The 72089-nt window shown below is 43.5% G+C and overlaps 1 protein-coding gene across 1 annotated transcript; it reads right to left on the reverse strand.

Annotated features, from left to right (window-relative positions):
- Nucleotides 1–6265: 6265 nt before the first annotated feature.
- Nucleotides 6266–39131, reverse strand: IGFBP3 (insulin like growth factor binding protein 3). Its single transcript, XM_030203351.1, has 4 exons — nt 38333–39131; nt 35666–35883; nt 29079–29198; nt 6266–6800 (listed from the first exon to the last, which is right to left on the reverse strand). Exons 1-4 carry the CDS (start codon nt 38727–38729, stop codon nt 6675–6677), a joined length of 861 nt encoding a protein of 286 aa, XP_030059211.1. The 5' UTR covers nt 38730–39131; the 3' UTR covers nt 6266–6674.
- Between the last annotated feature and the right edge of the window lie 32958 nt (nt 39132–72089).

Consider the following 72089-nt stretch of genomic DNA (forward strand, 5'->3'; position numbering starts at 1 on the left):
GTATAGCGCACACAAGAGCTGAGCTTCCCGCAAAATTCTGTGCATGCACCAAGCACATTTCCCCCTTGCTTTCACTTTTACAGTGCATATATAATTCCCTTTGAGCATTGGCGAGCTACTTTTCTACGCTGTTCCAGAGCTATGTGTTCTGCACTCTTTGTTTACCAGAGGAGTTCTGAGCATCGGCCCGTTAGCATGCAACTGGGGTAATTCTACAAGGGGATGTATATTTTAAGTGGTAAAGTACATGCTCACTTTAGGGTACTAACAAGCAGATGTGGCAAGGTTGTCTGGCCATTGGGTCAAACATTGCTGGTACTGATATTATTGGGGCGCCCAATGGCAGTCTGTGATTTGTTTAAATATTGGGGATCCTTACTGTTTACCATCTGTCATTCTCTGAACAGGTTTTCAGTGTGGTAAAAAGGGTTTTTATTTCTTAAGTCATATAATTCATGCACTGAAATATGTTTCCGATAATGGTACCCTGCATCTGCTGATTCATGTGTTAGCGATTTCGCATCTCAATTATGAGAAAGTGGTGTATGCGGGCCTCACTTAAAAGTTTACAAACTTTGCAGAATGTGACCCTGGTTTGTTGGCGAAATTTGATAACATTACACCCTTTATATTTTCACTATCATTGGCTGCCTGTGAAGTACAGGATTGATTTTAAGCTTTTGGTACTGGCTCTTAAGGCATACTATCATGGGCTTCCATGGTCCCACCTTATATTCCTGGAACAGCATTGCACTCTGAGGTCCCAATGATCAATTCCCCATGCTGTTCTGAAACAGCGCCCTTAAAATAGCGCCAGAACAGTGCAGGGAATTAACATCCCAATGATCAATGCTAAATAACATGAAAATTTAAGCACATTATTAATGTTGATCATTCTGACCCCCCACACCCCAAAAAATATATCTGATGGCCCAAGTAGGCTGTCGATGCAAGTCCCTCACCCTCCCTCCCCTGGTGTAATAGTGGCATACCCGTCCACCCCCGCCATACCTCAGCATTGGAGTAGTACTCCCTTCTCTTTCCAGAGCTGCCTTCAAAATGGTGGCGCCCTAGGGAAACCCTGCCCAGGGCATCCGATGCCCTGGGCAGGAGAGGGTGCAGCCATTTATCACAGGATGCGCTGGGTGGGGCTTCCCTACCATATAAGGGAGAAACATCCTTATATGGTAGGAAAACTCCACCCAGCACATCCCAGGATGCACTGAGCAGGGCTGGGTGCCATTTTGAAGGCAGTGCTGGAAAGAGGAGGGAGTACTACTCCTTCTTCCAATGCTGAGGTGGCTAGCGGGATTGCCACTAGACCACCAGGAAGGGTGGAGGGGTTGCGTCAGCGACCTACTTGGGCCACCAGATATATTTTTTGGGGGTGTGCGGAGATTGGGGGAGCTGGATATCTACTGGACCTCCAGCTTCCGTGCCCTCATGTCGCCATCCCGGGGGGTGGGGGGGATGCTTGGGGGGAGCACTAGGCCACCAGGGCCTTGCTTTGGTAGGTGGGGCCAGGGGCCTATGTCACTGTCAGTCTGGGCTGCTTGACTCTAATGGGGGGGGGGGGGAAACAGAGCCTTAACCTAGCGCCAGTTCTGTTATAGGGTTAAGGCGCTATTCCGCCCCTACGATCAGAGCGCTGTTTGCCCGATGATCATTGGGGAGCAGATAAATGTGGGCAGTAGTCCAGTGCTAGTGGCCTCCAGTGCCCATATTTACCTTTGATCATAGGGCTGTGAGTCCAGTAACTTAATTTCTACTCCTGTTATTTAAGGCCCATAGACAGTTGACACATTAGAGTGCTTTATTTCTGGTGAGTACTTAATCTTTGGAATCAGCTCCCTTTAGTTTTGAGATCTGAACCAACCCTGTTATATTTTAAGGATTTGCTTAAGGCTCATTCTTTTACCAAAGAATTTGGGACACGTGGGCTGTAGATTTGCTGGTGATGGTCTGTCTACAATGTTATTGTTAATATGTTTGTTGCTTTATTGATTACCTGTGTGACTATCTTGCCTTTATAGTCATGGAATTCTTTTATTTTTATGTTTTATGAATTTATTGTAACCGAGACCTATTACAGCTAACCAGTTGAAAAGTCTGTGCCATGATATTATGGCACATACTTTGCCAGTAGGCATGCATAGGGGTAGAGTTTAGGCAGAGTACAAAGTGTGCATATAGATTATAAAATAATTTACATGCAGACACGACAAATATTAACATAGACATTTACACCACCCCTATGGCTGGAGCTAGGGGAGGGAGAAAGCGCACTTGCCACTTATGCATAATTAGGTGCCTTCTTACCCTCTTATCGTAGACACCCTGTTATAAGATTATTCACAATGGGGGTAATTTTATAAACAACTTGAGCATGTGGAATAGCATTTTAGGTGCTCAATTAGTTGCTTATAAAATTGCCCCAGTGATGTATGTGCATAAAGATGAGAACTGGGCAAACACAGAGCAACTAAAATGATAAAGGGGATGGAACTGCTCCAGTATGAGGAAAGGTTAAAGTGGGTAGGGTTCATCCGCTTGGAAAAGAGATGGCTCAGGGGGCGACGAAAATGATAGTGGGGATGGGACGACTTTCCTATGAAGAGAGGCTGAGAAGGCTAGGGCTTTTCAGCTTGGAGAAGAGACGGCTGAGGGGAGATATGATAGAAGTGTATAAAATAATGAATGGAATGGATCGGGTGGATGTGAAGCGACTGTTCACGCTATCCAAAAATACTAGGACTAGAGGGCATGAGTTGAAGCTACAGTGTGGTAAATTTAAAACGAATCGGAGAAAAATTTTCTTCACCCAACGTGTAATTAGACTCTGGAATTCGTTGCCGGAGAACGTGGTACGGGCGGTTAGCTTGACGGAGTTTAAAAAGGGGTTAGATAGATTCCTAAAGGACAAGTCCATAGACCGCTATTAAATGGACTTGGAAAAATTCCGCATTTTTAGGTATAACTTGTCTGGAATGTTTTTACGTTTGGGGAGCGTGCCAGGTGCCCTTGACCTGGATTGGCCACTGTCGGTGACAGGATGCTGGGCTAGATGGACCTTTGGTCTTTCCCAGTATGGCACTACTTATGTACTTATGTACTTATGATATGATTGAGGTCTAATAAATATCTGAGTGGTGTTGAATGGGTAGAAGTGAATCGATTTCTTACTCTTTCAAAAAGTACAAAGACCAGGGGGCACTCAATGAATTTACATGGAAATACTTTTAAAACAAATAGGACATATTTTTCACTCAAAGAATAGTTAAGCTCTGGAACTTGTTGCTGGCGGACCTGGTAACAGCGGTTAGCATATCTGGGTTTAAAAATGGTTTGGACAAGTTCCTGGAGGAAAAGTCCATAGTCTGTTATGGAGATGGACTTGGGTGAAGCCACCGTTTGCCCTGGGATTGGTAGCATGGAATGTTGCTACTAATTAGGTTTCTGTGTACTCGTGACCTGAATTAGCCACAGTTGGAAGCAGGATACTGGGATAGATGGACCATTGGTCTGACCCAGTATAGCTATTCTTATACGTGATACATGTGTAGGTATTCCTGCAGTTGTAAAATGGTGACAGCAAGGGCAGGATCAACACTTTCGTGTGTATTTTATAAAATGCATGTGTGCCAATTTCTGCCTGCAAGTACATGTACAGCTACTCCTGCTCGATGCAAGTTTAAATTTATGTGGCATTTTTCAGAGAGGTACTTTTATAAACGTACATAGGTGCATATGCTGCCTTTATAAAAGAGATGCAACATACACACCTTTGTGCTTTTTCTGTTTTGGTGCCTTGTTATAAACTTAGTAATTTCCAAAAGTCAATCTCCTGGGTAAATGAGCTGTTTGAGAACTATCCACACTCCTGAAAGGCAAAAAGCTCACACTGATGGTTGAGTTTGTGTGGCTGCCAGGATAGTTTGATTGCAGATGCTCTTTCCTGCCCTATAGAATCTACTGCCCTAGGCAAGCACCTAGTCTGCCTACTGGTTGAGGATTTTATAAGCTTTGTTTGCAAGTAAAATACTGATTTACATGTGTGAAATGGGTCCTTCAGCCTGAAAATATGCACCTTAACATGTTGATGTGTACTTTGCTGATAGGAATCTGTGGAGTGGGGTTAGGGTTGGGCATGGGCAGAGTTCTTGAGTACACATGTGGATTATAAAATACACTGATCTATGTGCCTACATGCACAATGCAGGCAATACACCATACACCACATAAGTGTCCATGCCTGCAAGGTTAGGTGTACTTTCTTCTGCTTATGCTAGTATTTTATAAAGACACATAGGAACCGCTGTTCCCTCTAAGCTGAGCAGGAGTCCTCCAACTACATTGTTGCCAGTGTGGGGGGGGGGGGGGGGGTGCTTCAATACTGTGTTTTCAACACTAGGGACAGGCAGGTCTGTCCCTCACTATTGAAGATGTAATAGTGAAACAGCACCACCCACTGGCAGGACTGTAGGTGGGGGACTCCCACTCAGCTTACAGCGATAGGCGTCTATGTGCTTTACAAAATAACATCTAAGTAGGTACTTTCTTACCCTCCATTATATACGCTAAATCTGATACATATTCTAAATGGGGATAGGATTGATGCATTATGAAATACTCCATTATTGCACTTTCCAGATCCAAAAGAATTGTGTTCTAAAAGACTGTTTTCATCAAGTTTTCCCATATAAGGAAAGGCTAAAGACGTTAGGGCTCTTCAGCTTGGCAAAGAGATGGCTGAGGAGAGATATGATTGAGGTCTACAAAATACTGAGTGGGGTAAAAGTGAATCAATTTTTTATTATTTCAAAAATTACAAAGACCAGGGGACGCTCAATGAAGTTACATGGAAATACTTTTAACACAAGAGGAAATATTTTTTCACTCAAATTATAGTTAATCTCTGCAACTCATTGCCAGAAGATGTGGTAAGGCGATTAGCGTATCTGGGTTTAAAAACGGTTTGGACAAATTCCTGGAGGAAAAGTTCATAGTCTGCTATTGAGACAGACATGGGGAAGCTACTGCTTACCCTAGGATTGGTAGCATGGAATCTTGCTACAATATGGGATTCTGTCAGGTACTTGTGACCTGGATTGGCCACAGTTGGAAACAGGATACTGGGCTGGATGGACCATTGGTCTGACCCAGTATGGCTATTCTTATGTTCACTAAGGGGGCCTTTGTAATGAAGTGGGTCAGATTTTGCAGTTACTGTGGCTTAATGCAGAAAAGTTATAAACAGTAACTACAAATCTTACACAGCTACTATTGGGGACATGCCCAGCATTTTCCATTGCTGATCATGCGTTAACACTTGCATTAGCATGCGGTAATCAGGTTGTAGGTAGTGCAGAAGCACTTAGCACAAGGTAACCTTAAAAATACTGCAAATTCGGTTGGCACATTTGTGCATTAGTTGTTACTGCACGTTAAACTGCTAAATGCATTGTAGTAGAAGGACCTCTAAGTTAACATAAAATGTGTATGGAATTTTTCTTGGGGTAATTTTCAAAGCGAACAATAGGCACTTTTGAAAATCCAGCAAAGTCTGCAGGATGAAGAGTAGATGTACACTTTTCACTTCTGAGTACTGCTATATAAATCACTGAAAATATTTGCATAATTAAAAGATAAATTTCATAGTCATGATACAACAGATCACCATGCTGTGGCCGGTAACGCCCCATGTCTTCTGTAGTGAACTGGACCAATGTGCAGAGCAAGAAACAGGCTCATCTCATGAAGGCTACTCATTTATTTCTGGGACACTTCAAACTAAGAAATTTGTCTTTGCCCTCTTCACTTGGAACTATGTGTGTCTTTCAAGAGTTCAGGTGATTAACAGGCAATCCACCACACTACCTGCAACTTTGTGACTACGATGTCTGTTATATGGTCTATCTCGAAGCAGGAGCAGACATCAGATACTTCCATGAAGACAGAGTTTCAGAATTGAACGAAAATGATGGCATTCAGTTTCCTCACATTCAAGTGGTCTAGAATGGCAACCCACACTAGTATAACCAACAGCATAAATTACATACATTTAAATAAAGTTTATTAAAAAACATAATTATATTAAATACAGACTAACAGAATAATCATAATATATTTTACAGAAAAAATAGCCATGTCTTTGTTTTAGAAACACGTTAAAAAAAGTTCTTTGAAATTTTTATAAAACATTTTTACCCGTGAAGATAAGTTTCCCGTCAGAACTGTAGAAAGAAAGCTTAAACTTAAATCCTTATTTTTTTTATACTTTAACAAGCTTAAAATCTATAAATTCTTTAAAAGTAAAGACAGCATCTTTCGGGATCAAATTGGTCACAGGCCATTCTTTTAAATAGTCAGTGGAGACTCCCTGAATCCATTTTCAAGTGCCTTTTTCTTCTCTTTCTCTCTGGGATCAATAGTGCAGATTTACTTAGGAATTCAGAGCTCCCTATGTTCTATAGAAAGCTGGAAGTGTGTCAGTGGCAGGGTGCAGCTGGAATATCCACAGAGACCATAAAGCCCACCCCCTCCATCTCCAACCTCATTAGAGGGCAGTAGAACTCGTAGCTCCAAGGTCAGTGCAATCCATGCCTTTTCCAGTCTCTCAAAAGGTCTCTGATGGATTGAATAGCCACACAAAGTCCACAGGAGAGGTCCACCAATCATTTGTTCTCCAGATTATAGCACTGAACATCTCCTTTAGTTTTCCCGTCGTATCCAGGGAGTTGCTGTCCGTATTTATCCACACACCAGCAACTCCCTCTCTTTCGTCCTTTGGATGGGCGGCACTGAGGGTAAAGAAGAAAGTCAAAACTAAGTTATTTAAGTAGACTAGATTGATACCAGTATTAGTGTCAACAGTACTGTGGTATGAAGCAAGATGGCTGGAACACCTTAAATATTTGTTTCTGATATGCACGGACAGTTGGATTTTTGATTGATCTGGTTAGGTTTTCTCCAGGACATTATACTGAATAGTGTGCCCCTTTGATCTCAGCCCCAACTTGATTGGCAAGGCACTAGTTGAGCATGCGCAATACAATTCCTTCATCATTAAATATCATGGAAAGGAAGTTATAGGAAAATGAGGACAAGCCTCCTCCTCTACTTCACCATGAAGAATGGTACATTCATTTACCAGGGTATGAGCAGGATAAAGTCAAGTTACCAATTTAGGCGTGCACAGTTATTGCTGAATTGATCAATGATTTGTGGATGAACAGAGACCCGTCCACTTTGGGCTCAGGCCCACCTAGCAGCAGCATGTCCTTAGTACAGCTTGTGAGGATTCCCAAGCCCTACCAGTTTAAGACCTTCTTGAAGGTGCCGAGAACCCCTAAAGGGCAGCTCGGCAGTCGTTGAAAGTTTTCCTGAGCTTCCCAATGCCACCATCTGGTGCATGCTCAGTTTTCAAGCATGAGTGAAAACTGAGCATGTACCAAGTGCTGGCACAGGTGTGGCTCAGGGAAGCTGTCAATGACTGCCGAGCCGTGCTGCAGGAAGTTCTCAGCACCTTTGAGGCAGTCTTCAGCTGGCAGGGCTTATTTTAAGATGACTTGTTTGGGGGGGGGGGGGGGGGCTGGCTGCATAGGGGACATTTCATGCCTACCCATTTTGCCTTTAAGCTCACTGAAAATCTGAGGTCTGGCTATGCTACTGGTATGGGTTAGCTCACTTCGAAAGCAGCATAAACAGTGACACTTGTCTCAACAAGGCTGCATATGGATTGGACGGAGACAGAACCTGGTCCTTAGGGAAATGTGGGACCATGGCTTGGGTGAGAGAAATGAGAAGAAAGAAGGCCCAAGAATCTGTACTGAAACTTTTGCCATAATATTTACATAAATGATCAGGAAAAGGGGACAAGTGAGCTGATCAAACTTGCAAAGGAAACACGGTTGTTTAAAGTTATTATAACATGAGTAGATTATGAAGAACTGCAGAAAGACTTTGTGAGACTGGTGGACTAAGCATCTACATGGCACTTGAAATTTAGCGTGAAGAAATACAAAATGATGCGCCCTGAAAAGAATATCCAAGTTACAGGTACACAAAACTGGCCTCCATAATAGGAAATACTAAAGAATCTTGGCATCATTGTGGACAATACATTGAAATTAGCTCAGTGAGCAGCAGCAGCTATAAAAGCTTAACAGAATATTAGGAATCGATTGGAAATAAATAGAAAACAGAACACAACAATGTCTCCATAATGATACAATCACACCTTCAGTACCAAGTAGAATTCTGCTCACCATATCTCAAAAAAGATATAATGGAAATAAAAAAACAGAATGGCAACAAAACTGATTAAGGAGATGAAAAGCTCCCTTTCAAGGAAAGGCTAACAGGTTGGGGTTCTTTAGCTTGGCAATGCCTAAGAGATAATATGTGATAGAGGGTTACAAGATCATGAGTGTCACTGAACAAGTTAATGTATGTCAATCAAACAACACTAGGACTAAATAAGATTGAATGAAATTAGTTAAGTGCCAGACTAAAATCAAATTTTAAAAAATTACAGATGGGCCATAGAACCTGTTGCTACAGAATGTGGTATGGAGGCTCATTTTCGAAGCACATAGACTTACAAAGTTACATAGAACCTTTGAAAATAGACCTATAAGTCTCATAGAATAGCTAAGTTTAAGCAAGGTCTACATAAGTTTCTGGAGGGCAAGTCCTGAAAACAATTAGCTAGGTAGATACAAATTCATATTTCTGGGAGTGAGCCATTGGGAACAGACTTTCCTACTAGGATCTGCTGGATTCTTTGAAGCAACCCAGACCAGCTACTGCTGGAGACAGAATGCTGGTCTTAATGAACCACTGGTCTGCTTCAGCATGGCATTTCTTATACTCCAATTCAAATCAGTGGCTTCCTAGCGCCTTATACAGGTTTGTGTTTATCTGTCTCATACTAACCTGCAGGAGAGGTGTTTGCATGCAAAGAAGGTAACAGACGTGAAAATTTCACTCATGCACATTCATTATGGATATGTTGAAAACCTGACCTGTTGGCAGGTTGGAGGACTGGGAGTGAATCCCACGGATCTAAAGTCTTTCAATAGCTTGATAGTAAAATGTCAACAGCAATAATAAGGAGCACTTGAGTATCAAGGCCCTAGGTAACTACACTTTAGTCTTTATAGCAAATGGCTTTAACATAGGGGTCGTTTTACTAAGGTGCATTAATGGATTTAGTGTGCACTAATGATTAGCCCATAGTTTGTTACACCCCATACATGAAATATCCAATGCCCGACTAACTATCCATTCTATGGGAAGATTCTACTAGATTCAGATCTATTTTCACCCAATAGAATTGGAGAGAAAATTATTGTATAAATGAAGTGGGAAACCTAAGAGGGGCATCAGAACAAATCTTTGGTTGGAGTGGCCAAACAAACTAGGGTTTTGCACCCCCCCCCCCCCCCCCCCCACCAGCACTCAAGCTGCTGATGCTGTGTTGGGAAAGATATTGGTAGGGCCTTGGCCTAAGCAGCACACCCTATTTCACAACCTATGAAATCTAAGGTACTTTTCTTAGGATTAAGGATACATTATTACCAATCCAACATAAATGACTGATCACTGCAACAACAACAAAAAAAGAAATGGACATAACACAACCCTTCCGAGTACAATTCCATTATGTGGCTATTACCACATGAACGTTATCTTACCACAACACTATGTATTTGTTTACACCGGAGTCTGCAATCGCCTCTCCGGTACTATGTAAGCCACATTGAGCCTACAAATAGGTGGGAAAATGTGGGATACAAATGTAATAAATAAATAAAATAAAACTATAGCTCTGAGAAGAAACCAGAGGTAATAAAATGAAATTAGACAGGGAAAAAAAACAATACAAATGTATAGTTTGGGATCTTCAATATCTCCAGTAAACCTGAAAATAGGACAAGAGATATTTAATTCTGCATCATCACTGAAAATATTAGGAAGTACTTTAGATTTAGAATTAACAATGGATGTTCAAATTAACCTGTTGATATGGAAAGTTTTCTTTAAAATGAGACTGCTTCAACAAGTGCATAAGTTTTTCCTACTTGAACAATTTAAAGTTTTAGTCCAATCATTAATCACAATTGGACTACTGTAATATACTATAAGGACCTTTTACTAAAGGGTTGCCAAGCAGCAACGGGCTTGCCGTGCATCAACCCAGAACTACCGCAGGTCCAACGCGAGCCAGTTCCAGTGCTATGGAAATAATTCCGTAATTTCTAGTGTGGCGCTAGCCCGGCGGTAATCGAGCAGCACCGTCTGCAGCCCCAGTTACTTCCGAAATACCACGGGAGCCTTTACTGCCAACTCAACTCAACATACCACATTGGCCATGTCTTTTTTAGCTGCCTTTTACCCACTGCGGTAAAAAGGGCTATGGTGCGCAGCAAAAACGGCCCCCATCACTACCGCAGGGCCCTTTTTACCGCAGCTGGGTAAAAGGACCCCTATATGTGGATGCTCTAAAAGGTTATTAAAAAAAATTAGAGACATTACAAAATACTGCAGGCATGTTTGGTCTATAAGATGGTTAAATATGAATTTCAGGGGCAAATTTAAATCGTTTCTGTTTTTTTAAATGAACTGTTAAATAAGCATTGTTCATCGTTAGTGTTGTACTGGTTTTATTTCTTTGTAAACCGTGTTGAACCAAAATGGTTGGGCAAATTCACAACAAACTTAATAAAAATTTTTAAAGCACTAGGTCACAATGAGTTCAAGCAATTGTCCTTGTGGTCTTGCAGCCTGAATAAACACTCAGATGCAGCTCTACCTAACACTCAGTCACAAAGGCAGAGGAGCTGAATTTCCTTCTTCTTAAAAGAGGACCAGAGCTTACTATGCCAATAACTACATACCAGAAGGGCATATGGTTACCAGATGCATCCCCTTGGCATTAGCACCTCATTCTATATCTGCTTATCTCTGGAATTTCAGTGCTATTTTTGACATTCATTACCAGATACACAATCCTGTACAACAGTTCTCACTTAAACAACTGGTGGGTGTATTAGAAATCCACATGTATTTGTGTACTTCTATGATCACTTCTATAATCAATCAAATCCTAAGTCAATCAGCAAAATTAAGGAACTCAAGATATATCACTCAGTATCAAAAATCCTACTTAACACCATACATCCCAAATGTTAAACAGAAGAAAAATCAAACCTTCTGCCTGGAAAATAGCTGGTCAGTGCAGGATAAAAGACTCACTCTTCCAGGTACACAACATGTGCATGTTAAAACCTATCTGCTAATAAAATATTCCCATGCCACTTATCATACTGTACAGATATCTCCCGATTCAGTATTTATTAGACCTACCACCCACATCCTATTGGCTGTGTTTGCCTACAGCCCTCAAACACTTGGAAGCCATTTGCTTGTGCTCAATGTTTGATTTATGCAAACTTCTACATCGTCATGTCAGTTGGGAAACGCAGGAGAGCATGAACTAACAGCAACCTCATCAACTGAAAAGAAAGTGTATATTTGCTCTGCATTCCTGGCAAGAGGCCAGGGTTTCACCATGTATCGATGTGCTGGAACTAGACCATGCTGCTTTGCCAGTGAAAAGAGAAGCATGCTTGTTTTAGGATGGTGATGTGATTGGTACAGTGCTTACTGGGGGGGGGGGGGGGGGGGGAGGGGGGAATCTTGTGGGCAAAATTAGTCACAGCAAGGCTGCGTTGAGAAAGTCAGTCCACCAAAATCTGTATTTTGCCCTGAAGCTGCCTTACCTGAAGGCTAACAAATGAAGGATTAATGACTTGCACTTTTTTTCCCCCCACTTATTCCCCAATAAAGAAGTGATAACATCTGCTGTGTTCTATCACCTGTGTTTGTGTTTCACTAAGCTTGTCTTGTTCTGGAATTCTCTGTCTAGTGGTAATGGAGAGAGGGATAGTGCCAATAGTTCGAATGCGTAGCTGTAAACTCTACTTTTAAATCTACCAGTTTTTCCTGCAATTCATCAACAACAAAAAATGATGACCAGTATTCATTCCTCTTAATAACTGGGAATTCTTACTGAAGTTCCATAGAAAAGCAAAAATCTGTTATATATCATTTCCCATGTCTTGAAATTATAAATGTTCTAGTGTGTGGTGACAACTGATCCTCAAAGATTTGTTATTTCTAAAAACTCCATCTTGCAGCCCTACAGTCAACAAGGTCTCCAAAAGCTCATTTACTACTTTATAAGAACTTGGGAAAAGCCATGCTAAGTCAGACCAAGGTCCATCAAGCCCACCATCCCATCTCCAACAATGGCCTGTCCAGACCACAAGCACCCGACAGATCCCCAAATCACTGAATTGCATTAGCATTGTATATTGTGTTCTTTTATTTCTTTCGTACCCAAGCCACATAGGGCAAAAACAATCTATAAGAATGATCTTAAGGGCTCGTGCATTAATGGTCACATTAACCTCAAATACACTAATGGTCATACACATAAAGCTTGTCAGCACTAGGTATACTGCAAAACTCGCACAAGTTTTCTCCAAAAGGAGAACAACAGAACAGCAATCAGGAGGAGGGAGATTATGTAAATCCTGGTCCTTGAGGACTGCCAGTGGGTCAGGTTTCCAGGCTATCCCTGTATGCATGATGGAGATTTGCATACAATGGAGGTAATGGGCATGGCAGTCTTTCTTACTACTACTACTACTACTATTTAGCATTTCTATAGCGCTACAAGGCATACGCAGCGCTGCACAAACATAGAAGAAAGACAGTCCCTGCTCAAAGAGCTTACAATCTAATAGACAAAAAATAAATAAAGTAAGCAAATCAAATCGATTAATGAGAACGGGAAGGAAGAGAGGAGGGTAGGTGGAGGCGAGTGGTTACAAGTGGTTACGAGTCAAAAGCAATGTTAAAGAGGTGGGCTTTCAGTCTAGATTTAAAGGTGGCCAAGGATGGGGCAAGACGTAGGGGCTCAGGAAGTTTATTCCAGGAGTAGGGTGCAGCGAGACAGAAGGTGCGAAGTCTGGAGTTGGCAGTAGTGGAGAAGGGAACAGATAAGAAGGATTTATCCATGGAGCGGAGTGCACGGGAAGGGGTGTAGGGAAGGATGAGTGTGGAGAGATACTGGGGAGCAGCAGAGTGAATACATTTATAGGTTAGTAGAAGAAGTTTGAACAGGATGCGAAAACGGATAGGGAGCCAGTGAAGGGTCTTGAGGAGAGGGGTAGTATGAGTAAAGCGACCCTGGCGGAAGATGAGACGGGCAGCAGAGTTTTGAACCGACTGGAGAGGGGAGAGGTGACTAAGTGGGAGGCCAGCAAGAAGCAGATTGCAGTAGTCTAAACGAGAGGTGACAAGGGTGTGGATGAGGGTTTTGGTAGAGTGCTCGGAAACAAAGGGGCGGATTTTGCGGATGTTGTAAAGAAAGAAACGACAGGTTTTGGCGGTCTGCTGGATATGAGCAGAGAAGAAGAGAGAAGAGTCAAAGATGACCCCAAGGTTTCGAGCTGAGGAGACAGGGAGAATGAGAGAGCCATCAACAGAAATAGAAAACGGGGGGAGCGGGGAGGTGGGTTTGGGGGGGAAAATGAGAAGCTCGGTTTTGCTTCCTCCTATGAAGTCAATAGATATAAAACAAAATAAAACATGGAAAAGAAAGTAAGATGATACCTTTTTTTATTGGACATAACAATACATTTTCTGATTAGCTTTCGAAGGCAGCCCTTCTTCATCAAAAAATGTATTAAGTTATGTCCAATAAAAAATGTATCATCTTATTTTCTTTTCCATGTTTTATTTTTATTGATTACCTTTAAAAGTGGACTAACATGGCTACCACAAATTAGATATAATACTAAACCAACAACTCCACCACCGAGCAAGAAGGAACGTGTGATCCACCAGCGTGGAACAAGTCCCAAATGTCCTCCCCCTTTCCCTTCACCGTGAGTAGTGAACAAAGGAGGAAAAAGCCCCAAAGTACCAAGGCCATCAAATCTCCCCCTCAGTACCAAATGAATCCCCTCCGCCGATACCTCGGTCGCCACATGGGACCAGCCACCCACCATCGGCCAAAAAACCTCCCCAAACACGCGTGATAGTGTCCACGATGCAAATCTGTAGTGCTCTAAAATCTGGTTTACATCGTGGACACTATCACACACATCCAAGGAGGCCTTCCAGCCGATGATGAACAGCCAATCCCATGCAACGACCGAAGCATCGGCCAAAGGGACCCACTTGGTACTGAAAAGGAGATCCAACAACCCCGGTACCCTGAGGCCCCTTCCTCCCCCACTCACCACCCACAACAAAAAGAAAAAAAGAAAACATTCAAGACCCACCCCACACCAATGGATTCTTATGTATATGCACTAGGGATAGGCTGGAAACCTCACCAACTGGCACTTCTCAAGGACTGGGAGTGAAGACCAAGGCTGGAAACCTCACCAACTGGCACTTCTCAAGGACTGGGAGTGAAGACCAAGGGAAAGCCTTTGTCTTCTGTTTTCTAAGAATGCTTTGATTTGTAAATAGTCTACATCGGTACTCAGTATCATTTATCAAATAACATTCATTTTAATTCAAGGCTTTGTAGCTTGTGATAACTTTTTAAAATGTTCCTGGAAGAAAAGTCAATAAAATAATATTAGCTGGTTAGATCTCGAAAAGTCATTGATTATCCTTGAAAATGAGCTATGAGAAATAAAAAGAAGTCATAGGGATGGCTGTGTGGTACCAGTCCTAGTAAACTGGCCACACAGACATCCCAGCAGAGCAGACGGGCAGCCTAGTGGTCAGTGCAGTGGATTTCACATAAAGGGATCCAGGTACAAATTCCACCTTAACAACCTTAGTTTGTATTGCAAGCCCTCCGGGAACACCTAAAAACCTACTGTTATCTAACTGTATGCTACAAAAGCTCTCAGGTCTGCAGGTGTCTCCAGTTGATATTTTGTGGGTGCTGGAAGGCTCACAATTTCCACCACGTGTACTAGTTAGAGTGGGATATGAAGCAGGGTCCCTTTCTCTCTAGTCCATTACACTGACCACTAGCTTACTCCTGAGACCAGCTTGCTGCTCTAATAGGTATGGCCATAATATCTGGAGCTGTCATAGAGCCTGGCATGTACTGTCACATCATTGGGAGGTTGAGGGAAGGAGGAGATCAGTGACCACTGGGGGATTATGGGGGAGTCATGCCTTAATCCCTCCAGTAGTCAGCTGGTCAGTTAGAGGGGCATTTTCGAAAGAAACATCCAAGTTGCGATTTGGACGTCCTTGCAAAACGTTGAAATCCAGGGGCAGGGAAACCCGTATTTTCGAAAAAAGATGGACGTCCATCTTTCATTTCTAAAATACCATCAGAGACGTCCAAATCCTTAAATTTGGACGTCCTTGGATCTGGACATTTCTGACTTTCAGCGATTTTTGAAACCAAAGACGTCCATGTCACAAATGTCCAAATGCAAGCCATTTGGGCATGGAAGGAGCCAGCATTTGTAGTGTACTGGTCCCCCTGACATGCCAGGACACCAACCGGGCACCCTAGGGGGCACTGCAGTGGACTTCATAAATTGCTCCCAGGAATATAGCTCCCTTACCTTGTGTGCTGAGCCCCCCAAAACCTACTACCCACAACTGTACAACACTACCATAGACCTTACGTGTGAAGGGGGGCACCTACAAATGGGTACAGTGGGTTTGTGGTGGGTTTTGGAGAGCTCGCTGTTTCCTCCACAAATGTAACAGGTAGGGGGGGTATGGGCCTGGGTCCGCCTGTCTGAAGTGCACTGCAGTATCCACTAAAACTGCGCCAGGGACCTGCATGCCCTGTCATGGACCTGAGTATGACATCTGAGACTGGCACAAAATATTTTTAAAGGTGTTTTTTGACAGTGGGAGGGGGTTAGTGACCACTGGGGGAGTAACGGGTGGTCATCCTCGATTCCCTTCAGTGGTCATCTGGAGGGGCATAATCGAACGGCGCTGGCCAAATAGATGGCCGGCTATCTTCGGGGCTGGCTCCGCAAAGGGGTGGAGCCAACCGTATTTTCAAAAAAAGATGGCCAGCCATCTTTTCTTTCGACAATACGGTTGAGACCGGCTAAATCTCAACATTTAGGTCAAATGTTGAGATCGCTGGCTTCGGTTTTCGGCCATAATGGAAACCGGGCCCGGCCATCTCAAACCCGGCGAAATGCAAGGTATTTGGTCATGGGAGGAGCCAGCATTTGTAGTGCACTGGTCCCCTTCACATGCCAGGACACCAACCGGGCACCCTAGGGGGCACTGCAGTGGACTTCAAAAATTGGTCCCAGGTGCATAGCTCCCTTACCTTGGGTGCTGAGCCCCCCAAATCCCCCCAAAACCCACTCCCCGCAACTCTAGACCACTACCATAGCCCTAAGGGGTGAAGGGGGCACCTACATGTGGGTACAGTGGGGTTTTTTTTTTGGGGGGGGGGGTTGGAGGGCTCCCATTTACCACCACAAGTGTAACAGGTAGGGGGGGATTGGCCTGGGTCCACCTGCCTGAAGTGCACTGCACCCACAAAAAACTGCTCCAGGTATCTGCATACTGCTGCCAGGGAGCTGGGTATGACATTTCAGGCTGCCATAGAGGCTGGCAAAAATTTTTTTTTTGCTTTTTTTTTGGGTGGGAGGGGGTTGGTGACCACTGGGGGAGTAAGGGGAGGTGACCCCAATTCCCTCCAGTGGTCATCTGGTCAATTGGGGCACTTTTTTGAGGCTTGGTCGTAAAAATAAATGGACCAAGTGAAGCCGGCGAAATGCTCGTCAGAGCCGGCCATCTTTTTTCCATTATCGGGCGAAGTCAGCCATCTCGTAACCACGCGCCCGTCCTGCCTTCTGTACCCTGCCGAAACGCCCCCTTGAAGTTTGGCCGGCTCCGCGACGGAAAGCAGATGGCACCGGCCAAAAATCTGCTTTCGATTATACCGATTTGGCCGGGTTCAGGAGATCACCAGCCATCTCCCGATTTGTGTCGGAAGATGGCCGACGATCTCTTTCGAAAATAAGCTGGCTGGTCATTTCGGGCACCTTTTTGTGCCTTATTCGTAAAAAAAGTACGTCTGGGTGAAAACGTCCAAGTGTTCATCAGGGACGTCCTTGCTTTTTTCGATTATGGGTCAAAGACGTCCAAGTGTTAGGCACGCCCAAGTCCCGCCTTCGCTACGCCTCCAACACGCCCCCTTGAAATTTGGACGTCCTTGCAACGGACTGCAGTTGGAGACGTCCAAAATCGGGTTTCAATTATACTGATTTGGACATGTGTGGGAGAAGGACATCCATCTTCCGTTTTATGTTGAAAGATGGACATCCTTCTCTTTCGAAAATGAGCCTTAGTGACTTAGTTGTGATTGAAACAGGTTCAGATAAAAAACATCCCAATTTTGTCCTAAACATTTTTATCTTGTTCCATTATCCCGAGAAAACGTTCAATTTTTGGTCCGCCCAAATCCTGCCTAAAACTTGCCTCCTTGTGATTTAGATGAGCTGCAGAGAAAACCGTCTCAAATCTGAGTTCTGAAAATTGCGACTTCAACGTTTTACTGTGAAAAACATCCATCTGCTGCTTTGTGTTACTTTTGAGACGCTTTCCTCTTTTGAAAATGAGTGCCTAAGTGTTTGCTGTTATTTTTGATGTCTACCTGTAGTTGTGATATCGCTGGGGTTTTTTGTCCTTTTTGCTTAAGAACTATGGAGATCTTTTACAAAGCGGCAGTAAGTCCAATGCAGGCTTACTGCTAAAACTCGCTAAAACAGAAGTACCACGGGCTACCTCAGCAGCCCAGTGGTAGTTTTCACCCCCAGCGCTCACTGCCCAGTTACTGCCGGGTTATCCTTAATGGGTGGCAGTAAGCGCTCCCCCCTGAAATGGCCATGTGGCAAATGCTTCATTGCTGCGGTAAAAGGGGGCCTCGGCGCGCATCTAAAATGCGTGCCAACGGCAGCACAGGCCCACGACCCCTATGTAAATTAAACCTTAAAGTTCACTATCACATTTCTGACCATAAATTAGCTTGTACAAAAATAAATATTGGATATAAAATTTAAGACAAAGTAACAAGAACAAAAACCGTAAGGAAGAAAAATTTTTAATCAACATGCACTCTAATCCACAATTGAGAAGGGGAGGGGGGTTAATAAGATTAGAAAATAAAAGAAAAATGTCTTCAAGAAAAAATATAAGCATCTACACTGCAAAATATTAAAATCAGCTACTGAGCTCATATTGGAGGGACATCCTAAAAAGTAACCATCAACTATTTACTGTTCATTGAAGAAGTATGCTGTGTTGGTTTGAAGAAAACATTTAACAAATTACGGGCCCTGTTTACTAAGCAGCGTTATAGACACGTGAGCATCTTTAATGCGCGTTAACTGTGTACGTGCCTACAATATCCCTATAGGCACCTACACAGTTAACACGTGTGCTAATTGGCGCGTTAAAAACTCTTAATGCGCCTTAGTAAACAAGGCCCTACAACTTAATACTTTGACAGGGAAATGTTAAATAAAAGAGGGCACACAACTGAAGCACCCTGGAACTGAACAGTATATTTCCATCTCCTCTTGAGTCTCCTTTGTCAATTTCTATAGATCCTTTTATTTGTAAAACGTCCACAAGAAACACAGAGAAACTCTAAATATTAATTAGAGTGTATCACAATTCCACAACATACAACAGTATAAAAATCTGTTGAGCAGTTCAGGCAGTGGGACAGATGATTTCCCACAAACATTTTGCTTATCATGTGTATTCAAAATGGGAGAGACCAAAATAGAACTTTGCTCTGCTCTGATGAGTACAGTTTAGCTCAGGGATTATACTAATGTTAATGTCAATGGCTCTGCTGAAAGGGAAGACAGGTTTACACTGTCACAGAGCTTGACAAGAGATGATTTCTAAGGTGCAGCAAATACTAATTCTGCTTTGAGCGAAAACAATTCAAGCTTGGGCACTCTTCAAGGTTGGGAAAACTGACTATTCTGAACCCCAATAAATTGGGAACACATGTTCTCTGACCTTTGCATGTTCTTTGGATGTGTCTGGGACTTAGATAACCTGCATGCAAGGGCTTTTAAATTATGAGGGAATTTGGATGGGGCGTGGGAGGAGCTGTTTTGAAAAACTTGATACGAAAGATGGATAAGTTAATAAAGTAACTGAAAAGCCAATGACCGTTGTTATCCAAATTCTCCTCTCTCTTCCTCTGTTTCAACATAGACATAAATACACGCATGCACACTCACCAGACCCGTTCACAATGAACAAACTGACCTGTTTCAGGATGCTGCTAAAGTTGGTGCAGAGCACCCAGGGCATCTCACTTAAATGCCTACCCTCTTGTGTATTTCGTTTCACACTAATTGTAAATCTATTATCTTGGTGAGACTATCTTTGGGACAGGAGAAACCCTGCGAGCAGATTCACTAACAGCCATGCCCCTCCTCCACATTGTTGTGAAAGTTGTCATCGAGTAGTACCGAATAGCAATCTAATGTGTGCAAGAGCCTCGGTGACTCTGCTTTAAAGCAGCTGCTTGAAAATGTGGAGCCTGAGGGGGTGCTAGAGGGCACTGCACAAGATGGCAGCATGAGGCAAGATTTGTGATGTCAAAGGGTTACTGGAAGCTGTTTTCCGCTTAACAAGCACAGAATGACAACAATCAGGCTGAACAAGTTAGACTTCACAGCCCCAACTACTCCAGGGATTGAGAGACCTAAACTGACACTGCTGGAATCATGTAAAATCACAGAATCTGATACCACTGGACACACAACTAAAGGCTATCATGAAGGAAATTTAGGGAAAGAGAAAGGGGATGGGATTTGATATACTGCCTTTCTGTAGTTACAATCAAAGTGGTTTTACATATTGGTACCTATTTTGTACTTGGGGGCAAATGAAGGGTTAACTGGCTTGGCCAGTCACAAGGAGCTGTAGGGGGAATTAAACCCAATTCCCCAGGTTTTCAGGCCATCCAAATTTTACAAGTAAAAGCGATCTTGAAAGACAATGTGGAAAGTATCGCAAAACTGAGGGTATCACAAAATTGAAAAGTAGCAGTGCACACTCAACTGAATACCACCACGAAGTATATGCAGAAGTTGGAGACTGTCAGTAGACTGCACTCACAAAGAACCTTCAGAGGTAAACGTTAAAGCCCTCAAAGCTCAAGTGGGAGTTTGAGGACCAAAATAATTGAGTGCAATGGAACAACCTGAAAAATCTTAGGCCAACTTGAGGCTATAAGGAAGGTAATCCTGTTGAGTGCATTGAATTGCAGCTGCCCACCAAGCAAAGCCTTCAGTTTGATTTGCACTTGAAATTGAATGGGTGCATCATACTTCACAATGCTATGCACCCACAGCCAATGATTACAGGAGTACTAAGTTATATTTTATTATTTATTTACAAAACTTTCTATACTGCTCTGACTATTAGAGCAGATTACTGTAAAGGCTCAAATAAAGAAGGCAAAAGGAACTCCATTAAAAAATAGGAAAGTAACATAACATGGAGGGGCATAATTGAACGAAAACGTCTATCTCCATGGGCGTTTATCTCCGAGAACGGGTCCGTGAAGGGGCGGACCGAACCGTATTTTCGCACAAAATAGACGTCCATGTTTTATTCGACAATTTGTGAGCTGGGCGTTTTTGTTTTTCAGCGATAATGGAAAATGAAAGCGCCCAGCTCAAAAACGAATAAATCCAAGGCATTTGTTCGTGGGAGGGGCCAGGATTCGTAGTGCACTGGTCCCCCTCACATGCCAGGACACCAACCGGGCACCCTAGGGGGCACTTTTACAAAAACCAAAAAAAAAAGGTAAAAGAGCTCCCAGGTGCATAGCACCCTTACCTTGTGTGTTGAGCCCCCCAAATCCCCCTCAAAACCCAATGCCCACAAGTCTACACCATTATTATTGCCCTAAGGGGTGAAGGGGGGCACCTACATGTGGGTACAGTGGGTTTGGGGGGGTTGGACGACTAATAAGCATTAAGCAGCACAATTGTAACAGGTAGGGGGGGATGGGCCTGGGTCCACCTGCCTGAAGTCCACTGCACCCCCTAACAACTGCTCCAGGGACCTGCATACTGCTGCCAGGGAGGTGGGTATAACATTTGATGGTGAAAATAAAAAGTTGTGAAACATCATTTTTTTGTGGTGGGAGGGGGTTAGTGACCACTGGGGGAGTCAGGGGAGGTCATCCCCGATTCCCTCCGATGGTCATCTAGTCTTTTAGAGCACTTTTTTGGGACCTGTTCGTGTGAAAAAAGGGTCCAACAAAAGTGTCCTAAATGTTCGCTAAAAACGCCTTTATTTTTTCGATTATCGCCCTAACGTGAACATCTCTCCTCGGCCGATAACCACGCCCCAGTTCCACCTTCGCCACACCTCTGACACGCCCCCATCAACTTTGTCCGCATCCGCGATGGAGTGCAGTTGAAAACGTCCAAAACTGGCTTTCGATTGTACCGATTTATTCGTTTTTGTGAGATAAACGTCTATCTCCCGATTTGGGTCGAAATCTAGGCGTTTTTCTCTTTCGATTATAAGGTGGATAGTAACATAGTAGATGACGGCAGAAAAAGACCTGCACGGTCCATCCAGTCTGCCCAACAAGATAAACTCATATGTAACAATCAAGCAAAAGAAAAACTAACTAGGAGAGAAAAGGTAGAGGTGGGCAAGAAAAGATCGAACAAGGGTAGGGTAAAAAGGATAGCGTAGTAGGTGCCTATCAATTAGACAATCTCACCGATTGCCTGCAGAAAAAGCCAGGTTTTTAAGCCTGTTTTAAAACTCTTAAAAGAGCTATTACCATGTAAGGTGAGGGGTAAGTTGTCCAAAGTATGTGGGGAGAGAAAGAAAAATGCTCTGTGTCTTGTAGATTCTAGGTAAGCTAACCTTGAACTATGGTCGGAATGGTGAGCCCTTAAAAATTTTACAATTTCCAAAATCTAGAGCGTCAATAAAATTTCAGACTTATACCACCCAAAATGTCTTAGGCCTTAATGCTGCCACAGCACACTGGTGTAAACAGCTCTTGGCACTGTAGGAGCAATTGAAGCATACTGGAGCAAGATATGAGAGTTACTATACATAATGCCACAAAGAGCTTTGAAGAACCAAGAATGTCTCTCTCAGATGTTGGCAGCAGATATGAAGATTAAATATTTGTGCAAGGACTCTGTTTTGTTCACATCAGCATGGGTAATCCCCGCTAGAGCTCCAGAACTTGGGGATGTGTAAGCTATATGTTTGGTTACTTATATGCTGGATATGGTAGAGAGATATTAATATCCATAGTTATCCCAATATGTTTATGATACTGTATTGTAAAATTTGATTCTTACAACAAATTACTTTCTTATGCATTGTTATGTATCCTATACTGTTTATTGTAAGCCACATTGAACTCAAACTTGTTTGGGATAATGTGGGATAGAAATATCACAAATTAATAAATAAATAAATGTATCATATGAGTGGATATATAGAACTTCCATGTAACTTGGGCCCTGTGATGTTCGAGCTTGCTTGCGCTTACTCCCCACGCCCCAGTATTTGTCTGGTTGCCTATTTTGGCATTAGTCTGGTTGTTGACAGAGTGCCTTATCTGTTTGTATTTCAACTTCTATAATCTTAAAAGCTGGCATCCTCCACTTTTATGTATTAGTCAAAGTAAAATCTCTAATTGTCCTCAGAACATTGAGCTGTGGGTTTGGTGCTTAATTAATGGATTTACAAAAGGCTCAACAATCTGATTAAAAAAGAAAAAGATATTACGTTATGTTATGTAAAGCTACTGTAGATATCATAAAGAATCACTGAAACTGGTTGACAATCATTATAAGCTGTTGGGATTTTCTCCAGCTGAAGGCTGAAAAAATGGTGTGGCAACCCTTTAAGTCCGTTCCTTATACACTTATTTCCAGCGATGAAGATCAAAGAGGACCTAAAGTGGAGTCCACTGTAAAAACTGGCAATATCACATTTTGTACTTTCAACATTTATGTTCCCATGGCCGATTCACAATCCTTTATCGAGAGGCTTGCACAGCAACTACAACACTGTACTTCACTTTGGTTGATTGTTAGGGGTGATTTTAATCTACCATCTGACTCTCTCCTTAAGTAGCCACTTTTGTACTATTCCACTCCCCAAAGTTCATATAAATGGTAATTGCATCACTGGGCCTGGTGGACTTGTAGTATTATTCAAAATCCCAAGGATAAAGACTTTATATTTTACTCACTTCCACATAGGATGGTTGGACTATTTATTCATTATGAAATCAATGTTTCTATTTCTGCAAACAACAAGCACACAGACCATAACGCTGTCAGATCGTGTGGCTATCACTCTCTCTCTCTTTGGAGACAACTTCTTCTCAGTCTACTTATAGACAATGGAGATTTAATACTACTTTGCTGGCCTAAGAGGAATTTCTTGGTTATCTTAAGTCTGAGTGTCAAACATATTTCCAGTGCAATTCAAGGTCCAACACCTCTCTTATAGATTGGTGGGATGCCTTTAAGACTTTTATCCATGAGATCGTTCAATCATATGTTAAAGGCCAGTGGAAAAAATAACAGGAGGAGCTCAACTCTACGGAAAATAAAATTATAACCCATGAGCAACATCTGATTCGTACTAAGAATCAATCCTTGCATTTTGATCTGCATAAACTAAAATGTAGACAGACAAACACAGCAAGGGTGACACGAAGGATGATGCAGAAAAGACATGTCCAGTGGACTAAAAAGTTCACATCAGGTGCTTTATTTAAGAACAAGTGGACTTGACATGAGTCATGTTTCGGCCGCAGAGGCCTGCCTCAGGAGTCCCTGTAAGTTATAGTTGTATGGCATATAGCGTTCTGCAAAACACGAAGATACAAGTCCTTAAACAAGTATTTAAAAACACTAGAGTAATATTGAACAACGGCGCTGGTTTAGGCAATTAATTTTATTATTATTTTATGAAAACAATCCAGTTACCCTCAAGGCACTTAAGGGACGAACTTCCCAGAAAAATCACTGAAAAAAATAAAATCAAGGAGATGTGCAGCAGTCAGTGAAGGAAAGGGAGATGTGAAGGCAGGAAAACCAGCTGACAAGAGCTTCTAGGAGATACTCATGCCATCCAGCCCATTGGCCAAGATGGACATATCTATCAGCAAAAGGTTAGCTCAGATCTTTGCAAGTAATCTTAGCCCTGATGCAATTAAATTCTGGGCTGCCATCTACGGCAACCATTGGTCACCTCAAATGGATTCGATGTACTTCACAACAGAATGGGACAAAAGATGCACCACTATACTAAATGAAACAGCCCACATGAAACCCGGGACAGAAAAATGGTTCAACGATACTCTGAAAGAATAAAAAACCCAATGCAAAAGACAAGAACGAACCTGGAAGAAAAAACAACCCGAAACCACCATATATCTGCATGGAGGGAGGGAAGCACAAAAAAAGAACAAGAACAGAATTAAAATGGTTAAGAAGAAATTCTACAAAAAACAAGCAGGTTCAGATTTAAAGACTTAAAGAAACTCCACAAACTTGCAAATAACCTACTAAACACCAAACCTTTCAACACTGGGAACAACGACCCAACACCAGCACAAGAAATGGCTAGATATTTTGAAGAGAAAATCATCAATTTAAGGAAGAGCCTACCACAAACCAACACTGACCCTGAAAACCTAATAGACGAACTTGATCAGCCCCCAAAGGAATCACCAACAGACAGAACCCTGGACTACCTTCGTCCATCTTACCAACGACGCGGTAACACAAGCGATAAGAAAATTCTCGAATGCACACTGTGCATTAGACAACTGTCCCAATTATATCATGAATGCTCCCCCAGACCATTATATTGGCCGACTAACATCATATCTAAACTTCATGCTCGAGAAGGACGTTTCCCAAAAGAAAAAGGCAACTTACTCTCATGTCAATCCGAAAAGACATCAAAAAAACCCAGCAAGGACACCTCAAATTATAGACCAATAGCATCCATACCTCTAATGCCGAAAATTATGGAAGGTATCGCCACCAAGCAGCTAACTGAATACCTCAACAAGTTTTCTATACTACATCCTTCTACTACAATTTGATATGTCCAGTGCATTCGATATGGCTGACCACACCATTTTACAAAGAATCCTCGACAAAATAGAAATAGGAGGAAAAGCACTAAAGTAGTTCCAGGAATTCCTAACCACTTGATCATACCAAGTGAAATCGAACTTCACTATCTCCAACCCCTGGAAGGCAGAATACCACAGGGTTCTCCACTCTCTCCAATACTATTCAACCTAATAATGATCCCCCTAGCACGATCTTTGTCCAACCAAGGATTCAACCCCTTCATATATGCAGACGTCTCAAACTACAGCCCCTTCAAAAAAGATGTATCTGAAATTAATAACAAAATCACTAACCGCATGAATATCATGGAGCATTGGGCATCAAATTTCAAATTGAAACTAAATAGGTAGAAAGCTCACTGTTTGATACTTACATCACCATATAATGACAACCATTTTACAACCATCAGTGCTATGGGTACAACTCTCCCAATAGCAGACGACCTAACGATACTAGGAATTACCATCGATCGCAAATTGTCCTTCAATAAACAGGCAGGTAACACCACAAAGAAAATGTTTCAAACAATGTGGAAACTCAAACGAATACAAAATTATTTCCCATGGGAAGTCTTTTGCTCCCTATTCCAATCCATTGTCCTTGCTCATGCAGATTATTGCAATGGAATCTACGCAGAATGCAAGGAACAAACCTTGAAACTACAAACTGCACAAAACAGAGCTGCAAGACTTATCTTTGGCAAAAACTGCTTTTCAAGTGCAAGACCTCTACTCTATAATCTACACTGGCTACCTATCAAGCGCTCATATCCTTCAAATCTGTACACTGGTCTTCAGAATATTCTTCGGCCTCTCCTCGGCTTACATGTCAGACCTAATTATCCTATCACCACGCAATGCAAATAAGAACTGAAGATCCTACCTAACCTTCCACTTCCCCAAATGTCAAGGCCTGAAATACAAAAGCATATATACAGTACGGGCTTCTCCTACATCTCCACCAAAATCTGGAACTCCTTACCAAAGAACATAAAATTCATAACCAACTATCTACAATTCAGAAAACACCTGAAAGCTCACTTATATAAAACATTTCTCCCTGGAAATACCACCTAACACAATAGAATAAAGATCAACACTCCAAATCCCCAAACCTGAATGGATCATACTGAACTACTCTGATTGAACTATACTGTCTACATCACACAGCTCCTAATATGTAACCGGTCTCTATAACGTTAACTGTAAACAGTGGTGTGCTGGAGCCGGCTCGCAAGAGCCGCTTGTTAAATTTTGACAGCTCTTGCGAGCCGGTTGTTGTTCGGGGCGAGCCGGCTCCATTGCAGGAGGTAAGCATGGCAGGAGGGCACCATGCTTACCTCCCCTCCCGCTCCCAAACATGCCCAGCGATTGCCCTTCGCCCCCACCGTCCCCTCCCGCTCCCATCCATCTTTTTAAAATACCTCCTCGCCGTTGAAGCGCCGCATTAAAGCCCTGCTGCTGCTGCCCAAGCTTTTCCTCCGTTAGCTGTAGTTCTTCGTGTGAACTTCGTGCCCTTAGTCCCGCCTTCTGACGTATCATACGTCAGAAGGCGGGACTAAGGGCACGAAGTTCACGCGAACTGCAGCAAACAGGGAGGGAAAGCTAGAGACGGGCAGCAGGACTTTAACGCGGCGCTTCAACGGCGAGGAGGTATTTAAAAAAGATGGATGGGAGCGGGAGGGGACGGTGGGGCGAAGGGCAATCGCTGGGCATGTTTGGGAGCGGGAGGGGAGGGCAGGGGAGGGAGGAGAATCGCTGGACGTGAGATGGGCGCGGAAGGGGAGGGCAGGGGAGGGAGGAAAATCATTGGACATGGATGGGAGCAGGAGGGGAGGGCAGGGGAGGGAGGAAAATCGCTGGACTTGAGATGGGAGCGGGAGGGAAGGGCAGAGGAAGGAGGAGAATCGCTGGACATGGATGGGGGCAGGGGAGGGAGGAGAATTGCTGGACATGGATGGGAGCAGGAGGGAAGGGCAGGGGAGGGAGGAGAATCGCTGGACATGGATGGGAGCGGGAGGGAAGGGCAGGGGAGGGAGGAGAATCGCTGGACATGGATGGGAGTGGGAGGGAAGGGCATGGGAGGGAGGAGAATCGCTGGGCATGGATGGGTAGAGGGGGGCAGAGGAGAGAAGACAATTGCTGGGCATGGATGGGTAGGGGGGCAGGGGAGAGAAGAGAATTGCTGGGTATGGATGGATAGAGGAGGACAGGGGAGAGAAGAGAGTTTCAGGACATGGATGGAGGGGAGGGAAGGGAGAGAGAAGAAATGCTGGACATGGAGGGAATATAGAGGAAGGAGATTAGATGAGGGAAAAGGAAGTGAGGAGAGAAACTGCACATGGATGGAGAAAATAGGCAGAAGCTGGATCCACTGTACAGTCAAGTGTGCGGAGGACCAGAAATGAAGAAGAAAGGAGGAAAGAAAAGAAATAAATGGAAAGGAAGCCCTGGAAATGGAGTCAAGGGAACAGATAGAGAGCAGCAGAATCAGATACTGGGCCAGCATGATCAGAGAAACAAAGTCACCAGACAACAAAGGTAGAAAAAAATAATTTTATTTTCATTATAGTGTTTGGAATATGTCCACTTTGAGAATCAGGTGCTGAACATTAAAAGTTTATATTTATTTACTTATTTATGGCATTTTATCCCATATTAAACATGAATTAGATTGGAACCTGGGATCATTTAATTTTTTTTTTTCCTGGAGAGAGTAATGCATTGCCCCCCCCCCCCCCCCCCCCGGCTATAGCCAGCTCTGCAATTTATTTTTTTGGGGGGGGAGACGCAGAGGTGGATGGGGGGGCGCAGAGGTGGATTGGGGGGGTGCAGTGGTGAACGGGGGGCACCGAGGTGGACCAGGGAGAGAGCCTGTTGTTAAAATTTTACCAGCACACCACTGACTGTAAGCCACACTGAACCTACCACCAATACGGCGGCTGTTACTGAAAGCCACCATATTGGAAATGCAGTTCGGGTTTCCGGCAGCATGGTCTTTTGATGAGGCATTTTGTGAAACAGGACCTGTTGAGACCTTGAGATTGCTACATACAATCAACAGAGACTGAAGAGTTTTGAGAGGTACTCTGTAAGGATCCTGGTTTAATGTGATAAGAATGCACAACTGTTCAGAAAAAGATCATCCCAGGTCTCACTTAAAAACTGTAGTAACCACTTGAATGTGACATTGGAACTCTACTTGTATAAGGATTTTTGCATTCAAGAACTGATCTCTGTTTGAGTGATCTAGAGACCTTGAACATGGGAAAACCACTCACATTTAATTTGGATGATTAGATTGCTCCAGTGAACCTACAAAGCACTGAATAGAGATAAGTAGATTTTACATATGTTGTGTTAAGAGTCATTCTTGTGAGATATACTTAATTGATGTTTGATATACTTGGATAAAGTTTGAAAAGTTTGTAATTCAAAGTACAACAGTCATCATAGTAAATGACAATAATGTATATGCACGAGAACGATTTGCATGCCTATTACATCCATTCTATGCAGATCTCTTTCATGCATATTCATTAGGGATATCCTGAACACCTGGTCTGCCTGCAGCCCTTGAGGACTGAACTTGGACAAGCCTGTTTTAGATACTCCTATTTTTCAGCGTGCTGTGTTTGCAATAATAAACAGGGCATGCACTGTTCAAGTTTCTCTACAGGAGGCTCTGGCAATTAGTGGGTGCAGTCTAAGAGTCTACAGAGCAAACAAGGAATAAGTATACATTTATATTTATAGATAAAGCGGGAAACTTATTTTTAAATAAATATTATGCAAAGAGCAGGATACAGAAACTGAAACATGTCTTCATAAGGTCAATATGAGCCTGGTGGGGCATCACCCTTACCTGCTTTTTCTTGTAGAAACCTTTCTTGTCACAGTTGGGAATATGGAAACCTCTCGGATTCAAGATGTTTGTGATCTTCAGATTGTTCAGTATGCTTTCCATTTCTCTACGGCAAGGACCCTGCCAAATCAAGCAGCAAGACAGAGTTTTAAGAAAGTGATAATCCCAGTAGAGTCTTCTGTATGTGCGATAAGCAGATCCTACTTGCTTCTTTAAACCATCGCTGCAAATCCACAGCCTCCCAACACCACACCATGTTTTTTAGCAAGTTCAGAAAGAAATGCACTGTTGCCTACAATTTTAGGAAATGGGCAAGATTACGAGTGCCTTGATGCAAGTAATATTCTGTTTTTCTGCCCTGAATCACAGGCATGAGCATGCGTCCGGATGAGTGGGGGTGGGGTTAACAGCCAAGAGGATCTACAGTCAAAGCAAAACAATACATACTGACAACCACACAAAGAACCATTAATACATGCTTTTACTTGCAGGAAAGCTGAGAAACTTTCAAATAGATCATTTACCTGGTACAAGACAAATAAGGGCAATTTCTAAGACTTTTAGAAATTGCCCTTATTAGTATGAGTACCCCCCCCCCCCCCCAATACAAAATTTAATGTTTAAAAGCATGATGTATTAGGGGTGGGGCAGATTAGGGGCCTGAAGGGTAATGGGGGAAGGGGGTTAAAGGCTGATGGTTTGCCTAGAACACCCAGTACCTTTGTACCAGCCCTGGAAGTTTCCCTGCTGCTTTCGTGCTGACTCAACTCTTTCAGTCACTGTCATTCACTCTGCTCTCTCCAGAGACCTTACACTGCCAGTTATCTACCATAAGAGCCATTGCAAGGGAAAGGTCACCAGCTGGTAACATAGAAGGTGAAAAAAAAAGTGGAAAGTTTTAGTAGCTAAGGACTCTCCTCCTCTTTCCCTGCAGGCCCCCTCTCCACCACGGAAGTTGTCAGAGAGACTGGATTTCAGACTTAGTAGCTGGATTTTCTGCCCCACAGGTGGCTAGAAACTTGTTTCTGAAGTATTAACCTGTAAAGTACACTGGGATCAGGTTTGGATGAAGAATAATCTCAAATGATTGCTGTCATTATTATTTGGCAAAGAAATCTGGAACACACCCAACATGCAACAATGAGCCAAGCATGAGGCATACTGTCTTCAGTTGATCTGTACACATCAATCTTGCCTTTAAATTATCCTACACACTGCATGCCGAAATATGAAGGGGTGTGATCAGTGCCATAAGCTTTTGAGGTTAATGCCTCTTGGGAAACCCTAATCTCTAGTTTTTTTTGACCGACATTCTACCTCATGTATCAAAAGGAAAGCCAAAAAGAATGGTGCACTCTCAGTGGGGAACTCAACAGTATAAGATGTCCAGCTCAGGGGGTGTTTTACAAAGCCATGCTAGAGTTTTTAGCTCGCACTAGAAATCAGTGTGTGCTAAATGCTGACACGCCCACAGGAATATAATGGGCGGCTCAGCGTTTAGCGCAAGCTGATTTTTAGCACAAGCTAAAAACGTCAGCGCGGCTTTGTAAAAGGCCCTCTAAATCTCTTCATTGCAAGGTAGGGAAAAGACGTTGCCTCTCAGACTGTGTGTGTAGGGAGTGAACTACCCACCACTCCCAGCAATGAATAAGTCAATATGACTGCCATGCATTGACCTATATTGCTTGGGCTCGGTTAGATCAGCAATGTGCCTTGTCCCCTCTGACAGAAATATTATCTATTTTATCTGATCAAACAACAAAACATTTATTTATTTTATTTATTACATTTGTACCCCACATTTTCCCACCTATTTGCAGGCTATTGAAAGCATTAGTGGGTTTGCTATTGATGGTGGTGCTCTACCATATGCTTCTAAAACCGTGAGCAACCAGTCCTCACATAATACTGCTTAATATTTATCGGCATACAACCAGCAGAGTAGTAGGCTTAAAGTTTGAGAGAGATCCAAGTGCAAGTGAAATGTCAGTGTTGTCTGGGATCATTTCAACCAAAGTTCAGCCTGGCACACGTGTCATAGGAGTGTATAACTTACTGTTCTGGTGCCAGCTAACATTCTGTTGGTGGTTAAAACAGTCATGTGAAAACCAAAATTCCCCTGATAAAATTCCCTGATTTCTGAAATTGTTAACAGGTTTCAGAAGCTCCGCCCACACAACCACACCCATTATTATAAAGGTAAATCTCTCAGTGATTGTAGTATTCTCTAAGTAGGCTTCATGTTAAGTTCTATGTACAGGGTGAAGCAAAAAAAAAAAAAAAAGTAACCTTTTGAAGTTTTTTTGCTGTTTTCTCACCAACTGCTTAGAATTTGAGAGTGAAATTTTACAGTTTTATTTGTTATTACTATCTACATTTATGTTCCAAGTGGCAGAATTATGTTCCAAGTGGTAGCTGCAGAATTTTTAATGCGACCACCTAGAGATTTTCACGTGTTCAAAAATGTTTGCACTGTAAAACTATCATTATTTGAAAAAAGAAAAAAAAAAAAGGGGGTACCAGTCTATGTCACAGTGACATAGACTTTTGTAAGCAACAATTTGTATTTGATAAAATGATAATTTACATGTAACTTCTTTAAAAGCATTTCAGATCAGAATGACAATCATGGGCAAAGTGTCGGCAGATGATCTGGGTCAGTTTGAAACAGGGATCGGTTGAGAAGGCTGTTAAGAACTTCCCAAAGCAACTGAAGGCCTGTGTTAAAGCTGGGGGTGGACAAGTTGAGCATTCACAGTGATTGCAAAATTCTGACACATTGTTAATTGTATAATCTGAATTTTACAGTGTTTTGGATCAAACATTTTTAAAGTGCAAAAATTGCTAGGTAATAATGCTAAAATGTCAGTAACATCAACATAGCTTCAAATAATTAAATGTTGTTTAATAGTAATACGTAATCATTAAAGTGTGTAAAATTTATCACTGAAATTCAAAACAAGAACAAAAAGTGGGAAATGGACCACAGACTCCAGAAACGAGGAGAACAAACTTGATGCTTAAAAAGGTTTATTGATCAAAGACTCGATACGGTGCTATGTTTCAGCCTGAGGTCTGTGTCAGGAGTCTAAAAACAAATATATATTAAATTCAGTAAGTAATGAATACAAATGTAAGCAATAAATAAAGGGCGACGAAAATGATAAAGGGGATGGGACAACTTCCCTATGAGGAAAGGCTGAAGTGTCTAGGGCTCTTCAGCTTGGAGAAAAGACAGCTGAGGGGAGATATGATAGAGGTCTATAAAATAATGAGTGGAGTGGAACGGGTAGATGTGAATCATTTGTTTACTCTTTCCAAAAATACTAGGAGGTATGCGATGAAGCTACATAATAGTAAATTTAACATGAATCGTAGAGAATTTTTCTTCATTCAACATGTAATTAACTCTGGAATTCGTTGCCAGATAATGTGGTAAAGGCGGTTAGCTTAGCGGGGTTTAAAAAAGGTCTGGACGGCTTCCCATACACCATTATTAAATTGATTTGGGGAAAATCCACTGCATATTTCTGGGATAAGCAGCATAAAATGTATTGAACTTTTTTGGGATCTTGCCAGGTATTTGTGACCTGGAATGGCTACTGTTGGAAACAGGATGCTGGGCTTGATGGACCTTTGGTCTGTCCCAGTGTGGCAATACTTATGCACTTGCTTCCAAGCTGGCACAAAGCTTAAACAAAACATAGCACTGTGCAGGTTCTGTAGGCAGAGGCCCACAGTCAAGTCCTACCATGTATTGCCCTGTATAACTGGAAGTCTGCCTTGGAGGGGGGTAGGACCCAGCAGCACTTGAGCGTGGGACTATCCTTCATTGCCTGTGCAGCACTAAGTTTTCTTTGATCCAGCCTGGGAGCAGGTATTTGCAACATCTGGGAAACAGTGAGGATTGCAAGATGGGGATAGGGAAAGGAATATAAAATGCTGGTCACGGGAAAGAGGGAATCGAGGAGAAGAGAACATAAAATGCTTGCAAAATGTGTGGGAGCTGAGGAATAGAGGGAAAGGGGAGATGCTGGCAATTTGAAGGGATGGGGTGGATAGAAGAAGAAAGGGAGGAAGGAGAGATGCTGGACTAGGGCTAAGGACCTTGAGCTGCCTTTTGGGGGAATGCATGGCTGAAGGTTTATGGACTTTATTAAAACTGCACAGCTTTTGTTTTTTGACTTTGAAAAGTTATAAAAGTAGTTATCCAGTATATATTTGTCAAAAAAGAAAATGTTTGATGTAGCTTGAAAAAGAATATTCTTGACATGGAGAAGGCCACATGAATAGCATCCAACCTAGCCAGCCATATATATGTCTAAGAACACCTGGAAACTGGAATGAGTTATATACATCTTTCATTTCATCTTTCAGACCTACATTTATTTACTCCTTTTAGTGCATGGCACCTAGGTGCAACGTTTAATTACAAGGTACTACCTCTGGTCAGCAATATACTCATCTTATGCATAGCTCTCTGCAACATTCTAAACCAGAGTGCATTTAGCTTCTAGTTAGAATACTGCATACTGCGGCGCCGGAGACCGGCACTGGATAATCCTTCAACTGGTGGGGGTTGGGGACCCATGCCAGCAAAACCAGGGGCCTACAGGAAATTTGGAGGGGACCAGGCCCCCGTGGCCCCACATAGCTACGCCACATCAGTAGTACTGACATCACAGCCCTGATCAGTACTATGATCTAAAGATGGGCTGTCGACTGCAAAGACATGAGAAATGTCGACAACATATATCACTGCATGTTATTAACAACCAAAAGCAAGTAGAAAAAAACGCCCCATGGCATTTTGTGGTTTTTTAAATCACTGCAATCAGTGCACACATGCACACACTATTGGGAAAAGTGTGTGCACTGTTTGAAAAACAGTGCGCCCGGTTTCTAAATAATGTGCACTATTGTAATGACATGGGGCAAAAAAAAAAAAAAAACACACACACACACACAAAGAGATAAAACAAAATTCCTGTAAACGACATGGGAAATGACACAAAATGAAAATGTTCTGGCTGCCCACCCCTATTGTGATCCGCTTAGGGATAGAGATCAACAGCCTGTAACACCGTTTAGTAAACATTATTGACCCCACAGTTCTCTTAATTGAAGGGTTTCTTTTTTGTTTTGTTTTTTTCCCTGCTGTAGAAGTAAAGCCTTCTGGGTACAAAGTTAAACGTATTTCACACACCTTACCACAACAGGCTCCTGAGGACCAGTGGGTGGAATTCAGAAGCAATGGGCACATCAACTCTCTCTCTTTTGGCATTTCACAAAAGTCACATCCTTCTCCATTTCCCTTTTAAAGTTTTTCCTCCTCTTTGGTGTGATAAAAGTCTTAGAAAATCTATCAGACTAGCTGGAGAATTCTTACTGATAAATCAACAGTGAGATTATATGAAACTTAGTTAAGGACTGTTTATATATACATACCTATTAAGGATCAGAGTTTTGAGGGCATCACAATACCAATATGGGGAACTGTAGAGTATTTAAGACTTAACCAAACCCATGGCTAAATCTGTCTGCAAGGAACATATCTGCATTTGTGCTATAAGTTATAGATTCTTAAAAATATTTTTTTTAAAATTAAATGTTAGGTCTGATCCACCTGTGAGACTTCTGGTACAGTTCAGAGGAATCCTGAATGCTACACTGTGGCACTTTTTTGGAGAGGGGTATGGTAGGGGGTGGGGATAACCAGTTTTGCCTAAAAAAGAGCTGTAGCACTGACTATAATATTTAAATTCCTTCCCTGCAGGGCTGGCTCACAGGTCCTGGCCATAGGAAGGCAGAACAGTATTGACTTACATTTCAGAAAGTCCTTGCTCAGTCTAGAGCACTCAGCATTGATTCAGACACATTTTAACATGTGCTGTAGAGGAATTTGATAGAAGGCCAAAAAACACATACTGAGTTCCATAGTCTCACGGTCATTTATATAATCTGCCTCTTGGAATACAGTCATATACCTTGGCACTGGAGGCATGACATCTCTTTCTCTCTACTGTTCTCTGTCTTTTACTTCTCTGTATGCAGGATAGCTAAATCAAAACTACTGTTGACACCACTCAGGAAATTGTTGATCGCCATGCAGGTCAAAATAAATAGAAATAGCAGGCCCTCCTATGCTCTTAAAACACTCCCTAGCTTTCAAACCCACATACAGGAGGATATGGACAGGCGGATGGGCCTAAGGGGCTGCAATACTGTCTCTTACCCCTTTAATTGTTCAAATTACAAAGATAATAAACAGAAGTAAAACAAAACATAGAAAATAAGATGATACCTTTTTTTATTGAACGAACAATATATTTTTGATTAGCTTTTGAAGGTAACCCTTCTTCAGATCAGAAAAATGTGTGGTAGTTTTCTGATCTGAAGAAGAAGAAGGGCTACATTCGAAAGCTAATCAAAAAATGTATAAAGTTAGTCCAATAAAAAAAAGTATCATCTTATTTTCTTTTCTATGTTTTGTTTTATTTCTATTTATTACCTTTAAAAGTAACACTGCTACTACACCACACCATTTTACTCAAATTACAAACAAAGCAGCTGTAGGCTATACTTACATACTCAGTCTCCAGCTTAGATTCAGAAGAAAAATTCAGAGTATCTGTGTTTTGAGGGTCATTGTCCACTTTGTAGCGCTGATTACTTTTGTTTTGTTCTTTCTGGATGATGTTGTTCTTGATGTAATTTGAACTATGACTCTGTACTCTGTGTGGGCCAGTAATGGCCTGGTTCTCTAAGCTGCTGGTGTTTCGGTCTTCTGAATCACTAGAGTTTCCTAAAGCAGGAAGGAAAGCACAACAGAAATAACAAAAATGCACTACTAAAACTGTGGCAATTTGTTGTACATTTTAAAAGAACTTAAAAACTACAGAATCATTAAAATAGTTTAATGAGCACAGTTAAATGTATTTAATAGAAATTCTATTTTTAAGTGCCAACAGTTCTCCCCCAATAGTGAAAATAAATGTCATTACTGCTGCTTGTTAATTACACACGCCCTTTTTTCTTTGGTGTAGTTTCTAACAGCCTTTTAATTTTCACACATGCCTTCCTAGAATTCAGCAAAATGGAACAAAATACAAGAGGCTGTTTCTCTCACAAGATGACTCGGCATATTCATTTCCTGGGTTCTAAAGTTAAGAATTTCCCAACACAAGAGGGCAGGCGTGTACCCTGACGCGTGAATTTTCTCAATTTGGATGCCTCCCAGAAATCTGTTAACAGCATTACCCAAATCCAGAACGGCCAAAGAATGCATACAATTTATACTATATGCCGGCTTAACAACATTAATGATTATGCCTGCGGAAGATCATTATTTCCTGAAAGCTGCAGTTATTCCTACTTTTTTTTTTTTACTGTGCCAAGTCCTTTTCGTACGTGTGGGAGTTAGGAAAGACAAAACAATATAATTCTAATAAAATGCCATTAAATCCCTACTTCATGAAGGGTAGCTGCAAGGTTAGTATTTCCCACAGAAGTCCCCTCACCTAACTGGTCATGTATGTTTTAGTGTTATTTTGATTCTGACAGAACTGTTTGGAAATATATCTTGGAACTACAGTGAATCTCCCAGCTCTGATGCAATTTTCTGGAACCAAAACACAACACCTCCTGCTTATTAGTCTTGAGCTAGCGTTTAAAAATAAATGTCCTCTCTTCCTACCATAAAAGTAAATGAAATCTAGTGCACAAAAATATCATGGCAACACAATTAATCAGCTGGAGATTTTTTTTTTAATTTGCTCTTTTGTTTTATTCATCTATCCACTTAAAAGCAAGCACATGTACTGAACATCTGGTTTCATTTTCTATATATACTGCTTTGTAAAAAATGCACTTTCTCTGTGCCATTAGATACAGGGCATACAGCTGATGGTCTAAGTTGCACTTCACAGGCAAAACACAACTTTACTGTGATTTTCACTGCTAACATGACTTGTAATACTTATTTGCAACTAAAACTGCAGTGTGAAAGATTTTACGCCTCCACTAAAAAAAAAAAAAAAAAGTAGCATTTCTCACAGCTATTCCTGGTTTCCACACATGCCCCTCAGTTTTTGAGATCTAAAGAGCAACTTCTTCCCACCCTTCCAAGCTGCAAGAAAATGCCCTATATTACAGAGCAGTAACAAGACTGGTTCACATACTCTCAATGGTAAAATGGCAGAACCTTTGCTATTTACACTGCTGGGGCTTCCTTTGCATTTTGAGCCCAAATTGCCAAGACTGTGTTAACAGATGCATTAAACTACAGCGATGTCTATAACCACCAAGAGTAAAAACTTGAAACCTCATTTTCTGGCAGAAAACCTGTGAAGAGGTTTAGTCATTTGGAGGGCTTTATCTGGAAGGAATCTGTATCAGGCAGTGGGATAGTCTTCATGCAAATCCTTGCGCCCTCAGAGTCCATAGACATTATGGACAGCAAAAATGCTGAATCACATAACCAAAACTACAGAAAACTTTCTCTTGGAGAAAATCTACCTTATATGTAGACTCTCCTCTCCCCTCCCAAAACAAAAACGCCCTCTAACCTCATTCACTATCAGCCCCTGAGGAAAGCCAGGATTTTTTTTTTTTTAAAGCTCTCTGTGTACAAAAGAAAGACTCTTCCAAACTGCATGGGAATCTTTGGAACACAACTTCATCTGTCGGTCTAAAGAACCACAAAGGCTCCCTTCAGTCGCTTCCTGCCCATCACAAACTTAAGCCCCCGTCAACCTTGCAGCGCTCAGCTCCTTCGGCAGGCGCCTTCGCCCCGGGTTTTCAAGGCCACTGTGCCACCGCCGGCCCCTGGCTGCCTGGCAGCCGGACCTCTTTAACACCTATGCCATTGTACTACTGGCAATTCAAAGCACAGAAGTCAGCCATGTGCTCTCCTGTTTTAAAAAAGGCATTTTGTTCTGCGGTAGCAGCAAGGGGGGGGGGGGGGTCTTAAATCTCCATAACGTTAACTGCACAAGATCCCGGGGCACTTTGCAACCCCTCGATGCAATATAAAGCCATTTCTGTGCACCATCAACCCATCCAGCCACAAAATAAAGTTAGCAACCTCATGCAACAGCTTGCATTCCAACAACTTTTTAGTGCTTGCTCTATCCCTGCAGCGACGGCACAACGCAAGTAGGGAAAACTAGTGATCACCGCTCTGCAGAGCGAAAAGGGGCCACAACGGATTTCTGGGGCACATGCAAAGCCGCGATCCCCCTGCAGCGCCTTACCTGCAGCGACGTGAGGTCCTCCCCCAGGCTGGGAGCCCTGCTGGCGGCTCTCCGTGTCGTTGGCGCAGACGCCCCTGCCCTCCAGCAGCGCCTGCAGGGGCCGCGTCTCGCCGGGCCGCGGTTGGCAGCTCAGCCCCGAGCCGCACCTCTCGCTGTACACGCCGCACGGGCTGCCCTCGCGCAGCGCACACGTCAGGCAGCAGCCGCAGCCCGGCTCGCGCGCCAGCTCCGCGCACTCGGCCGCCAACGGCTTGCACTGCTCCAGCGCGCGCGAGTCGCACGGCTCGCAGCGCACCACCGGCCCCAGCCCCGCAGCGGCCGCGGCCAGCGCGAGGCGGCTGAGCAGCAAGAGCAGCAGCAGCGCGGCCGCCTCCTCCGGCGGGAGCCTGCAGTGCATGCCAACCCCGGGAGAAGGAGAGCGGGGCAGAGGGTTCCCGATCCTAACACTTGGCACTTGCTCCTGCCTTTCTAGCCCCTTGCAAGGCAATCTGGCTTGAGGCTTAGGGGGGCCAACGTTGTATTGCCCCAGTGCCCTAATTACAGCACTCCAGTTGCCAAAAGTTAGCTTCTTAAAGTCACTTTGCAAGATAATGGGGGGGTGGGGTGAGTAACTGGGAGTCAATAAATTACTCCCCAAAAGTTTTCTTCTTTGATGGTGCTAGGAGAAGGGAAATATGGATAGGTATATCTTAATCAAATAAAATAGATTCTTCTTAAAAAAATAAAATGATAAGGAAAATTAAACTATTCAGTTCCCTTCAGTTGTCTCCTATTTCTCCTAACCCCGGTAACTCTTTCCTCCATCTGTTCTCTCATTCACTTCATGCTCTGGCTATATACAGTGGCTGCTTGAGACACGCCCCGGACTCTGGATTGTGAACTACTCCTGTGCTGCGGGCGGACCGGAGCGGCTTGGCAATTCAGGTTTCGGGTTAGGGGGAGCCAGGAGGAAAGGGGAGTTCCTCCTGCTTCTGATTTGCGTTCAAGTGCATCTCCAAGAACACCCATTAAAAAAAAAAGGTGGTGGAGCAATCATAATAATAATAAACGGATTGCATTATGCGACTTTTGTTTCAAGGAAAACTTTTGTCATGCTTTTGGGCTCCGGGAATGTAGGGATTTGGAGCGCAGATGCTTCAAAATCCGGGGGGAGGGCAAGACAAGTGAGGCTCGCTGTCTAGAGAGCCGGCGCCTTACAGCCACCAGCTTTGCCGAATTCATTCTCAACTTTTTATTTTCATAATATAAACTGCTGCAAGATGAAGCGTTGAAAACCACAGGAACCGTCTCCTAGTAGTGCACTGCCACCCATTTAAAGTATCCAACTTGTAAGCTAAAGTATAACAGCTTTCCCTTTTTCATAGCTCACTTCCCTGTGCACATCCTGGAGCACCAGTATGCTGGAACGTTCCTCCCCTCCCCCATCTTTCCTTAGGCGCAGGCTGTGGGGTGGAACGTGGAAATAAAATCGGAAGGGAACTGGCACGGGCGGTTCCATTCCATGTCCAGCAAATCCCGGTATGGGAGGCTGGGAATATTCGGTACCAGGACCCAGATGAATGTTCCCTCGACACTAAATAGCCAAGAACGTGCAGAAAACCTAAGGATTGGACATTAGACATATTTTGAGCAACTACATCCTTATTGATGGTGGGGAAATGTGGGATATAAATGCAATAAATAAATTCTTATCATTCTTCTGCACAACTGTGCCACTCCCCCCCCCCCCCCCCCCCCCCGAGAATCCAAACGAACGAACTAAGGTTTAGGATCTTTCTTAATCATCCTAATCTGTTTCTTGTACATTAAAATATTGTTCTTAACACAATTCACATTGAAGCTTTTCACGTTTTAGCGTTAGCACCAATGTGCGTAGGGTGGTGGTGGTGGTGGGGGGGGGGGGGGGTCTTTTTAAGGTCCTTGTTAACGTTATTTTATGAAGACAAAATCCACCGTAGCGGAGCTGATGAAACAGCATGACTCTATTTTCCAGATGTTTCGAAATACACTTTAAGACCAGATGTACTGCACGCACAATGGGGAAAACACCTTAGTACCTCTGGAACTACGTGCAGGATGCCAAGAAGGAAAAAGGTTTACTGTATCACTGAATTTCCTTGTTCTCGGGTATCTGTAGCTAGCAGGATTCCTTTTACATCCTGTTACATCAACGGATCAGTAGAGGTCGCTAGTTGTCCAAGTTTTGAAACATTCCTCGAGTTAGCTTGTCTGAAGCCTATTTTACAAAGAGCGTATTGATAAGCTGCTCAGAACGGAGTGTATTTTGTCTGGAGACTATAGCAGCAAAACTTTCTGTTACATTTAAATGAACTAGTATAGACTGTGAGATCTGAAAAACCTTGGGATCAGTTTGCATTAAGCTAAGACACGCAGAATTCTTAGCGGCTCAGGGTTCACTTAAGTCACCCGCTTTATGTCATGGTCAAAGAGCAGGTCCTACATTTAAAAAAAAATTCCGTTTTAATCAGTCCATTTTTTATGACCTTAGGGGTTCGTTTACTAATGCGGTAAAAGGGGGCCTGAGCTAGTGTCAGCGCATGTTTTTGACGTGCTCTGAGGCCCCCTTGTACTGCAGCGGGTAAAAGGCTGTCTTTTTTTCACAAAAGGAAATGGTCGTGCGGTAAGTGAACTGCCATGCGACCATTTGGAGGGAAGCACTTACCGCCACCAATCGAGGTAGCCCGGTGGTAGTTCCAGATTGGTGTGCGGCAAGCCTGTTGCCGCGCGCCATCTCTTTAGTAAAAGCGCCCCTTAGATTGATTGTAAATCACATTGAATGGTGGTAGTTGCATTTTTATAAAAGTAAAGATCATTTTAGTTTCCTTTTACTAAGCTGCAGTAAGCACTAATTCGTGTTTACTGCAGCAAAAAAGGCCTTACTGTGGGGTGCACTCAGACATCCTGCAGTAATTTTGGGATTGGCGTGTGCTTCCCACTAAGGGACCATTTTACTAAGGCATGTAGGTGCCTTGGCATGCCCAACACACGTCAATTTTGAGTTACCACCCGGCTAACTGTGTGGCCCTTGCAGTAATTTCATTTTTGATGCGCATCCGCTATGCGCCCCGGAAAATTCTGGCAGGCGGGCGGTAATCGGCATTTTACACGCATAGACCATTATCGCCTGGTTACTGTGTGAGACCTTACCGCTAGGTCAATGGCTGGCGTTGAGGTCTCAGACCCAAAATGGACGCATGGCAATTTTCATTTTGCCGCACTTCCATTTTTGGCAAAAATTTTAAAAAGTGCATTTTGTACAGGTGTGCTGAAAAATGATTCTGCGCGTGCCCAAAGCACTCGTCTACACTACCACAGGCCATTTTTTCAGTGCGCCTTTGTAAAAGGGCCCCTAAAAAATACATGTATTTTTTAGCACTGGGGGCAGAGAGTAGGCGTGTTCTGCACTAAGCACAGCTGCGTCGCTACGTGCTAACCAATTAGCAGATGATTAGTGTGTGAGCCCTTAGTTGGTGGCAGTGACTCATGTTCTAATGGCCACACACTGATTGGACAATTAGCTCATGGCCATTAATTCAAAAAATAGAAAAAGTAGCCATTTGTACCCATGTGGGAAAATGACCTTAGCGTATGGGAATGATCTGCGTAAGCATACACTAAGGCCACTTTTTAGTGCAGTTTGGTAAAAGGGCCCTTAGATTTTCCAGTACCACCTGGGAGAAGGGTCCTGTGCGATCTCAAAAGTATATTTAGTATTACCTACATAGATGCCAGGAATAACAACGATACAGTTTTCTGCAGGAACAATACAGATACTAGAATAACATAAATATTTTTTCTCAGTATGATCCAACCCCAAAGTACACATGCTAGGTTGAAATTAACTTGTACTTTATATTGGCCTGTTTATAGTAATTTGAATATAGTTATCCCACTCTGCTGTACCTCTTGTAGTTCACGAGTACGCAATGCATGCATGCTCCGTAAATTGCTGGCTTTGGATTACGGCTCATATTTTCAACACATTATTTAGACTACTCGAGTAAGTAAAAGTCTTCATGATGAAATATGTAAATACCCTGCCAAAATAGGAAAATGCAATTACCCCTGGGGCTATAATCCTCTTAAACCTGCCAAAACCACAAGTGGGATATCGGTCCTTCATAATGTTGGACAAGTGACAAAAGACAGCCGAGAGACACAGATACACATATAGCAAACTTTTTTTTCAAAACTGTTCCAGTAGGCAGTGTCTAAAGAGTAAGTGAAATTTCCTATAAATTTTCCCCCTTGTGCTGTATTTTATAAATCAAGGAGAAGGTCGGTACACTGGGAGGGGAATTTGGATTGAACATTGTAGGACTTTCTCACCCGGCGATGACACACAGCCAGTTAGATTGGCATTAGGTGCAGGGTGAAACCTTTAGCTCTATTTTTATACATTGCATTAGAGGCACAGTGTTATTTGAGAATTTAAGTCGATGTATTGCAGAGTGTTCTATGACAGGTGACGCTGAGCCAAGCTGTAGAATGATTGGGAGAAAGCAAGCTTTTTTTTTTTTCTTTTGGTTTGGCAGACTGCACCATGCAATCCTGTGTCAGAATCCCCTGACGTGCAGTCAAACACCCATGCAGAACCAGTCAATGGAAAAGCAGCTCTGGCAATGCCTGGTGACATCACTTTGCTCTGAGTCCACTGAAATTTCAGCTGGAGTAATTGAGCCTACATTACAAAGAAGACTGAAAGCTGATCTTTCTTTCTTTTTGTTTTTTTTTCTTAACTTTAAAAACAAAACATATTCCTTGCCAGCTGCTCAACTGCTTGCAGATATCTATGGTGTAGACGTGACCTGGCTGCAGTCAGATATGGGATGATCAGAGCATCTGTACTGCTCAGAATGGAGCTACTTCGGGTTCACACAGTCACCAGACTGGGGTTCTACTACAAATTGCTGCAGCATTCCAGAGGCACTTAGAAAACCTTTCAGCAGAACCATATGTACAGACTTTGCCAAACAAAAATAATTGAATCCAACATTAAGAAGTATTTTTCAGCTTTGAGGCCTGGCATTCAGGGCTGGATAAACACGATGGGGTCCTTTTACTAAGCCACAGTAAAAAGTGGTCTGCAGTAGTGTAGGCGCATGTTGTGGACGGGCGCCGGGCCAGTTTTTACCGCGTCTGCAAAAAAGTGTTTTTTTTTTTTTTAAATGGGACGGGAAAAGGGCATGCGGTAAAACTGAAACCAGCGTGCGCCTAAAACCAACCTGAGCCCTCAACACCGCCCATTGATCTAGCGGTAAGGACTCACGCACTACATGCGTGGTGACTGCTTGGCATGTGCCAACTGCTGATTACCGCTGGAAATGCCACACGTGGAGTGGAGAAGTGGCCTGGAGTGGTGGAGTGGCCTAGTGGTTAGAGCAGCAGTCGTGAAATCCAGAGGTGGCTGGTTCAAATCCCACTGCTGCTCCTTGTGATCTTGGGCAAGCACTTAACCCTCCATTGCCTCAGGTACAAACTTAGATTGTGAGCCCTCCTGGGACAGAGAAATATCCAATGTACCTGAATGTAACTCACCTTGAGCTACTACTGAAAAAAAGGTGTGAGTAAATCTCAATAAATAAACCTGGGAATCCTACATAATAATTCTCACCTCCAACGTTCGGTCTCTGCCTGGGACCATGGCTTCGTGGTCTGATTCCGGCAGTAGATCAGTGATGTCATCCGCATCACACAGCCATCTGCATCACACAGCCTCTTCTATCGTTTCTGTTTCTGCTGTTCATGTGGTCCCGCCCTTGAGGGCGGGACCACACGAACAGCTGAAACAGAAGAGAAAGAAGAGGCTGTGTGAAGCGGGGTCCCTACAGTGCAGGAGGTAAAAACGTGCAGGAGGTGGGGAGGGGGGTCCTGAAACGACAGGGGAGGGAAGGGGGGGGTCATGAATGTAGAAGCACAGGCAACAAGAAGAATATCAGAGTAAAAATAAAAACAAATGCTGCATTTTTAAACATTTGCTGTTAGGGGATGTAAAAAGAGATTGAACAATGTGGGAAAAAGCACAGAACCCTGTGGAACTCCATAGGCCGAAGGACAAACTAAAGATGCTGTACCTTGAATTGTAACTAAAAATGAGCAGGCTGTCAGAAAAAAAAAGCAAACCACAAAAGAAGACCAAGAAGGCCAGTATTAAACAGTAAGCCATGATCCACTAGGTTGAAGGCCGCCAAGAGATCTAGAGAAACCACTAAAATAAATTGTCTGCTATCTGCCATGCTTTGTACTTCACATAGGAAGGCCGTAAAAATAGTTTTAATGTTATGTTTGCGCCGTAAGCAAGATTTCTGCTGGGTGAAGCATGTTGGAGGAATCTAAAGAATCCATAAGTTGATGTAAAATGGCTTTTTAAAGAATGCTTCAGGAAAGAACAAGTTGGAAATAGGCCTGTAATTTGATTACAACAGAGTCTGAATGTGGTGTTTTCAAAACTGGATGGACTGAAGCATGGAAAAGGGACAGCCTTAACGTCAGACTTTGGTTGGCCATGAGGAGCAGAAGTATTAACAGGCCTTGAGAAGGAAGCTCAAGCCAGGAAGGGTGGAACCATATCCAGGGGATAAGCAGAAGAATGCAAACTCACAAGTAACTTAGACAGAGCATTTGGAGCAGCAGTTCAAATGAGTTGGGCAGGCAGAGAGAATAGCACCCTCTTCTCCTAAAGAAACCTCAAACTCAGTTTCCAAGGCAGAATTAAATACCCTGCAAGCTCTGAAGCTGAGGGAATACAAGTCTCAGAGATGTGACACTTGACAGATAGATACATTCTTTAAAGGTTCTAGTTTAAAATAGCCTTGAATATGATTTTACCAAAGGATGCGGTTAGGCCCACAAAGATTTCTCTTGCCTGATGGCTGACACTGACATCACAGTCAAACCTTTTGTTCTATCAGGATGCATGTGTCTTTGTATGTGCCTGTTGACTCATGAAGTAAAATTATGCTGTGGAATCAAGGTATACAGGATATCCTATCCAGGGGCATGATGCAAGGCACATAGAGTAACATAGAGTAAAACAGTTACCTTGTTTAGCCTACACACAGACACACATGCAAAGCTATATGTTCTTATAAGGTACAAATAGCGTACATTTTTCCCCACACTATTTAGTGTGAATTGCACTAAACCTGCACTTCAAGCATTTCCAAGTGATACGTTGTTTTAGGGGTACTCCGCTTGGTAACTCGTTGCTTTAATTGATATTTACCATCATTTTAGTAAAAATAAACTCCATAGGTTCTTCTTCCATGTTCATGGTTTTTCCTTCTATAAGCTATCATTTTAATAAAGCTGCTTCATTGAAATGTTACTTACACACCATACTGTCAAACAAAACACAGGTTTTCCACACACTGTGTGGGTTTTGCTGCCATCACCTATTGTCACAATAAAGAATGCAATGAAACAGTATGATGTTTGAGTATTGTTGATAGCTGTAACCATTTATGGTGTTAATGTTGCACTCTACTGTCCCATTGTTTATTGTCCATATATTGTATATCACAGATAAACATTTATTGTGTGGAGATTGTTTTTCAATCATGTTTACCTGAGTTTTATTTTACTTTTGTTACATTTGTACCCCATGCTTTCCCACTCATGGCAGGCTCAATGTGGCTTACATGGGGCAATGGAGGGTTAAGTGATTTGCCCAGAGTCACAAGGAGCTGCCTGTGCCTGAAGTGGGAACCGAACTCAGTTCCTCAGGACCAAAGTCCACCACCCTAACCACTAGGCCACTCCTAGTGTAAAATCCAGAAACTGATCACAGCCTGATAAACTGTGTTATGCAGTTACTACATTTTTATGCAGCCACTACTATGGATATTAAGGGGCCCTTTTACAAAGGAGTGCTGAAAAATAGCCTGCGGTAGTGTTGATACATGTTTTGGGCGAGCGTAGAATCATTTTTCAGTGCACCTGTAAAAAAAATGCCTTTTTAAAATTTTTGCCAAAAATGGATATGCAGCAAAATGAAAAATTGCCAAGAGTCCATTTTGGGTCTGAGACCTTACCGCCAGCCATTGACCTAGCAGTAAAGTCTCATGCGGTAACCAGGCGGTAATGACCTGCTCATGTCAAATGCCACTTGGGGCGTGTCCGATATTCGTGCCCGAAAATAAAACTTATTTTTCGGGCACGTGTATCAGACGCGCGCCAAAAATGAAATTACCACAAGAGCCACGCGGTAGCCAGGCGGTAACTCCATTTTGGTCCGCATTGGGTGCGGGTAGATGCTTCTGCAGCTTAGAAAAAAGGACCCTTAGTTGTATTGTGCACAGAAATTCAGCAGCTTCATTCTATTGCTTATTGGTAGCATTATTCATTTGTTGTTCATTTCCAATTGTTGGAAACCTTACAGATCCTACCTCTGGTATCCGGCCTATAGAGGGAAATGTTTCATAAATGTATTTTGGAAATATTTGATGAACTGTATTTTAAATCCAAGGACACCATCGGCCTTATTTTCGAAAGTGATGGGCGCCCATATTTTGACCCAAATCGAGAGATGGGTGCCCATCTCGCAAAGGCGCCCAAATCGGTATAATCGAACGCCGATTTTTGGCGTCTTCAACTGCAATCTGTTGCGGAAACGGGCAAAGTTGATGGAAGAGTGTTGGAGGCATGGTGAAGGAGGGACTGGGGCGTGTTTATCGGACGGGGAGAGATGGGCGCCCCGGCCGATAATCGAAAAAAGAAAGGCGTTTTTAGCGCGGATTTGTGTCACTTTTTTTTTACCCTTTTTTTCACGAAAAAGTCCCAAAAATGTCCCCTAAATGACCAGATGACCACCGGAGGGAATCGGGGATGACCACCCCTGACTCCCCCAGTGGTCACTAACCCCCTCCCACCAAAAAAAAAATAACTTTAACAACTTTTATTTCCAGCCTGTATGCCAGCCTCAAATGCCATACCCAGCTCCATCACAGCAGTATGCAGGTCCCTGGAGCAGTTGTTAGTGATAGAAGAGGCTGTGTGATGTGGATGACGTCACTGATCTACTGCCGGAATCAGACCACGCAGCCATGGTCCCAGGCAGAGACCGAACGTTGGAGGTGAGAATTATTATGTAGGATTCCCATGTTTATTTATTGAGATTTACTCACACCTTTTTTTCAGTAGTAGCTCAAGGTGAGTTACATTCAGGTACACTGGATATTTCTCTGTCCCAGGAGGGCTCACAATCTAAGTTTGTACCTGAGGCAATGGAGGGTTAAGTGCTTGCCCAAGATCACAAGGAGCAGCAGTAGGATTTGAACCAGCCACCTCTGGATTTCACGACTGCTGCTCTAACCACTAGGCCACTCCACCATTCCAGGCCACTTCTCCAGGCCCATCCCCCCTACCTGTTACACTTGTGGTGGTAAATGGGAGCGCTCAAAATCGCCCCCAAATCCCACTGTACCCACATCTAGGTGCCCCCTTCAGCCATAAGTGCTATGGTAATGGTGTAGAGTTGTGGGCAGTGGGTTTTGGGGGGATTTGGGGGGCTCAGCACCCAAGGGATGGGAGCTATGGACTTGGGAGGTATTTTACTTTTTTTTTAAATTGTTATAAGTGCCCCCTAGGGTGCCCGGTTGGTGTCCTGGCATGTGAGGGAGACCAGTGCACTATGAATCCTGGCCCCTCCCACGACCAAATGCCTTGGATTTGTTCGTTTTTGAGCTGGGCACCTTCGGTTTTCATTATCGCTGAAAAACGAAACCGCCCAGCTCAAATCCGCACAAATCTGATGCATTTGCCTGGCACAAACCATATTATCGAAAAAAAAGATGGATGCCCATTTTTTTCGAAAATACGGTCTGTCCCGCCCCTTCACGTACCCATTCTCGGAGATAGACGCACATGGAGATGGGCGTTCGCGTTCGATTATGCCCCTCCATGTATGTTAGGCATTTCCATCAACATTGCTCACATCATTTCATCATTACCAAATTTGTTACCAGTGACTTCTCCATGGACTGATAAGTCATTTGACTTTTATAGACGTTCATTACCATCTTGCCACTCAATCACATCTCTTATGGACATTGTTTAGTGCCTTTTAATTTGCTTGTAACATGACAACAAACTATAATATCACTTTATATACCTCTATATATTCACATGTTTGTTTGTATTAAGGCATATTATTGAATTGCTTTGAATCACCAGAACTAGCATATGTTGTACTAATGGAAGAAATTTTATGTTGTTTGCTAATTTGCCTGTCATGGTGGGCAAGAGTATGCATACTGCTATTATTAACTAGTGTTTCAAGCTTTTTAGCTCCTTTGTAGAGCTGAATTTCATGAAAAGTATGTATGTGTGTGTGTGTAGGGGGGGACTGTGGGAGCAAAAGGTCCCTGCAGGAGGCACTATTCAGCACTATGAACCTGACAAGAGATACAGACTCAGGCCATCTTCAGCTCTCAAGATGGGGCCTATTTCCTGAATAAGCTTCAAGTTTACATGTAATGAGAAGGACATTTGCTAAATATGGCCAAGGCTATAAAACAGGGGCATAGTCACAGGTGGGCCTGGGCCCACCCAGTTTGGGCTCAGGCCCGCGCAGCAGCGGTGCACCCTTGCCAAAGCTGGAGCAAGCTAGGCTCCCATGTCTGCCTTTCCCTCTGCAGCTGCTGCCATTCAAAAGGGTTGCCGGTAGCATGCAAAAATTGCTGCAGACTGACCTGGATGCATTCCCTCTGCTACTGCACTTGTTTCAAGGGTCGCTGGCAGCATATAAGAATCGCTGCTGCTGCTGCCGGCTGACCCGGAAGCCTTCCCTCAATCCCTCTGTCACGTCTTTCTCCCCAACTATGATGTAATTTCCTGGGAGGAAAGATGCAGTAGAGGGAAGACTTCTGCTGCATAGGAGGGTGTAAGAGAGAGTGAAAACTGTTGAGCATGAGAGTGGAAGGGAGGAAGAGAAGAACAGATGCTGCTTGGGGGGGTGTAGGAGAGAAGGAAAATTGTTGGGCATAGGAGTGGAGGGGAGGGAGAGATGCTGCATCAGCAGGTAGAAGAGAGGGTCATTGTTGGACATGGAGGGGGAGAGAGGGAGAGATGCTGCAAGATGGGGGGAGAGTATGTTAATTGTTGGATGTTGGGTGGGGAGGGAATGAGAGATGCTGCACAGGAGGGGTGAAGGATAAGAGAAGAAGAAATGTTGGACCTGGGAGGGAGGGAGAGATTCTGCACAGAGGAGAGAGAGATGAGAAATGTTGGACATGGTGGTGGAGGAGATGGAGAGATGCTGTATGGGGAAGAGAGATATTAAATTTGGGATGTAAGGGTGGGTGAGAGAGAGAGAGAGAGAGAGAGAGAAAGAGAGATGGTGGACAATGGTAGAGAGGGAAGAGGAAAAAGAGAGAGAATGATGTTGAACATGAGGGTGGAGGAGAGGGAAGGAGAGATGCTGCACTGGAGGGGGGAAGAAGGAGGGAGATGTTGGATCCAGGGATAGAAGGTAATGAGGGAGAAATATTGAACTATGGGTGGGATGGAAGAGAGGGAAAAATGCTGGCCTCCTGGAGAGGGGGCAAGGAGAAAGATAGAAGGAACAGGAAAATGCTGGGAGGGGGTGAAGGGTGGGGAGAGGAGAAAGAGGGAACAGATGCTGGGCTAAAAGGGTGGGAAGGAGGGAGACTCTGGAATGGTGGAACCATGTGGGAGAGGCCAAGTGGGGTGGTAAGAAAATGAAGAAGAGGAGGATAGTGATTACATGGGGTAGAAATATGATATTGGGGAATAAATTGAAGATGGAAGGCTGGGGAAGGTGTGAGATGAGGGATACGAGAGCAAGTGGGTGAAAGAAGGAGATGGAAATCTGATAGGTATCTGAAAAGTAAAAAAAAGAAGGAAAGGTGTTAGAAAGAGAGTAAAATCCGAGTGGACAGAGAACAGGAAAGAAAAAAAGAGAGGAAAGAGCTAAAATGGAAAGATCAATATGTCAGAGGCCAACAAATCTACAATATCTTAATCAAGACACATTTTTTAGTGAAAAAGGTGATCCTTTTTTTGTTGTACAAGGTACAAAGAGTGAACCCTCTCCATCCCCTTCCCCCCCCCCCCCCCCACAGTGCTGTACATGTTTGAGATACAAAAAGTGAACAGTCCCCCCCATAGCGCTGTACATTTTTTCAAAACCAAAAATGAACCCTTCCCTTCCCCCTCTCCCATAATGCTGTACATGTTTGAGACACAAAAAGTGAGGGACTCTCCTCTCTCCTCACTGTGCTGTACATGCTTTGCATACAAAAAGTGAACCCTCCTTCTCCCTCACACAGTGTTGTATATGTTTGAGATACAAAAAGCCAATACAACATCCAAAATGGACGTGGTGACACACAATATACTTTCCAGAAAAAATGCCCCACTGTCCAAAAAACAAAATAGTATGTAAAGCTGTTAATAAACAAAAATAGAAAGAAAAAGGCCTCAAAGAGCTTCAAATTTAGCTCTATAAGTTGGATGACTTGGAGCTCTTTGAGGCCTTTTCCTTTCTATTTTTGTTTACTAACAGCTTTACATACTGTTTTGGTTTTTTTGGACAGTGGGGTGTTTTTTCTGGAAAGTGAGATACAAAAAGTGAATACTTCCACCTCTCCCCCCCACCCCAGTGCTGTATATCCTTGGAGACGGGAGAGGTTCCGAGGGATTGGAGAACAGCGGAGGTGGTCCCTCTTCACAAAAGTGGGGATAGGGAAGAAGCTGGAAACTACAGGCCGGTAAGCCTCACTTCGGTTATTGGAAAAGTAATGGAAGCCATGCTGAAGGAAAGGATAGTGAATTTCCTGGAAGCCAATAAGTTGCAAGATCCGAGACAACATGGTTTCACCAAAGGGAAATCGTGCCAAACGAATCTCATTGAATTCTTTGACTGGGTGACAGGAGAATTAAATCAAGGACGTGCTATGGAAGTCATCTACTTAGATTTCAGCAAGGCTTTTGACACGGTTCCCCACAGGGGGCTCTTAAATAAACTAGACGGCCTGAAGATAGGACCCGAAGTGGTGAACTGGATTAGGAACTGGTTGACGGACAGACGCCAGAGGGTGGTGGTGAATGGAGTTCGCTCAGAGGAGGGAAAGGTGAGTAGTGGAGTGCCTCAGGGATCGGTGCTGGGGCCCATTCTGTTCAATATATTTGTGAGTGACATTGCCGAAGGGTTACAAAGTAAAGTTTGCCTTTTTGCGGATGACACCAAGATTTCCAACAGAGTGGACACCCCGGAGGGAGTGGAAAACATGAAAAAAGATCTGAAGAAGCTAGAAGAATGGTCTAACGTTTGGCAATTAAAATTCAATGCGAAGAAATGCAAAGTGATGCACTTAGGGAGTAGAAATCCAAGGGAGACGTATGTGTTAGGCGGGGAGAGTCTGATAGGCACGGACGGGGAGAGGGATCTTGGGGTGATAGTATCTGAGGACCTGAAGATGACAAAACAGTGCGACAAGGCGGTGGCCGTAGCTAGAAGATTGCTAGGCTGTATAGAGAGAGGAGTAACCAGCAGAAGAAAGGAGGTTTTAATGCCCCTGTATAAGACGTTGGTGAGGCCCCACCTGGAGTATTGTGTTCAGTTTTGGAGGCCGTATCTTGCGAAGGATGTTTAAAAAATGGAAGCGGTGCAAAGAAAAGCTACGAGGATGGTATGGGATTTACGTTCCAAGACGTATGAAGAGAGGCTTGCTGACCTGAACATGTACACCCTGGAGGAAAGGAGGAACAGGGGTGATATGATACAGACGTTCAAATATTTGAAAGGTATTAATCCGCAAACTAATCTTTTCAGGAGATGGGAAGGCGGTAGAACGAGAGGACATGAAATGAGATTGAAGGGGGGCAGACTCAGGAAAGATGTCAGGAAGTATTTTTTCACGGAGAGGGTGGTAGACGCTTGGAATGCCCTCCCGCGGGAGGTGGTGGAGATGAAAACGGTAACGGAGTTCAAACATGCGTGGGATATGCATAGAGGAATCCTGTGCAGAAGGAATGGATCCTCAAAAGATTAGCTGAAATTGGGTGGCGGAGCAGGTGGGGGGAAGAGGGGGTGGTGTTTGGGAGGCGAGGATAGGGGAGGGCAGACTTATAAGGTCTGTACCAGAGCCGGTGATGGGAGGCGGGACTGGTGGTTGGGAGGCGGGAAATACTGCTGGGCAGACTTATATGGTCTGTGCCCTGAAAAGGACAGGTACAAATTCAAGGTAAGGTATACACATATGAGTTTGTCTTGGGCAGACTGGATGGACCATGCAGGTCTTTTTCTGCCGTCATCTACTATGTTACTATGTTACTATGTTACTATATATGATTCACAAACCGAAAGTGAACCCTCTCCTCCCCCCCCCCCCCCCCCACAGTGCTATATATGTAAAAAGTAAACCTTCTTCCTTCCCCCTCCCCTGCAGACTTCAATGTCCTGTATGGGCCTGCAGCATCTAAGGTCAAGAGCAATACGTAGCCTGGTCTCTGGCATCACATCTGCCAGTGCCTTAACTGCCCTCCAATCATCATGTGGAGGAGTAAAATAAAGACAAAATGAGGGATGGGTGTGGCAAAACCCAGATGTCAGGCACAAAAGGCAACCGTCCCAACAGCAAGTCCCATAAAGTCCTGGGAAAAGAAGTAGGGCTCAAGTGAACCCAATTACTGCTTTCCCCTTCCCTACCCCAGTTTTGGCCATGGGGTGTTGCCCCACTGCCTCTGCCACGGGGCTGGCTTGCAGGAACTGGGGGTGGGGCACTGGGCCTAGCAATTAGTGGCCCAGGTGAGGGACTTACTTGGGACACAGGGCCCAGCAATGATGGAAAAGCTGGTTTTCAAACAGTCTCCTGGCCTCCCTGTCCTCCCTTGCCAATTCTTGTTCCACACCAGCCAGTACCCACATGATGCCTGCGAGATCCTGGCACATACTAGCGACCTCTTTCCTGAGCAGAACTTGCTGTTCAATGGTCTGCCTCTCCACTGCCACAACTGGATCATTGGTGTCTATCTGCTCAGGGTGGGCTAGATGTCCCTGCTGATGTACAGAGGCATCATAGAATTCTGGCATTTCTGCTGGCTCCCCCTCTTCCTCCTCCACCTCCTCTTCCATTTCTGGTGGAACCCCTGTGTTCCTGATGTCCTCATCTCCCTCTAGAGGTGGCAAGTCTTCATAGTCTGCTGCTGCTGCACCTTGATGTTCTGTGCCCTGTTGCTGAGCAGGGCCAGCAGCAGAAGCCTCTGCCTCTGCCTCTGGTGCAGACTCCTCACCACTGCCCTGGCTGGAAGGGATCCCCAAGCACCACCAGCCGAAAACTCCCAACAACTGTCCCTCCTGCATACCTTATAAATAGCAGATCTTTGCCTGCAGTGAGCAGCGACTGATACATACTGCTCAGACCGGCCCCACAGCGTTCCCGCTCATGTATTCTCGCCTATGCGGAAACAGGAAGTTGCATCAGAGGGAAAGATGTGGGGCCAACATAAGCAGTGTGTGTTAGTTGCTGCTGGTGAAAATCTGCTATTTAAAAAGTATGCGGGGGGGGGGGGGGGGGGGGGGGTTGAGAGACCATATGGTATGCAGGAGAGAGAGGGAAAGACCAAATCACTTGTGGGACAAGGTACAGTTCTTCTGCCCACCCATTTTCCCAGGTCCACCCAAAATTGGGTGTCTGGCTGCACCCCTGATTACAACTAAATGTTCACCTATCCATTTTGACATTAGAAAATGCAAAAACAGCTCATGGATTTGAGATTATAATCCAAAGAGCTTCACAGATGAAACCTCTAAAACAAAATAGGAATATGGGAAGAAACTTCACAATTTTTTATTATTTGGATTTTGCTCACACCTTTTTCAGTAGTAGCTCAAGGTGAGTTACATTCAGGTACATTGGATATTTTTCTGTCCCAGGGGGGCTCACAATCTAAGTTTGTACCTGAGGCAATGGAGGGTTAAGTGACTTGCCCAAGATCACAAGGAGCAGCAGTGGGATTTGAACAGGCCACCTCTGGATTTCAAGACTGTTGTTCGTAACTGACGTCAGAGGAGGGCGGGCACAGGAAGAAGGAGAGAGACGTTGGAGGAGACAGAAGCGATCGACGAACAGCTGATCCAACCCGTGCAGCGCCTTCAAACATAGGTGAGAGGTGCTGCACCGGCCATTATGGCGGAGGGGGGGGGTCCGGTGGAGGGGGGAACGGCGGCACTGAACTCAGGGGGCGGGGCACGGAGGCGGAGGATGGCAGGAGGCGGAGCATTGGATACAGAAGGAGAAGAGAGAGACAGGAAGGGAGGGGGGCCCGGCACTGCAAAAGTTAAGATTTTTAACAGCTTTTATTTTACACACGGAGCAGCGGGGAGCAGCGGCGACCTCGGGGGGGGGGGGGGCAAGGCCGTCCATACAGGGCGGTCCTTATGAGCACCTTTGCCCCCTCCTGATCCTTTATGTTTGTGGAGACATGCAGGGGAAAGCGGGGAGCCATGTATTTGCAAAAGGTTAGATTTTTAACAGCTTTTATTTCACACACGGAGCAGCGGGGAGCAGCGGCGACCTCGGGGGGGGGGGGGCAAGGCTGTCCATACAGGACGCTGCTGATGAGCGCCTTTGCCCCCTCCCGATCCTTTTTTAATTTTAGTTTCATTTTTTGTTTTTGGCAGAGGGAAGCGGGGGAGCTCACTTTTCTTTTTTAAACATGTTTTTTATGGTGCAGGGGGCAGCGGGGAGATGACAGCTCAGGCCTTAACGACAGGTCTGAGCTCACGTTAAATTTCTGAGGGTAAATGGTTCATTGCAATCGTCGGTATGCTTAGTGCATTTCGAATTGTCCTCATTTCAATGGTAGTTTCTCGTTTGCATTCCGTTTTCGTTAGCTGCTAGTGTTGTCGGAAAATGGCCTTTAATGCATGCTACGTTTCAAAATTTCCTCGTTAAAGGGTTGTTAAAGGATCGTTAAAGTTTTGTGCATCTGGGCCTAAGTGCTTTCCTTGAAAACATATAGACATCTTTATTACATTTGTATTAGAAGATTTAACATCTCATATCACATCAAAGAAACATAATTATAGAATAATAGGCCATCTGACTGTGTATGCAGAAGCCAGCACCTGAGTTCTGTGCTTTATTGCTTTCCAAATGACCGTGCTATCATTAATATCAGGCATACAAGAACAGATAGCATACAACACCAGTTCAATTCTGGCAGATAATGTCAGATATCAGAATTGTTATAAAAGTAGTACATGAAAAATACACACTACCTGTCTTCTTGAGTCCTTTACAAGGGACGTTTCCACCAAGCCTGTTGAAACCTGGGATCCTACAGATCATCATACTTCTCCAAATCCCCCAAAGGAACAAGTCCTATGAATCAGTTCACTCCCACTTCTTTTGCTTCTGGGTATCAAGTTCATACGGAGAAACCAGGCTCGCGAGTCGCCTCTTGCCAGCAGAAACTGAAGCCCATAGCTTTTCTGTATACTGCATGCCCCCCCACCCCAGCTTTAAGCACAGTTAAACCAAGAGTTTCTTTGCTTCCCCACCTGCTCCTAATCCATGCACACTGCAGCATCCTAAATGAACTGGGCTCTTTTCATCACAAATGACAGCAGATTAGTGCTGGAACCCCAATGTGCTGCAGGCAATGGAGACCAAAGTGCATGCAACTGGTGGTGAAGCACCGAGTGGAGCAGTGTTTCTTGCAGCCAGAAATCAGGTCTCATCCTCATTCCATCTCCACTTTTAACTCCTTGCAATTGCTGAAATGTACTTATGTACTTGTACACATGTAGACTGCCACAGAGTTTTCTGTAAAAACTCTTTTCTGCAAGTCAAGTATGCTTTATGGACTAACCATACTTTATAAAATGACCCTCCAAGATGGCTATTCTACAACATAGCTGATAACATTTATGCACCCATTATGGGCCTTATTCTATAAGGTTATGCTCCTAAATTCATGTTTCTAAATGTATGCAAAACCTATGAGCGTAATAGGCCCTAAATTAGGAGCATAAATTTAGGAGCATAGATTACGCTTGTAATTTAGGAGCGTAAATTTAGGAGTATAACCTTTATAGAATAAGGCCCAAGGTGCATAAATATTTAGAATAATTGCATTTATGTGTGCAACTGCCAAAATTCTACCTATACACTATTCTGTTAACTTGCATATCACATATTTGCAAGGGGGTATACACAGAGGAAGAGCCTGAGTGGGGCTCAGACTTATGTAACTTAGAGAACATTGTAAGTTACGTGGGTATCTGCAGCACTTAGGAGCTAAACCACCAGCTCTACGGCAGATGCAAGTGCTTGTGCCTAAAGGAAAATTCTATAAATTGTGCCAAAACTTCTCCAAAGGGTGCATGCCTTAAATAGCATAACACTTAGGCGCGGATCTGGGTGCTGGATTTATGTCTGTTAAAACCAGGTGTAAATGCCAGCACCCAAATTAGGGGTGCTAAGGTGTGGAGGAGTGGCCTAGTGGTTAGGGTGGTGGACTCTGGTCCTGGGGAACTGGGGAACTGAGTTTGATTCCCACTTCAGGCACAGGCAGCTCCTTGTGACTCTGGGCAAGTCACTTAACCCTCCATTGCCCCAGGTACAAATAAATACCTGTATATGTAAGCTGCGTTTAGCCTGCCATGAGTGGGAAAGCACGGGGTACAAATGTAACAAAAAAAAATTCTGTGTTTCCACACACAACCTTTCAGAACACCCCTGAAATGCCCCCTTTTCAAATATGCACTATGAGAGTTAGGTGCTGATCCTCATAGAATAACACTCTGACAGTTGCACATGAAAATTCTAATTGATGCCAATGAACTGCAATAATTGGCTGTAAGTGGCCAATTATTGCTAGTTAAGGTCTCATTGATCAATTAAATTGTGTGCACAGTTTTGGGCACCATATATAGAATTCCCCTGTTACGTGCATAAACACGTATATACCTTACACTGGTGTTCTATAGAAAGAAGGAGGTGCTTACTTCCCTTTGTAGAACAGGCTCCTACTGTGTGCCTTTTGAGAGTCTAATTATATCGGTGCCCTGTTATTCAACTGTACAGCAAGATGTGCAGCTATATTTTGCCCCTGCATATTAGCCAATCTTCTTCAGTCTAACAGTGATGTAAAAGTAAGTTGGAGCTCTCAGAGACTACTGTGCAACACAGCAAGATCAATGAGTGTGTCACAGTTTTCATCCCTTTCATGCTCCTTTACACGGAGTTCACCAGGGCTGCCGAGAAGAGGGGCAGGGGGGCAAAATTGCCTGCGCTCGGGCCTCCAAGGGGGGCCTGGTGCCAGGTAGGGTTATCATATTTGCTCTCCCCAAAAAGAGGACACATGCCCCACCCTTGCAACATCCCACCCTGCCCCTACCACATCCCTGTCACACCCCCACCATGCCCCTGTCACATACTGCCCCCACCCACCCCCCAACCCCCATCACACACCCCTAAGGGTGTCCTATACGCCACTCCACTCCCCTTACTTTACTATACTGCCCTGGTGGTCTAGTGACCTCTTTGGGGCAGTAAAGAGCCCCCGCTTTCCTGCCCGGAGCACCTGCATGCTGTTCCTTGCTGACTCCGGTTCCGGCGCTGATTCAAAATGGCCGCTGAGAGTTGAAGTGGCCTCGCAAGACTTCAACTCTCAGCGGCCATTTTGAATCGGCACCGGGACCGGAGTCAGCAAGGAACAGCATGTAGGCACTGGGGGCAGGAAAGAGGGGGCTCTTTACTGCCCCAAAGAGGTCACTAGACCACCAGGGCAGTATAGTAAGGTAAGGGGAGTGGAGTATAGGACACCACTAGGCTTGATTGTCCTGAAATCCGGACAAATGGCCAGGGTGGCAAAACCCGCCCAGTTGCCCGGCCTTGTCCTCAAAAACAGGACATGTCTGGGTAAAACTGGACATATGGTAACCCTAGCACCAGGGTCTCTCTCTCTCTCTCCTGCTCTTGATGGGAGCTGAGTGATCGCGTCCCAACAGGAGCAGGAGAGAGAAAACTCTGGTGCTGGGCCCACCTTGGAGGCTGGGGAGGACCCGGAGGAGCAGACACTGCAGGTCTTCTAGCGCTGCTCTTCTGTCTATTGCATGTCGAGTGAATGCTTTTCCTCTCAGGTGCGCATGCTCGGTTGTGAAAACGAGCATGCCCTGAGAGAAAAAGCAGCCGCAGGGCCAGGCAATTGGCAGAGTGAAGAATCAGCACCGGAGGAAGATGTTTTCTGCTGGCGGGGCCTCGTCAGCCATTGTATCTGAATTGCGGCAGCAATCTGGGGGGGGGGGGACAGCAGCAGCGATGATCGTGGGGGGGCGGCAGTGGACAATGATTTTGGGGGGGGCGGCAGTGGTGACCCATCATGGGGAGGGGCGACGGCCCTGCCCTGGGCAAGGTTTAGTCTCTCAACGGCCCTGGAGTTCACTGCCTAGGTCCTTTAGAATTCCCAAGTCCCAAGGCTATTAATAACTAAACAAGACAGAAGAATATGTCAAACCAGAATATGGGTTTTCCATGAAGCTCCCTTGGCCAAGTATGAAAAAAAATAGCTGTTGTATAAACACTTCGATTTGACCTACTTAATTTTCCTATGAGTAAAATACTCATCCAAATAGCTGATATCTTTTTTTTTTTTTTGCTTTATATGTTCTTTACTTTGATGGAATTTGTTCTTCTGACTTGACAACTTTTGGCTGGAAATTTGAAAAGAGTATTTATAAGTTATGGAAATGTCTACACAATGCACAAAAAGAAAAAATAGTCACCTGGGAAAAGAAAATAAAGTACATCATGTTCTTTGAACATGTGACTGTGAGTAATGCCTGTATTGCTGACATATTAATACACATTAGAAGGGAAAAATACTCACTGGAACCATGTGCTGCTAAAACAATGTTGTTGTTGTTTTTTTTTTAACGCTGTGTAAGTTTTGTGCTCACTCATAAACTCTAAACAGGAAAAGGGGCAGTGTCATTTCACAATGATCATTGATTTTTACTGTATGGTACAGCTGGAACAAAAAAAAGTCAAGAAAAGAACAAGATTTTAGTAAGAAAAAATGAGCTGCGGTGCAGATTTTCCTGTCTCAAACGAACATATCGAGGTTTTTTTTTGTCAGCCTTGGGGCATATAGCTTAAGGCTAGTGCTGGTGGTGGTGCTGTATAGGGTGCTGAGCTTTGAAAATTTGTGTGTTCTACAGAGCCACTGGCCCAGGTCACCTTCTCTGGTTGGATTTTTTCTGGTGTTCAGTTTGACTTTTCTGCTCTTCACAAGTGTGGCAGTAGCCATGGACTTTGTAGAGAAGCACAATGTTGTTTCCTGCCTCTCTTGCCCCTATCCTTCCAACATTGCACAAAGGTGTTATTCTGCTGAAATACAGAGTGCTTTCTTTATACCAGAAAGCAGTCTTCTAGCTAAATGCATTACCCTTCGCCTTAAGCAGAGGTAAATCATTCTGCCTGCTGATGGCAGCTGGGCAGCTCCATTCATGTCTGTGCGTCTGCAGTTCCCTTTTCTTTGCCTTTCCTACTCCCCAGACCTCTTCTCCCTCCTCCTGTTTTTTTCTTGGCCATATTTCATCTCCTTCAGGCTTCATGCTCTTCCCTTCTTTCCTTCCCCACCCTTTCACAAAGTCCTCATCTGGATTACCACCCCCCTCTCCTTTTGCCTCTAAAGTCTCCTTTTCTTTCTCCCTCATTTAACCCCTTCTGTCCTCTCTTTATGTCTTTTGCTTGCTAATCCCTATGCCACCCTCTTCATATACAATAATGTTCACAAACAGTCCACGTACACCCTACCTGTAACAACAAACAGGCATCAACCCCAAGAAATGAATTTAAGTAGCAATATAGCTTTTATGCAAGGGGAGAAAAAAAGTACTAAGGGTCAATATAGTCTGTAGCTGGTGGGACCACTATCCTCTTATTCAGTGGTGTGCTGGAGCAGGCTCTCACAGGCTCTCAAGAGCCGTTTGTTAAGTTTTTAAGAATTTTGGGAGCTGGTTCTCCATGGCTACTTTAACAAATGGATCCCAAAATGTGAGCTTGGGCCCCTCCTGAATTCTCTTTTACTTTGCTGGCGAGAGAGAGCCCCCTGTTAACAATTTACCAGCACACCCCTGCTCTTATTGATAGGACTGTTGGGCAGACTGGATGGTCTGTTCAGGGCTTATCTGCCATCATCTACTATGTTACTATGATAGGGCAGTAATGAAATTTCTTCCTGCTTCCCTGCCTCGTTCCAGTGGAGAAGAAACAAATGTTAAAATAGGCTGTAAAGGAAAAAGCAAAGCACAGTATGACTCAGTCATGACTGCTTTTGAATGCTTTTGCAGATTTCCTCGAGCTATGAAAATGGTGGCTAATGCATGTGTAGTTATGCAGGGCACCAGCTCATAGGAGCCAACTTTTCAAAATTATTGGGGGTGCTAAGCCCAGTGGAAATAACCCCTCCATGGACACATACAAGGAATTTTCTCAATATTGGGGGTGCTCAAGCACCCACAGCACCCACAGAGTTGGCTCCTATGCCATCTACCCACTGCCACTTACAGCAGATTTAGCATTAGCACGAGCAAACAAGAGGCCCAAATGTTGCAGTCCAATTGTATCAAAAACACAGAGCAGCAATTATTAAGCCAGTAGCTATTTCTTTAAAAAAATCCTTTAATTAAAAACAACCTCATTCAAAGCGGAATTATTAGGTCCAAAACACTTTACACAATAGTCTATATGTTCAACATGTTTCGGCACTTAAGGCTAGATTCTATATATCACACCTAAAAAATTGTCATCGAAAAAAATACACCTAGACGTATTCTATAAAGTAGGCCTAAATTTAGGCCTACATTATAGAATACGCCTAAATTTCTGTGTGGTTTATGGAATATACCGAGCATCCACCCGTGCGACTAAATTTAGTCATAGGCAGTTATGCCAAGTAAAACTTGGTGTAAATGCTGACACCTAAATTAGGCACGGACCGGGTGTATTCTATAACAATGCGCATAAATTTTTGAAACATGCGTAACCCACCCATTCCACGCCCATGACCATGCCCCCTTTTCAACTATGTGACTTAGAAGTTATGCATATCACGTTACAGACTATACTTAGACAGTAGTGCTCATAAACTCTAATTAATGCCAATTAGTGTCAATAATTGCTTGTTAATCTTAAAGATATTTTGTGTGGATTGATGTCGAGTCTTGGCATTGGAGTGTTTTTCCATGTTGAAGCATTTTTTGGTTTAATCAGCTACACATTGCATCTCATATTTGTGAATTCAACAAATAGGTTTTTTTATTCTTCAGGATTTATATGATCAGACAGATATCTGTTAGCCCCTGATGCAGCCTAGTTGGGCGAAACATGGCCTGTGTCGGGCTTTCTAATTTTATCACCACCTATTTTTAATAAATATTGTTTTATCATCCACTTATCTGCTTTGGTTGCTTTCCATATTGGAGATTGCAGATCAGTTACCCTGTTGTTTTCTTGGATATTCACTGTGGATATCCTGAAAACTTAACTGGCTAGGCATGTACTGAGGACTGAGATGAACCCTTAATTTACATAATATTAACAGCAATGTCAATTAATAAAGGATGTATGCTGGCCCCCAAAACAAGTATGTGGTACTCTTCCGTCCCCTCATACATTGCACACAATTGGTCAGATTGAAAGAGTCTGAAAGTCTTTTGACTTCATCCATTTTTTCATTGCTATGCAGCTTTCGCCACATGATAATCCAGGAGACTGTGAAAATAACACTGTGCATCTGCAGCTATGAAAAACACTCCTTCCCAACCCCAACTACAGTGATCAAAAGGCTCAAATTCACAGGATTAACACTCTTCCCTTGGGAGTAGGTATATCTCTGTACTTATCTATATCATGTTTCAAGATAACAGGACTCCTTTTATGGCAGGGCATACACTAATAAAATTTGGCTCACAAATATATTTGAGTTATAAAATGATCACGCAACAAAAATGTAGCATGATATTCTTTGCAAATCATGACATAGTTATGACATCATCATTTACAGTTGGTCAAAATGGGGTTTTCACTAAAAGATCTCTCTATATAAAAGGCAACCCCAATGTTCTAATGAAGCCTCCACGGAAGTTGAGGCGCCCGAGATATTCGGTGTGCCACTGAGTATCTGCACCGCCCTCGCGTCAAAATGTGATGACGTCGAGGGCGGAGCAATGACACTCGAGGGCCGAAACAAAAACGGCACAGACACGGAGGCACAGCAAAAAAAAAAACCTCCCCACACAGAGCAAACCACGAACAACGTCCGACGGTCACACGGAGGCAGGCAAGCAGCTCGGAGGGATGGAGGGAGGGGGCCCCTTCCCATTATAGAACCTTGCTAGTGCCCGTTTCATTGCGCTGAGAAACGGGCCTTTTTTCCTAGTAAGCATATAATTTCCGAGACAAATGAAACATTATGGAGTGAGCAAATTTTGCTGTTAAAGAATTTGTGTACATTGTAGTATTTTAAAATGTGAGTAAAAATGTGCCCAGTCCATGCTCCATCTGAATGCCTACCTGAAAAGTACTCTCCTCTGGGCCTTGCAGTATTCTTCATTGCAAGGCCCAGAGGCCAATGGCGGCCTCCACTGTCTTTCTGGTTTGTTTTTTTCTGCTACTCTGACACTCTACCCTGGCACAGGATGGTCAAGGGAAAGTGGATGGGGGAAAGAGCTGCATGCTTGAAGGACAAGGCATTTCTCAATAGACAAAAGAGAATGCATTTGGAAATGCCCACAACTTTGATGATACCCCCCAATGAAATTTGAAGGTGGGCTGGTGTCGTGACCCCATATGGGAAGATATATGGCATCTCTCCTTCAGTTTATTAGAATACAAAGTGGCCCCAGCTTAAAAATTTAAGAAAACCACCAGATATGCATAGATGAAAACTGTCAACATACGCATATATTTATTTATTTATTTATTTATTGGGATTTATTAACCACCTTTATGAAAAGATTCACCCAAGGTGGTGTACAACAGGTACAATTTAACATAAACTTACAATTTATGTGACTAGAATACCGGCATTAACATACCTTCTTACCCTGTAAATCTAGGCAGCTCCTCATAGAATTATCCCCTTAGTGGCTGAATTTTGCATTAAAATGTATAAGTTATGCCTGCCCTTGCTCTTCCCCAAACCACTGTCCATTTCTAAATATATAGGGGGAAAGTTATCAACATGGGCTACCATTAAGATAGGTTGTTTTACTGTTAAACCAGGTTATCAGTAACTAAGCCTGATTGCATAAAATAGCATGAGTTATGGTAAAATTATGCATCTTAACAGTAGCCCACATTGATAATTTACCCCATAATGTTGCTTATTTTCTAAGTCAAATGACCAAAGTATGTATAAAAATAACCCCAGTCTTTAGCAAAAGATCACTTATGAGGTTGACCTGACTATTTTTGTATCCAGAAAAGTACTACTATTTCTATTACTACTTATCATTTCTAAAGCGCTACTAGATGTATGCAGCACTGTACACTTGAACATGAAGAGACAGTCCCTACTCGACAGAGCTTACAATCTAATTAGGACAGACAAACAGGACAAACAAGAGATAAGGGAATATTAAGGTGAGGATGATAAAATAAGGGTTCTGAACAAGTGATTAAGGGTTAAGAGTTAAAAGCTGCATCACCTGTAACCCATTTCCCTTCAATTTCTAGTGTTTGAGAAGCTAGCTTATTTTAAACAAGATAGTTACTGCATTTCTGTCTACGCTGCTGGTGAGAAGACACTTTCCTTGACTCATCCCCTTTCAGCTTTACCTTCTTTACAACAAAAGTGAGTTTCTTAATGATACCACATCAGAATCTTATTTTTAATCGGGTGATTCATACCATTTACATTCAGATATGACTTTTAATTTAGACTCAAGAATCTTTAATGTTTGCTATTCTGCTTTTCACAACAATAGACATATTCCCCCGGTTTCTATATAGTGTGACCAAAATTGTGAATGCAAATCCACATTGTAGATTTGTGCATGCAATTTTGTTACTTAACAAGCCAATCAGTGTCGATAATTGCCACTTAACAGGCAAATATTGATACTAATTGGCATTAATTATAATTTACACACAGCACTTGCTAGCCATATTCTCTAAAGTGATGTGCATAAATTCCAATGCATGCTACCAAAAAGGGGGAGTGGCCATGCAATGGGCATGGAATGGGCGGACCGCAGGCATTCCTAAATCTATACCTAGGATTGTAGAATACACCTATTTCGTGCCTAACTTAGGCAATGGCATTTAAACCAAGTTTTACTTGACGTAAATGGACACACCTAGAGATAGGTGTAGATCTGGCCGCTAGGCATATTCTATGAACCATGCCTAAATCTAAGCATGGTTTACAGAATACGCCTAGGGAAAAGTATTTCCGGCGATGATTTTTCAAGCACCATGTATAGAATCTAGTCCATTCTGCTTATGTTGTGAAGTTCCATTGCAATTCATTTTGCTCTGTCTTTCCAGTAAGAGATGTATTGTTAGTAATAGATTTGGATTTTTAGCCTAACTTTCCAAATCATGCTCAGAGCTGTTTAAAGCTTTTTTTTTTTTTAGAATTCTGGTAATAAATAAAAATAAAATACAACAGAGAAAAGAAAATACGATAATACCTTTTTTATTGGATTAACAATCCATTTTTTTGTTAGCTTTCATAGGTAACCCTTCTTCTTCAGATCAAAAAAAGCTCATCAAAGAAAGGATTGTTAGTCCAATAAAAAGGTATCATTGCTTGATTGTTGATGTTTTGAATTACTCAAGGAGCATTTGTCTCCAGATTTTGTTACCATGATATATTAATAAAGTTTATAAATAATTAAAAAAGGGTATCATCTTATTTTCTTTTCTCTGTTTTGTTTTATTTCTATTTATTACCTTTAAAAGTGGACTAACATGGCTGTGACACCCAACGCATAATTGAACTCTGGAATTCATTGCCGGAGAACGTGATGAAGGAAGTTAGCTTGGCAGAGTTTAAAAGGGGGTTGGACGGTTTCCTAAAGGACAAGTCCATAAACCATTACTAAATGGACTTGGGAAAAATCCACAATTCCAGGAATAACATGTATAGAATGTTTGTACGTTTGGGAAGCTTGCCAGGTGCCCTTGACCTGGATTGGCCGCTGTTGTGGACAGGATGCTGGGCTCGATGGACCCTTGGTCTTTTCCCAGTGTGGCATTACTTATTAGTTCTGTGCATATATATTCCCTTTGTAAAATGGGAAATGCGTGTGTAGATTTTGTTTCCACTCAAGCCCCACCCCTTGCAAACTACATATACCCCCAGATTCTACATAGTCCATCTAGGGGTATGTTTACTAAGGTGCATTAGCGTTTTTAATGTGCCTTTAAAGTTAAGATGCATTAAATGCTAACATTACTATACATTTCTAGGGGATAATGCCTTAGTGCCTTAGTAAACATAGGTGCTAGTGTTCCATGCTGAAATCCAAGCGCATTCTATAAAAAGGTGCGTTACTTAATTGGCTAGCTAATCAGCATTGATAACAGGTGTTAACGAGCAATAATGAGCAGTAATTGCAAATAATTAGAATCTACATGCATAACTCGCTAAGCACATTCTCTAACACAGACAGTGGTGTGCTGGAGCAGGCTCTCACAGGCTCGCGAGAGCCGTTTGTTAAGTTTTTAAGAATTTTGGGAGCCGGTTGTTAAAGTAGGCCTTCCCATGGCTATTTTAACAACTGACTCCCAAAATGTGGGCTTGGGCCCCCTCCTGAATTCTCTTTTACTTTGATGGCAGTGAGGCTGGCCCCACCAGCCAAGTAAATAGATTGCTGCTGCTCCCTGCTCCTTGTTTCTGACTCTGATCATCAGGCTGGGACTTTTCATGCAAGTGCAAGAAGGTTCCATCATGTTGCTCAGAGCCAGAAACAAGCAGCAGAGAATTGTGGCAGTCCATTTATTGGCTGGTGGGGCTCGGCAAAGGTATGCCTAGCGTGCCCGCACAAGGGAGAAGAGAGAGAGAGGCATGTATTCCCACACCCCACCCCACCCCACCCCCAAAATTTCAGGGCCGGCTATGCCCAGAGAGAGAGAGAGCTCGTTGTTAAAAATTTACCAGCACAGCCCTGAACACAGAGCACCTAAATTCTAATGCATCGAGCCAAAAAGGGGCATGGATATGGGGGGGGGGGGGGGGGGGGGGGAATGGACATTTCATGGGCATTCCAAAATTTATATGTATTGCTATAGAATGTGCTTCAATGCGCCGAAATCTACACGCTGGAGTTCCCATGGTGTAAATAAATGCACGTAGCTTTAAGCACCGTGATATTAACTAAGCATATTCTATATATCACGCCTAAATATAGGTGCCTCTTCCAGAATACTCTTACGCGGAAGTTTATTCTGCATAGATTTTTAGGCACCATATATAGAAACTGGCCCATAGGGGTGAATTCTAAAAATGGTGCCTAAAAAATCAGCACCAAAAAAAAATGCTTAAGTGCTATTCTATAAGACATGCCTCAACTTAGATGTGGTTTTTAGAATAGCACTTAAGTGCAGGGGTTGTGCATAAATTTAGGTGCGTTCATTTGCACCATTGAAAATGTGGTGCAAATGCCAGTGTCTACATTTACATGCATTGCCCCCTTATTCTATAATTGCACACATAACTGGAATCCATGCCCATACTTGCCCTGAAACGCCCATAACCCTTCCATTGCCATGTCCCCTCTTCCGGGACATGTATAAAATTTAGGCATGGATCATGGGCTAGATTCTCTATATGGCACCTGAAAATTCCATGCGGAATACATTTCCATATATGTGTATTCTATAAGCAGCACCTAAATTTAGGCACGGTCTGTACAACATGCTTAGTTGATATCCCTAGAACTACGCGCATCCATTCACAGCAAGGAAAACATAGCATAAATACTGCATGTAGATTTAGGCACAGAGAGGCATATTCTATAACAGCGCACCTAAAGTTTGGAACACTCACAAAATGCTCATTTAAAAGGGACCCAGCGCTGGCATCAGCGCATGTTTTACACTCGCGCCGAGGTCCCCTTTTACCGCAGCTGGTAAAGGGGAAGTCTCGACTTCCCGCAGGAAATGTCCAAGCGGCAAGTAAAGCAATTGCCGCGCAGCCATTTCGAGGGAAGCCCTTACCACAACCCATTGAGGTGGCGGTAAGGGCTCCAACGTTAACCCGGCGGTAACTGGGCAGCGTATGGCACTGCCTGATTACTGCCGGCTACATTCTGGCACTACAAACATAAATACATTTTTGTAGCGCCAGAAATGAAGGTGCGCTAGGGGTGAGAAGTATTGCTGGGCTGCTGTGGTAGCTCGGCAGTACCTTCTGAGTAGCGAGCGGTAAGCCCACATTGGGCTTACCGCTACTTAGTAAAAGGCGCCCTTAGCGAGTTGTGCACTTAAATTCTAATTATTGCCAATTAGTGCTCATTATTGCTTATTAAGTGCTGAAAAAAATGCTCCACATTTGCACACACAAGTTTGGGTGACTTTTACAGAATTAGGAGGATAGTATGGATTTCCATGTGTAAATAGCAGCTTCTGAAATCAGTACTTACACTTATATGCAATGCAGGTGTGTAAATGCCACTCTTTACATGTGGAAATCACTATTAGAGCTTCTAAAATAAGACCCTTAATGTATAAAATACACATAAATATGCATAAAGTAAAGCATACATGTTTGCACCTGAATTGGAGAAGGTGTATATTTGAATAAGGGCATTTGAGCAGTATGAGAAGTCATTCTGGCTGCCTATTTTATAAAAGGACATAGTTGCCTATCCTGCTTATTTTCGAACGAGAAGGCCGGCCATCTTCCGACACAAATCGGAAGATGGCCGGCCTTCTCCGAAAGACTGCCAAATCGATATAATCGAAAGCCGATTTTGGCTGGCTTCAACTGCTTTCCATTGCAGAGTCGACCAAAGTTCAAGGGGGCGTGTCGGCAGGGTAGCGAAGGAGGGACGGGGGTGTGGTTAAGAGATGGCCGGCTTTGACCGATAATGGAAAAAAGAAAGCCGGCCCTGACGAACATTTGGCTGACTTTACTTGGTCCCTTTTTGTTCATGACCAAGCCTTAAAAAGGTGCCCCAACTGACCAGATGACCACCGCAGGGAATGGGGAATGACCTCCCCTTACTCCCCCAGTGGTCACCAACCCCCTTCCCCCCCAAAAAATAAAAATATAAAAAACATTTTTTTACCAGCCTCTTTGCCAGCCTCAAATGTCATACCCAGCTCCATGACAGCAGTATGCAGGTCCCTGGAGCAGTTTTAGTGGGTACTGCAGTGCACTTCAGGCAGGCGGACCCAGGCCCATCCCCCCTACCTGTTACACTTGTGGTGGTAAATGGGATCCCTCCAACCCCCCCCCCCCAAACCCACTGTACCCACATGTAGGTGCCCCTCTTCATCCCTAAGGGCTATGGTAGTGGTGTACAGTTGTGGGTAGTTGGGTTTGGGGGGGATTTGGGGGGCTCAGCACACAAGGTAAGGGAGCTATGTACCTGGGATCAATTTATGAAGTCCACTGCAGTGCCCCCTAGGGTGCCCGGTTGGTGTCCTGGCATGTGAAGAGGACCAGTGCACTACAAATGCTGGCTCCTTCCATGACCAAATGCCTTGGATATGGCCGGGTTTGAGATGGCTGCCATTAGTTTCCATTATCGGCAAAAACCAATGGCGGCCATCTCTAACGCCGACGATCTCTAAGAGATTTGGCTGGCCCCGACCATATTATCAAAGCGAAAGATGGCCGGTCATCTTGTTTCAATAATACAGTCGGTTACGCCGTTTGACCGGGCCAACGTTAGAGATGGCCGCCCTTATAGATGGCCAGCCCCATTCGATTATGGCCCTCCACGTTACCTTTAGAAAATAACTATTTTGTAGGCTCCAATAATTTGCATAAGCCAAATTAACATTTGTGAAACTTATAATAAGGCTCATGCTAAATGTTAATTTTTTTTAGTTTAAAAGACCTCAGTCCATCGGAGTTGTGGGGCACTCTATGGTTCTAGCCGCCACTCTTTCTATCGTCACCGGTCTTCCTAAAGTTTTCTTTTTATCATGTTATTTTTTAATATATTTTTAAATTAGACTTTCAGTTAGTTTTTCATTTGTTAAACAATTCCAAACTTTTTTCATTAATTAGCCATTCTTTGCTGTCCGATCTTGTATACTGCCCATATGGGGAAATATCCTTGAAACAGCCAAGTGGTGAAACATGATGTCATCTCGGACAGCAAATTCCCCTTGAAAACAACACATTTAAGCTAAGTGTATTACAATCTTGTCTAACTAAGTGTATTACAATCTTGTCTAAGGACAACGAATGGCTAATTAATGAAAAAAGTTTGGAATTGTTTAACAAATGAAAAACTAACTGAAAGTATAATTTAAAAACATATTAAAAAATAACCATGAAGAAAACTTTAGGAAGACTGGTGACGATAGGAGAGTGGCGGCTAGAACCACAGAGTGCCCCACAACTCCGACGGACTGAGGTATTTTAAACTAAAACAAAATTAATATTTAGCGCGAGCCTTGAGAAAATAGTCATAGTTTTGGGAAATTTTTAAAGGCGCCTGTTAAAAAATTATCCCCTTAAACACATTTAATTTGAGTATCAACCAGGGGCGTAGCCAGACCGGCAGGAGGGGGGTCCAGAGTCCAAGGTTGGGGGGCACATTTTAGGCTGCCTCCTCCAGCCGCTGCCCCTCCCCCACTGCTTCTGACCCCGTCGTTGCTGCTTCCGACCCCCCTGCTGCCGCTTCCAACCCCCCCCCCCCCCCCCGCCATGCACTGCACACTCATTTTAATGAAACTGAGCATGCGCGAGAATGCACGGCGTGACTGGAAACAGGAGAGGAGGCAAGTGCGAGACCAACGCAGGACAGATAAATTCAGCTGGCGTGGGTAGGGGTCAGGGATCTCTGCCATCCAAACCGGGGACCCAGAGTCAATTTTTGGGGGCCCAGGCCCCCATGGCCCCCCATAGCTACGCCACTGGTATCAACACACAAAGAAGTTCAAAAGTTTGAAACTGTGGTAGGAACAACATGTCAACTAGCCCCAAAAATGCCGATATCATATAGGATTCTTTGTTGCTGCGCAACAATCCGTAACTACCACAGAAGCCCACTGGTAGTTCCCAACCCCAGCATGCGCCATTTCCAGCGCTAACAAAATATTTTCTATTTTTGGAGTTCCAGTGCTTACTCGGTAGTAATCAAGCAGCCCTGTGTGCTGCCCGGTTCCGCCAGGTTAGTGCGGGAGTCCTTACCGCCACCTCCATGGATGGCGGTAAGAGCTTCTCCCTAAAACAGCTACGCGGCAAGTGGTTCACTTACCTCACGGCCATTTCTTTTTGTGAAAAACAAATCAGCCTTTTTTACCTGTTGCGGTAAAAGGGGGCCTCAGCGTGCATCAAAAACATGCGCTGATGCTAGCGCAAGCCCCCTTTTATCGCAGCTTAGTAAAAGGACACCATAACGCGTTATTCAGAATATAGAAAAATCCAGTTGACTGAAGTGGTCCCTATGTGGTGCAAAAAAGATCAAAGAGGCCTCTTTAAGAGATCTCAGGGACTAGTTAATGTAAACCATGCTATTAAATTACTCCAGTTAGCAAGAAAGAAAAGAATGGCAAATAAGTTATATTGTTGGATGCAGAAAAGGCATCTGACCTAGTACACTGGAAATAATTTTTCTCTGCTTTGGAAAGGCCAGTGCTGGTAAATTACGTCCTAATTTATGGTTGTCTAAAGGCAAAACTAAAAGTTAATAGGCAGATCTCAAAGCAGATGTCTCTTGGAAGAAGAAGGGGGCACAGTTGCCCCTCCCCCTCTCCCATTTTATTCATATTAACCCTTGAACCACTGTCTGCTATGGAGATTTGTCTAGCAGTCTGCATAATAAATAGAGCACCATAGGGAGGCTGAAAATTGATCACAGAACAAATAATTAGGACAATAGGGGAGCTGTTTCTTAGAACTCAGAGGACTGGCAAATTGTTGAGATGTTATATAAACCAATGAATGCAAGTGCCTTAAATAACTGTAACTGTTAAATCTGAATTGTGATTTACAAAATAAGATGTTCTTTATTATATTTTTGGACATGATAGTTCTAAAGATGTTTTTATTTATTTTGTTACATTTGTACCCCACACTTTCCCACTCATAGCAGGTTCAATGCGGCTTACATATGTTGTGTACTGAAACAGAATTATGTCAACTTTTTTTTCTCTTAATTGCAAAAAATATCCAAGTAAAGATAAAACTAAAATGAGTCAAAATATGCATCCTCTAAGTGCTGTTGATGGTGCATTTTGCTGAGTGGGTAGGATGTGAATGTGTGTATGTAATTTTCTATCAGTAATAACAAGGGGTGTGTGTGGTAGGTGTGTGACTGCACATGGGAGGGAAAGGGTTGGAGATGTGTAGGGCAGGATGAGTGCGGGATGTGTGCTTCAGCCCCTTTCTCCCCCATATCCTTTCTCCCTCTTCTCTGTTCTAGCCGACCCATCTTCAATGGTGGGAATATTAGAGCTGTCAGACATCTCCATATGATGGTGGGAGTGTGAACCAGCTTCTTCTTTTCTCTCAGCCCCCTCTCCTCTCTTTTGCTTTGCTCCCCTCTTTCAACCTTCCCTTTTTTTCCAGA

This window comes from Microcaecilia unicolor, chromosome 1 (genome assembly GCF_901765095.1).
Source record: "Microcaecilia unicolor chromosome 1, aMicUni1.1, whole genome shotgun sequence".
Lineage (NCBI taxonomy): Eukaryota > Metazoa > Chordata > Amphibia > Gymnophiona > Siphonopidae > Microcaecilia > Microcaecilia unicolor.

Excerpts from the sequence above, each read along its gene's own strand:
- IGFBP3 (XM_030203351.1), bottom strand. The coding sequence starts at position 38,729 with ATGCACTGCAGGCTCCCGCCGGAGGAGGCGGCCGCGCTGCTGCTGCTC. Across the intron at positions 35,884-38,332 it reads AGGACCTCACGTCGCTGCAG|GAAACTCTAGTGATTCAGAA; the intron begins GTAAGGCGCTGC and ends TTCCTGCTTTAG. Across the intron at positions 29,199-35,665 it reads CTAAGCTGGAGACTGAGTAT|GGTCCTTGCCGTAGAGAAAT; the intron begins GTAAGTATAGCC and ends TTGATTTGGCAG.